The 72,089-nt window shown below is 38.2% G+C and overlaps 2 protein-coding genes and 1 long non-coding RNA gene across 7 annotated transcripts in view; 1 reads left to right on the top strand and 2 right to left on the bottom strand.

Moving 5' to 3' along the window:
- Positions 1–13,250: 13,250 nt before the first annotated feature.
- LOC306999976 lies at positions 13,251–25,465 on the top strand. Its single transcript, XR_013797945.1, has 5 exons — positions 13,251–13,308; positions 24,311–24,375; positions 24,494–24,639; positions 24,725–24,820; positions 24,906–25,465. It is a non-coding gene; the product is annotated as an uncharacterized lncRNA (long non-coding RNA).
- A 624-nt stretch (positions 25,466–26,089) lies between these two features.
- LOC307000806 (uncharacterized protein) lies at positions 26,090–37,204 on the bottom strand. 3 transcript variants are annotated; one of them, XM_079616674.1, is made up of 15 exons: positions 37,069–37,204; positions 36,674–36,737; positions 31,501–32,528; positions 31,213–31,274; positions 30,895–31,064; positions 30,224–30,594; positions 29,937–29,998; positions 29,619–29,788; positions 28,937–29,307; positions 28,642–28,703; positions 28,324–28,493; positions 27,670–28,019; positions 27,375–27,436; positions 27,069–27,226; positions 26,090–26,823 (listed from the first exon to the last, which is right to left on the bottom strand). In XM_079616674.1, the coding sequence occupies exons 2-15, from the start codon at positions 36,711–36,713 to the stop codon at positions 26,738–26,740; spliced, it is 3,162 nt and encodes a 1,053-aa protein (XP_079472800.1). In that variant the 5' UTR covers positions 36,714–36,737; positions 37,069–37,204; the 3' UTR covers positions 26,090–26,737. The 3 variants fall into 3 exon arrangements, with proteins under 3 accessions (XP_079472800.1, XP_079472799.1, XP_079472801.1); XM_079616673.1 differs by having other exon boundaries at positions 28,937–29,310; positions 30,224–30,597; XM_079616675.1 differs by lacking the exons at positions 28,642–28,703; positions 28,937–29,307; positions 29,619–29,788 and having other exon boundaries at positions 30,224–30,597.
- Positions 37,205–69,813: 32,609 nt separating this feature from the next.
- LOC307000808 (uncharacterized protein) overlaps positions 69,814–72,089 on the bottom strand; it is a 3,976-nt gene continuing 1,700 nt past the window's right edge. For 2 of the 3 annotated variants that reach the window (XM_079616677.1, XM_079616679.1), the window contains 5 exons: positions 71,948–72,089; positions 71,479–71,591; positions 71,299–71,357; positions 70,914–71,083; positions 69,814–70,542 (listed from right to left, as the gene is read on the bottom strand). The exon at positions 71,948–72,089 is cut by the window's right edge and continues 28 nt beyond it. In XM_079616677.1, coding sequence (XP_079472803.1) covers positions 70,457–70,542; positions 70,914–71,083; positions 71,299–71,357; positions 71,479–71,591; positions 71,948–72,089 — 570 coding nt within the window. In that variant the 3' untranslated portion in view covers positions 69,814–70,456. The remainder of the gene's footprint in view (positions 70,543–70,913; positions 71,084–71,298; positions 71,358–71,478; positions 71,592–71,947) is intronic. The other variant, XM_079616678.1, reaches the window with a different exon arrangement.

A 72,089-nucleotide genomic window follows, 5' to 3' on the forward strand; every position in this document is an offset into this window, starting at 1 on the left:
AACTTATTGCATATTATATGTAATTGATTTCATTGAGGTCTGTTTCTAGTCTGTTCTTGTTTTGTTTATTGTTATTGTGTATTTTGGATTGCTAACATGGATTTTGAACCTTGCCTGGATGACGACGAATTGGATTACGCTTTAATAAATAATTACCATCACACTGCTTTTGGATCTACCTATTTTCCTGTGTGCCCCTGTGACACTTTGACATGTGGTAAAAGTTTACTTCCAAATATACTGACAAACAATTAATATGAACTAAAATATACTTTAATGTAATATACATGTACACTATTATATAATTAAATACATTTGTAATTTTTTTTAATAATACAGTTGCAATTTAGTATATTTTCTTAATATTAATAACCTATGTACAATCAACACATTCAATTTAAATCCCTCTACATTTACTGACAAAACAATCTCTAAAATAAATACATAAAAACCTTTCTGTTGATGCACAAGATAAACCCAAGAAACATATAAACACAAACAGTTACAACACTTTAACTCATTTAGAAAGAGTCTGGAGGACAATGAGGCTTATATGCACAATCATTTTCTCCCTCATACAAACCCTAAGCCTATCCATCACAGAAAACATTCTGCATTTTTACATTTTCAGAAAACATAATTCTGTATGATTTATAAGATTGTTTCCATGTAATTGACTGGTATTACTATACTTTTGGGGTCATTTGGTCCCCATAACCTAGGGATGACCAGTACACACATAATTTTAGAAGCAAACACACAGTACCTCTCTCACACACACACAACCCATGCATTAATACTAACAAAATGTGAAGAATAGTATCATTCCATGTACAACACGAAGATTCAAACCTTTGGGTAATGCTTTACAAAAATATATTATTAGTTAACTTCAGTTAACATGAACTAAGAATGAATAATACTTTAATTATTTATTAGTCTTAGTGTTAATTTCAATATTTAATAGAGCATTATTATATTCAAAAGTTGTGTATTAAAATCAGTTAATGCACTATGAACTAACATGAACAATGACTAACTTTAACAAACTATATTTTAATTAGGCCTAACTAATATTAACAAAGATTAATAAATACTGTTAATTGTTAATTGCTCATTGTTCACTCAAAAAAACGAACTAGGAAGGTTGTGCACTTTACATAATATATTTATATTTAGTTTACTTATAATAATTGTGTTTGTTGACTTGAAATGTTTTTTTCTATTAAGGTCCACGTAATTATGTCTCATCTTAACAGTACAAAATCCTAACGTGTTGTCTAAACACAAATCATTTATGTTAAGTAAAAAATTCTTACATCCAGAGGGGGCGGTATAGTGCGACGCCAACTGCCATTTTGCCCTAACTTAATTTGATTGTGTTCAATCTGCTTAAATATAAAATTTAAGTTTACTTAATCCATTTGTGTTGGATTACATGAATGATTTGTGTTGCATTAACTGAGACTGGGCGGTGCTTGTTAGTTCCCAGCATGCTTTGCATATGGTTAAATTAAGAGAGAATAAATGTTAAAATGAAGTGTTATTTTATGTTTTTTGGAGAAAATTAGAAAAGGGGAAGACTTGATAGTGTGTAATTGTGTTTAATGTTCAATTACATTGGAATAATTAGAACCATTTAAATTACAGTGGGTTACCATTGTGGAGAAGAGTGGAGCATTTTGTTTGGCTGTGGACTGATTCAGATACGTTTAACTGTTTCGGTTGAAGAAGCATGTAAATCTTAGCATTTGCAAATATGTACTACTGCTAGCAAATAGCTAGCTATAGTCTATCGATTTGATTATGTGTCACTAAAATAAATGAAATATTAATGGATGTTTGAAAATAAAAAACACTTCAATCATGTCAGAAAACCTTAAAATTAGTTGGGCTGACACTATTAAATGAAGCTGTGCCAAACTATAGTAAATAAGTTGAATCAACCTTAATAAATTAAGTTGACCCAACGTAAGTACATTAAATTGGAATAACATAATTGCATAATGCTGAAATAAAGCAAGTTAATCATGTGGAAATCCTTTCCATGATTTTTTTATGTTCATTCAAAGAGTAATTTTTTTGAGTGTTAGATCATGTTGGCTAATACATAAACTAATATTAACAAATGAGACATAATTAAAGTGTTACCGAACCTTGTATACTTTTAGCTCTTAAACCTTTACTAGCACCAACATTTAAACAGGACCATATGCTAGGCTACTCCAGCATTACAGTGAATGTAAGTTTGTCTAAAAACAACAAAAACTGAAGAACAATAGAGCAAGCCTTCTTCAATACAGTAAGACGTGATATTAAAACTCAGTAGGCGATACACCTTATGAACATGCAACGCGCTAGCGTTTTAAAACGGGTTTCTATGGGTGTTGTTCATAATCTGATTTAGGCCTATATTGTGTACTAAATGTGGTGCTTCAATTTCACTCACATTAAGCGTCTTAAATGAAGAACGCCTCATTACGCTGCCGTTGTTTAGCAGAATACTGACATCTAGTGGTAGCAGGTTTTCTCAAACAGCTGTGTGTGGATCGTCTGTGTGTAGGGTGTTTCTCAAAACCAAGAATGCAAAGAACGGACTTGTGTTCTTGGGGAGAACGCTCTTGCTAGTTGTTCTTGGAAGAATGAAGTCACAAGGTGACGAGCACACAGAACGCTGCTGAGACGATGTGTTTTTGCTGGTATTGCGCAATAATGCAATATTATCTGTCTGCAGTCCCGGAGGCCGCACTTTCAGGACCGCAGTTGGAGCAGTGCGTTTGCGGTGCGTGTTGCAGTGCGTGTGCGGTACTGGAGCAGCACGCGCTAGTGCTTTCACATATGCTGCGTTTGCAGCGGGTACCCGAACCCGTGCAGGACTCTGACGCAAGACCCAACACTCTGGATGAGCTTAAGGCCGCTATCGAAGCATCCTGTGCCTCCATGACACCTCAGCAGTGCCACAGGCTGATTGCCTCCATGCCACGCCGCATTGAAGAAGTCATTTCTGCAAAAGGATTCCCGACCAAGTATTGAGTGCATAACTGAACATAATTATTTGAAGGTTGACTTTTTTTGTATGAAAAACCCTTTTATTTTATTGGTCGGATGAAATATGCTAATTTTTTGAGATAGGAATTTTGGGTTTTCATGAGCTGTATGCCAAAATCATCAGTATTAAAACAATAAAAGACCTGAAATATTTCAGTTGGTGTGCAATGAATCTAAAATATATGAAAGTTTAATTTGTATCATTACATTATGGACAATAATGAACTTTATCACAATATGCTAATTTTTTGAGAAGGACTTGTATTTAACATTTTAAGATTAAAACACATACATTGAATAGATGTCTGAGTGATTTAGGTGTGCTATCATGTTTAGTTTTTATATTGATAGTTAAGTCAAGTCAAGTCACCTTTATTTATATAATGCTTTATACAATACAGATTGTTTCAAAGGAGCTTTACAGTGATAACAGGAAAATTATGAATTTTTTCGCTAGTCAGTTCTACCAGAAAGACTCGGGAGAATAAAAACTGTGACAATTAACATTTATTAAGAGCTCAGCAAGTAATCAAGTTCTTTGGCGTAGGCCCCGTCCGAAGCTTGCAATCCTAGAAATCCTGGTGGGGTGGATGGAGGAGAAGACATTTTGGTGTTACGTGGAGGATGGAGGGAAGGACCCGTCTTGGTGGTGTTAAGGAAAATGAAGGGAAGGTCCCATCTTGGAGGCGGTGGGGAGGGTGGAGGTGAATGGAGCGACAGCATCTGCGAACTCAGACGTGTGTAAGTACCAACCTTTTATACCAAAAGTATTAGAATATGATTGGATAGATGAGAAGGTAATAAGTTATGTAACAATTGAGTCTTCCCGGCAGAACTTGCGCTTGAGCTTCATTTCAGTGCCGATTCAGTTTCATTGTAAAGATAATCAATATTCAATTAGTTCATTTCATCTATAAAGCAAAACTGTTCTCATACAGCAGCGTCAATATTAAAATCAATTACATGAATTATAATTAATTCTAAATAAACATAAGAAAGAATAAGAATCAATGTTTTTTTAGAATGCACAAGTTGCCTTTTCACTTCAGTAGTGTACTAGTTGACATGATTAAACATGTTTATGTAATAAGGTTAAACATTTTAACCGATTAAACATTATTACACAATAGTAGTCAAAACCTGTACTAACAAATAAAATGTTAGTACATTTCTAAAACAAATAAAGGAAATATTATTGTTAAAACTTTGCTATATCATTAAACCGTCTTCACGTTTTAAATCTTAGAGCTGTCAAATAATGTATTAGTTATCAAGATTAAAAAATGTAAAAAAAATAATTGGCTACCTGGTGACCCACTTTGTGGAGAGATTAAATGACCCCCAAATTTTTTTTGCATGTTCCTTATGTGGCAGGATAAGTGATTTTGCCCTCCTTTTGGCCCTGGGTTAAGTGTGGCTTTGGTAGACCAATGAGGTGGAAGTGGCCACAATATTTAAGGACCCTTATTTTGACGGGTGTGCGGGTCTCATAAGTCTGGGTTCTTCCCTTCCTGGCATTTTCGTTTCCGTTCTCATTTCTTTTTCTTCTTCTTTTTATTATTATTATTATTATTTTTTTTATTATTGAACAATTATTCATGTACAAACAATATGGCAATAAGTCAATATTTTCATTAACATACAGAACAGGTACATGAAAGAAACACAAATACACACACAAAAAAGGTACATTTAATGGCTAAGGTTTTTCTTTTAAATTATATTCTTCTATGATGGAAAAAAGACTAATTGCGTATTTCTTTTTTTTATTGGTTTTACCTTTAGGTGTTCTAATTTGTGAACATACCATTTTCCAAGCATGAGGATATTGTTAACCAGGAAGTTATTGTTCATTTTAAGTCCATAGATAATGACCTTTGCAGTGAAGTCTTCGAGGTGAGGTATCTTTAAGCCAGTCATAAACATCAGACCATAAGGCCTCCACATACAGTGAAAAAACAGATGCCCCGTGGTTTCAATTTCACCACAAAATAAACATTTATTTGAGTCAAATCAAAATCTAAGTCGTAAATATTCACTCTATGGATATATCCAGGGTGCGATTTGTGAAAAAAACAGAGGGGGGGATAAAAAATGTTGCCGCGCTAAACGCCTCATTCGCACCGCAGGATCTCTAGACGCGCGTCTTTACATTGAAATCACTCGCGCCAGCCTCAATTGAGTGAAACACCGTATGTGGAACTTCGGCCATTCTCAGTGGTGTGACTGGGACACTAACTCTGCTTGTCTTCATAGAAACAGATAATCAGATTGTGATGTTTATTCCCGCTTCAGTAATATGCTGAATATGCTGCCTTCCTTTCGACACACACTGCCCAGCGGACCTGCAACCGTCTCGCAAGTGTTGATAGGCTATTACTTGTGAGATGTAACCAATCAGATTGCGCCGTGGGCGGGACATTGAGCATCAGAGCCAGCCAAAGTAGCGCATTTTAAAATAAAATTGACTTTAATCAAACCACGGATCCGTGACCGTGATAAGTTTTGTGATCCGTCTCGCCACTAGTGTAGTTGCACTGTTCACTTTGAGGGGGGGGATAAAAATAATTAAGCAGAGGCAGGGATACATTGACCAGAAAGGGGGAAATCCCACGCATCCCCCCCGGCAAATCGCACCCTGGCATTTACATTTTTTAAATTAACTTCTTAAACTTTGGGAGGTAAAGGGAATTTTAAATATTTGGTTCTAAGAATTAGAAGCACTCACTTCCTGAGGGCTGAGCCTCCAACTGAGCTTGATGATGTATGTGACATGAGCAACCTGTCTGACAGTAACTCGAAATACCTAAAGGTGAAACCAAGGTTCTGTACATTTCATGGTGAATTGGTTTCTTATACAAAAGCCCTCAAAGTGATAAAAAAGAAATACGCAATTAGTCTTTTTCCCATCATAGTGGAATATGATTTACAAGAAAAACCTTAGCCCCTCCCTTGTGAAAAAAAGTACACTATACTTTTAAGCAATCAATGTGAACTAAAATATACTTTAATGTCAGTTAACAATACACTTAAGTGTGAATTCAGTGTAATGTTTTCGACAAACTTATTCCATATTATATGTAATTGATTTCAAATGTATCACAGATTAAGCTCAAATTAAATGCAATTAGTTGAAATTAAGAGTGATTTTAACAACTTAAGTGGGACTTTAATACATTTTTATATGGACTTTGTGTCGCAGTGTCTGGTTTGTGTTCCCCGGGTGTCCACTAGAGGTACTGTCACCATTCATTCTGGAACTGCATTTCCCACGATCCTTTGTCTGTTCTCATCACTCATCATTGCACGCAGCTGTTTCCCATCACATTGTTTGGTTCTGTGTATAAATACCCTGTCTGTTTCAGTCATATATTGTCACCACACTTCTGAGGTCTGTTTCTAGTCTGTTCTTGTTTTGTTTATTGTTGTTTTGTATTTTGGATTGCTAACATGGATTTTGAATCTTGCCTGGATGACGACAAATTGGATTAAGCTTTAATAAATCATTACCATCACACTGCTTTTGGATCTACCTATTTTCCTGTGTGCCCCCATGACAGAATGACTCCGTCACCTTAAAGATCCAGTGGTATGAGTCTTTGTGACTTTTCTTCAATCACGAAGATGGAGAGGAGACAGCGGAATGGGAATCCTCGAGCCGAAGAGGAGGAGCCACGCTTGACTTTGGGAGTGTTTTGCGTTGTGTGCTCGTTTCAGGGAGGAGAGTGCTGCACTCCCGGTTAATTCTGAGGAGAGAACAGCACCCAGTCGCTCGCAGACACGAAGGAGGAGGAGGAAGACTTCCTGCCTCCCCAGTGAACCAGAGGCCATCCCGGTGGCCGTCCCCGTGCAGCCCGCTGTCATCCTGGAGATCGTCCCCGTGCAGCCCGCTGTCATCCCGGAGATCATCCCCGTGCAGCCCGCTGCACTCTAAAAAATAAAACATTGGGTCAACAAAAAAAAATATGTTAACGTTTTCCACTAGAATTTTTAAGTTAAGACTGCTGGCATAATTACATTAATTCAAAGCGGTGTTTTGAGTATGGTGAATTACCTTTTAGTCCACAATAAAACGCATTTCTAAATAACATGAACTTAATAATTTTCAACATGAATGCAAGTAATTAAGTTGATCCAACATAATGTTTTAAGTTTACGAAGCTCAAAAAATGGTATTCGGACAAGCCCTAATTTTAAATAACACAAATGAAATGACTGACTTTTATAAGGAATTATGTATATTTTTAAACAGCTTTCCAATCACTATTTATCTTTTTAGCACCATTTTTAAATTATATTTCATTAATGTCCTTTAAATTATATGTTTCATATAATAGAACAGAAGCTATATATTGTGAATTTAAACATTTCTCGAGTCGTTTACCAGCGGCAGACGTCAGGAGGACTAGCCGAGGTAAAAGCTGTTCCAGGCGGGTTACATGAGCTCGAGCACCCGGTGATCCCCTGGGTCTCACACAACCCAAAAACGTCAGATCAAATTTTTTAAATAGGCGCTATCTTTATAAATAAACCACAGATTTGAGCTTTAAACAACTACATTCTTGACTGAACAACTCTTAAAACTACATTTCGTGACACAATAACAGTAGTATTTTTAAATTTCCCGCAGCACTTGCCTCTCCCAGAAGAAGCGGATTTCGCCTCAGACACGCGTCAATTTCGCTCCAAACGCATGCTTTTTACGCACGTCCATTTCGCTTTGGACGCGCGAATGCATTCAAAATGTTCAAGCGTCAAATTAGACGCGGCAGGCGCGAATTTGACGCGCTATTCGCGTCCGGTGTGAACGCACAGTTACATATACTATCAACACTCAACTCAAATTTCAGAATAAGGACTTCGAGATTTCGGTATTCGGTTACTATACAGTAGGCTATACAGCCCTGGCCGCCCGATGAACAGTCACAGTGTCTGGTTTGTGTTCCCCGGGTGTCCGGTCTCTCTCCCTTACTGTCACCATTCATTCTGGAACTGCATTTCCCACGATCCTTTGTCTGTTCTCATCACTCATCATTGCACGCAGCTGTTTCCCATCACATTGTTTGGTTCTGTGTATAAATACCTTGTTTGTTTCAGTCCATGTCACGGAGTCGTCATATATTGTCAGCACACTTCTGAGGTCTGTTTCTAGTCTATCCTTGCCTGGATGACGACGAATTGGATTACGCTTTAATAAATCATTACCATCACACTGCTTTTGGATCTACCTATTTTCCTGTGTGCCCCCGTGACACTTTGACATACAGGTCCTTCTCAAAAAATGTGCATATTGTGATAAAGTTCATTATTGTCCATAATGTAATGATAAAAATTAAACTTTCATATATTTTAGATTCATTGCACACCAACTGAAATATTTCAGGTCTTTTATTGTTTTAATACTGATGATTTTGGCATACAGCTCATGAAAACCCAAAATTCCTATCTCAAAAAATTAGAATATCATGTAAAGGTTCTCTACACGAGCTATTAACCTAATCATCTGAATCAACTAATTAACTCTAAACACCTGCAAAAGATTCCTGAGGCTTTTAAAAACTCCCAGCCTGGTTCATTACTTAAAACCGCAATCATGGGTAAGACTGCCGACCTGACTGCTGTCCAGAAGGGCCACCATTGACACCCTCAAGCAAGAGGGTAAGACAGAAAGAAATTTCTGAACGAATAGGCTGTTCCCAGAGTGCTGTATCAAGGGACCTCAGTGGGAAGTCTGTGGGAAGGAAAAAGTGTGGCTAAAAACGCTGCACAACGAGAAGAGGTGACCGGATCCTGAGGAAGATTGTGGAGAAGGACCGATTCCAGACCTTGGGGGACCTGCGGAAGCACTGGACTGAGTCTGGAGTAGAAACATCCAGAGCCACCGTGCACAGGCGTGTGCAGGAAATGGGCTACAGTTGCCGCATTCCCCAGGTCAAGCCACTTTTGAACCAGAAACAGCGAAGAGAAGCAGCACTGGACTGTTGCTCAGTGGTCCAAAGTACTTTTTTCGGATGAAAGCAAATTTTGCATGTCATTCGGAAATCAAGGTGCCAGAGTCTGGAGGAAGACTGGGAAGAAGGAAATGCCAAAATGCCTGAAGTCCAGTGTCAAGTACCCACAGTCAGTGATGGTCTGGGGTGCCATGTCAGCTGCTGGTGTTGGTCCACTGTGTTTTATCAAGGGCAGGGTCAATGCAGCTAGCTATCAGGAGATTTTGGAGCACTTCATGCTTCCATCTGCTGAAAAGCTTTATGGAGATGATTTCATTTTTCAGCACGACCTGGCACCTGCTCACAGTGCCAAAACCACTGGTAAATGGTTTACTGACCATGGTATTACTGTGCTCAATTGGCCTGCCAACTCTCCTGACCTGTACCCCATAGAGAATCTGTGGGATATTATGAAGAGAAAGTTGAGAGACGCAAGACCCAACACTCTGGATGAGCTTAAGGCCGCTATCGAAGCATCCTGGGCCTCCATGACACCTCAGCAGTGCCACAGGCTGATTGCCTCCATGCCACGCCGCATTGAAGAAGTCATTTCTGCAAAAGGATTCCCGACCAAGTATTGAGTGCATAACTGAACATAATTATTTGAAGGTTGACTTTTTTTGTATGAAAAACCCTTTTCTTTTATTGGTCGGATGAAATATGATAATTTTTTTGAGATAGGAATTTTGGGTTTTCATGAGCTGTATGCCAAAATCATCAGTATTAAAACAATAAAAAGACCTGAAAATTTTCAGTTGGTGTGCAATGAATCTAAAATATATGAAAGTTTAATTTTTATCATTACATTGGACAATAATGAACTTTATCACAATATGCTAATTTTTTTAGAAGGACCTGTATGGTAAAAGTTTACTTCCAAATATACTGACAAACAATTAATATGTACTAAAATATACTTAATGTAATATCCATGTACACTATTATATAATTAAATACATTTGTAATTACAACATAAGAATAATAATCAATGTTTTTTTAAATGTGCACAAGTTGCCTTTTCCCATCAGAAGTAGTTGACATGATTAAACATGTTTGTGTAATAAAGTTAAACATTTTAAACAGATTAAACATTATTACACAATAGTAGTCAAAATCTGTACTAACAAATAAAATGTTAGTACATTTCTAAAACAAATAAAGGAAATATTATTGTTAAAACTATATCATTAAACCGTCTTCACGTTTTAAATCTTAGAGCTGTCAAATAATGTATTAGTTATCAAGATTAAAAAATGTGAAAAAATAATTGGCTACCTGGTGACCCACTTTGTGGAGAGATTAAATTACCAAAAAAAAAAAGTGCATGTTCCTTATGTGGCAGGATAAGTGATTTTGCCCTCCTTTTGGCCCTGGGTTAAGTGTGGTTTTGGTAGACCAATGAGGTGGAAGTGGCCACAATATCTAAGGACCCTTATTTTGACGGGTGTGCGGGTCTCATAAGTCTGGGTTCTTCCCTTCCTTCCACACAAAAAAGTAAATTTAATGGCTAAGGTTTTCCTTTAAATTATATTCTTCTATGATGGAAAAAAGACTAATTGTGTATTTCTTTTTTATCACTTTGAGGGCTTTTGTATAAGAAACAATTGAAATGCACAGAACATTGGTTTCACCTTTAGGTGTTTCAATTTGTGAACATACAATTTTCCAAGCATGAGGATATTGTTAACCAGGAAGTTATTGTTCATTTTAAGTCCATAGATAATGACCTTTGCAGTGAAGTCTTCGAGGTGAGTTATCTTTAAGCCAGTCATAAACATCTGACCATAAGGCCTCCACATACAGTGAAAAAACAGATGCCCCGTGGTTTCAATTTCACCACAAAATATTTTATATCACCACATATCATATTATTTATTTGAGTCAAATCAAAATCTAAGTCGTAAATATTCACTCTATGGATATATCCCATTTAAATTTTTTAAATGAACTTCTTAAACTTTGGGAGGTAAAGGGAATTTTAAATATTTGGTTCTAAGAATTAGAAGCACTCACTTCCTGAGGGCTGAGCCTCCAACTGAGCTTGATGATGTATGTGACATGAGCAACCTGTCTGACAGTAACTCGAAATACCTAAAGGTGAAACCAAGGTTCTGTACATTTCATGGTGAATTGGTTTCTTATACAAAAGCCCTCAAAGTGATAAAAAAGAAATACGCAATTCTTTTTTCCATCATAGTGGAATATGATTTACAAGAAAAACCTTAGCCCCTCCCTTGTGAAAAAAAGTACACTATACTTTTAAGCAATCAATGTGAACTAAAATATACTTTAATGTCAGTTAACAATACATTTAAGTGTGAATTCAGTGTAATGTTTTTGACAAACTTATTGCATATTATATGTAATTGATTTCATTGAGGTCTGTTTCTAGTCTGTTCTTGTTTTGTTTATTGTTATTGTGTATTTTGGATTGCTAACATGGATTTTGAACCTTGCCTGGATGACGACGAATTGGATTACGCTTTAATAAATAATTACCATCACACTGCTTTTGGATCTACCTATTTTCCTGTGTGCCCCTGTGACACTTTGACATGTGGTAAAAGTTTACTTCCAAATATACTGACAAACAATTAATATGAACTAAAATATACTTTAATGTAATATACATGTACACTATTATATAATTAAATACATTTGTAATTTTTTTTAATAATAAAGTTGCAATTTAGTATATTTTCTTAATATTAATAACCTATGTACAATCAACACATTCAATTTAAATCCCTCTACATTTACTGACAAAACAATCTCTAAAATAAATACATAAAAACCTTTCTGTTGATGCACAAGATAAACCCAAGAAACATAAACACAAACAGTTACAACACTTTAACTCATTTAGAAAGAGTCTGGAGGACAATGAGGCTTATATGCACAATCATTTTCTCCCTCATACAAACCCTAAGCCTATCCATCACAGAAAACATTCTGCATTTTTACATTTTCAGAAAACATAATTCTGTATGATTTATAAGATTGTTTCCATGTAATTGACTGGTATTACTATACTTTTGGGGTCATTTGGTCCCCATAACCTAGGGATGACCAGTACACACATAATTTTAGAAGCAAACACACAGTACCTCTCTCACACACACACAACCCATGCATTAATACTAACAAAATGTGAAGAATAGTATCATTCCATGTACAACACGAAGATTCAAACCTTTGGGTAATGCTTTACAAAAATATATTATTAGTTAACTTCAGTTAACATGAACTAAGAATGAATAATACTTTAATTATTTATTAGTCTTAGTGTTAATTTCAACATTTAATAGAGCATTATTATATTCAAAAGTTGTGTATTAAAATCAGTTAATGCACTGTGAACTAACATGAACAATGACTAACTTTAACAAACTATATTTTAATTAGGCCTAACTAATATTAACAAAGATTAATAAATACTGTTAATTGTTAATTGCTCATTGTTAGATCATGTTGGCTAATACATAAACTAATATTAACAAATGAGACATAATTAAAGTGTTACCAAACCTTGTATACTTTTAGCTCTTAAACCTTTACTAGCACCAACATTTAAACAGGACCATATGCTAGGCTACTCCAGCATTACAGTGAATGTAAGTTTGTCTAAAAACAACAAAAACTGAAGAACAATAGAGCAAGCCTTCTTCAATACAGTAAGACGTGATATTAAAACTCAGTAGCCGATACACCTTATGAACATGCAACGCGCTAGCGTTTTAAAACGGGTTTCTATGGGTGTTGTTCATAATCTGATTTAGGCCTATATTGTGTACTAAATGTGGTGCTTCAATTTCACTCACATTAAGCGTCTTAAATGAAGAACGCCTCATTACGCTGCCGTTGTTTAGCAGAATACTGACATCTAGTGGTAGCAGGTTTTCTCAAACAGCTGTGTGTGGATCGTCTGTAAGGGTGTTTCTCAAAACCAAGAATGCAAAGAACGGACTTGTGTTCTTGGGGAGAACGCTCTTGCTAGTTGTTCTTGGAAGAATGAAGTCACAAGGTGACGAGCACACAGAACGCTGCTGAGACGATGTGTTCTTGCTGGTATTGCGCAATAATGCAATATTATCTGTCTGCAGTCCCGGAGGCCGCACTTTCAGGACCGCAGTTGGAGCAGTGCGTTTGCGGTGCGTGTTGCAGTGCGTGTGCGGTACTGGAGCAGCACGCGCTATAGTGCTTTCACATATGCTGCGTTTGCAGTGCGCTACTGATACGCAGTTTCTGTGTGTCACAAAATAAAAAATAGGTAAGTAATTTTGATACAAATGTATAAATACTGATTATAAATGCATATTTTAAGACTGAAAGAACCGGAAGAGAGGGCTAGCCCCCAGAAGACAAAGGACCTTTTTGGAAATGAACATTTTATATATTAATTATTGTTAGTACATGCCACTTATCTACATTAAAACGAGTATTTTTCCTCTGCTATAAATAAGGCTGGCTGTAGCACCAAAAAGTTAAACATTTTGATTTACAAATTTTTTAATTTACATGTCAAAATTAATTATAACTACATAACTATATCAAACTTATAATTACACTGTTTAACTTCTGTATATTCAAAAATAAAACTATATAATATGATTTAGGCTACTTATGAATTCAGATATAGGCTACAACTACATATTCTGATACATATTCACATTTAATAAATTCGCATGACATGAAGGTTGAACGATAAACAAAATAAATAAAAAGGGCAACAGTATATTCATGTTTAAATAGAACAACATGCAGCAATAATATATATTTATATTCTCGGTTAAAAGCAATAATCATATAAATAACTTTTTGTATTCATTAGTCAACTAAAGGCCTATAAACATCGCACTTGAAACAAACATTTTAAAACTTACCATCGACACCAATAGCCGAGGAAATTGCTTCCCATGCCCTTTCTTTGGCATTTAAATCTTTATACATATTATGTGGATCATACAGAAGTGTGTATTTTTCCACCTCCACAATGAGACGATTGTCATCCATGTCACTGTCACCTTGTTTTTGAGTTACTTTTCTCTCCACGTGATTGTCTGCTGTGATGCTAGTGCCCCCCTCCCCTCCCCATATCATGTATTTCTTGACGGGGAAAAGTCGTATCTGATCGCATTTTGCAACTCTTGGGACTACACTGATTTTTTTTTTTTTTTTCTTGATCCTGTAATTTAGTAAATGTAGAACACATTAACTGTAATTATGAGTATATGATCAAATTATTACAGTTTCTTGTCAATGTTTATTTCAATGTGAACAATACGCTGCAGTGCGGTGCAGCACAGCAGAAAATAGACTCTGTGCGTAAACGATCGCTGCACTGCTGTATACGCACCGCAACTGGAACGGACTGCCGGACCACATCCGTGTGCAGTGTGAAAGCTCTAACCTGTTAACATGGGTACGGAAAAAAATACGCACCGCAAACGCACTGCAAACGGAGTATGTGTGAAACGGGGACCCTAGTTTTTGTGAACCGTAGTCCCAGGAACGCATTTCCAGGACTCTAGTTTTGGAGGACCGAAAAAAGTGCCACCAAGGCAGTTTCCACCCAGTTTTAACCACATTAGAGTTTTAGAGTTTTATTACACCCAAATACTACTTTCTTTATTGCAATTAAACCTTCTAGGAATGTCGAGAAATTATTTGGTCTAAGTGTTTTGAGTTTTGTGAATTCCCTCCCAGAATTAAATTGAATCTATTTCTATTTTATTTTTGTGTTTCTGTGCACATGTTGCTGCTCATATCTTATATAGAATATGGTAAAAATGTTAAAATACTGTATTGAGTTTTATGGCTGAGTGACGTCATTTCCACTTGATGAGTTGTCCAATCGCGTCTCGCTCAAAGCTTAGAACAGCTTTGGATTTGAGCGAGACAGGTAGCCTATATGTTGTAAATGAGCTCTGAAGTAAAGTGTTTAAATATAATAGATTAAGTCAATATTTTGATCAATATCGGTGGATGACATGTTTTAATGTTGAATTGAGTCACTTAGTGTGTTTAAATATCGTATTTTTTTCGTGTTAATGAGCTCTTAATGTGCTGGTTCAAATTGCCGCCCGCACGGCATTTTTAACGGCGGGTTTCTATAGTAATATGGTTCTTAAATATAATTAAAAAGGGTGGATTGCGCTCATAGAATATCATGCAGTTAACTTTGTCGAAGTATAATTATAATTGAGATGATATGAATATTCATGTTAAAGGCCTTTTTATGCTTCTGCGTCATATCGACGGCGTACCCCCGCAGACCCTTCTGCGTCGACGCGAACCCCTCCGCCGTAGCTCGACGTGCACCTCCAAAAAATTGTAACTACGCGTCGAGGCGACGCAGACCACAAGGGCTGTGATTGGTCACACCCCCACCCCCCTAGCGTTCTGGTGGTGAAATGCACCGCGATGCAACACAACCCGACGCAGAACCATAAAACGCCCACGACGCCGTAGGAGTGACGGCGTAGATACGGCGTGGAGTTGACGGAGAAGCATAAAAAGGCCTTAACTCCTCCACTTGCCGTCTTGCAGCAGAATTCCTCCAATTAATCGACTGTTTTAATCTGACACAACTTGTTGATGCCCCCACTCATGCCAGGGGCCACACTCTCGACCTAGTCATTACAAACTCCGTTCTTCTCAGCAATCTTCTGGTGTATGATCTGGGAGTTTCCGACCATAAGGCCATCTCCATGAAGATGTCTTCACCGTCCACCCTCATTAAGCCCAAACGTCAAATCTGCTTCAGAAACCTGAAAAACATCAACCTAGAGACTATGGCATCCGACCTTCATCATCTCCTTTCTGTAAACTGTCTATCACCCATGGATTCAGTGGACTATTACAATAACACCCTCAGAAGCATTCTGGATCTCCACGCCCCGGTCAAAACCAGAAGGGTCACTTCTCCCGATCAACCCCCTGGTACACCGGTGAGCTACGAAAAATGAAGGCAGCTGGGCGTGCCATTGAGAGGAGATACAAAGCCACAGGTCTCACTGTGCACAAGCTCGCTTTTTGGGAACACCAAAAGGACTACTCAAAGGCAGTTACAGAGGCACGGTCACATTTCTATTCAAACATCATCAGAAATAGACCCGGAAACTCCAAACAGCTGTTCTCCACCAAATCATCTACTTAAACCACAAATCACATCACTTACAGAAACTACAGAAGAGCACTGTAATCATTTCCTGGACTTTTTCAAAACAAAAATAGACTCAATTCATTCTACTTTTCCTGGATCCTCACCACTATCCACCTTGACTATCCACCCACAGCTTGCAATCCCCGAGCCCCTACACTGCTTCCCAGAAATTTCACAGCAAGAGGTTGAGAAGATAATCAAAAGGATGAAACCCACCACCTGTACCCTCGACCCTTTTCCTACAGCTCTAGTGAAAGTAAACACCTCTGTCCTAAGCCCTCTGATTACCACTGTAATTAACCACTCCCTCCAGTCTGGCAATGTTCCATCTGCCCTAAAAACAGCCATCATTAGACCACTTCTCAAAAAACCCACCCTTGGAATGGCCCATTTCCAATTTCCCATTCCTCTCCAAAGTACTGGAAAAAGTTGTTGCCGCCCACCTCCAGGATCATCTTAAACACAACCATTTTTTTTCGAAAAATTCCAGTCTGGTTTCCGCTCTGCCCACAGCACGGAAACGGCCCTGGTTAGAGTCACAATCGATGTACGTATGACAGCTGATTCTGGTTCACCATCCCTCCTCATACTCCTCGATCTGTCTGCTGCTTCTGATACCGTGGATCATGGCATACTCCTCAACCGGCTACATCAAACCATTGGACTCACTAACACTGCTCTTAACTGGTTTAGATCATACCTCACTAACAGAATAGAGTACATTTCACTTGGAAGTGCAAGGTCCCGGCAACACACAGTCACCTGCGGGGTCCCCCATGGGTCAGTCCTTCGCCCCATCCTCTTCATCACTTATATCCTCCCCCTCTGTCATGCCATTAGCCGCTATGGAGTCTCATTTCACTGCTATGCTGATGACACACAACTGTACATGAAATCGGAAACACATGCCTCTGCAACTTCACCAACATCATTTCCGTCTTCACTCACTGCCTGTCTGGAGGAGATAAAGGTGTGGATGAAACACAACTTCCTTCAGTTAAACAGCTCCAAAACTGAGGCAATTCTTGTTGGCACCCCACATCAAACCCAGTCTTCCTCCATAACTGGTATAACTATCTCTGGTCATGACATTCCCCTATCCACAACTGTCACTAATCTTGGGGTAAGATTTGAACCACAACTCACCTTAGAAGCCCATATCAAAAACCTTTGCAAGATTTTATTTTACCATCACAGAAATATGAGACATTTACCATCACCTGGAGGCAAAGACAAGGAGGGTAGAGGTTGCTGGCATCCTCCGGTATGCTACTCCGTTGCTACGGAAACAGGACATGCCCCTGTTCCAGGCATCCAAAGAGGCCGTTCTACCGAGCTTGAGGAGTACAGAGAGACGATTGGCTAAGGACCCTCAACGTGCCAGAGCCTACTGTGAGGCAATCAACCAGCTCTTACAATCAGGAGCTGTTAAGAAGTTGGGCCCAGATGAGATCTCAAAGACTGGTGAATCATGGTACATACCTCATCACCTAGTTAGCCATAATGGGAAGAATCGGCTTGTTTTCAACTGTTCCTACCAATTTCGTGGACTGAATTTGAATGATGCCCTTCTTCCAGGACCGACCTTGGGCTCATCTCTCCTTGGTGTCCTGCTGCGCTTCAGGCAACAAGCAGTAGCAATTAGTGGAGATATCAGGGGTATGTTTCACCAGGTCCAGCTTCTGCCAGAAGACCGGCTACTTCTCAGGTTTGTGTGGAGAGATATGAAGCGAGAGGATCCCCCTGATACCTTCGAGTGGCAAGTTCTGCCCTTTGGCACCACCTGCTCACCTTGTTGTGCCACATTTGCTCTTCAACGACATGCCAGAGATCACAGTGTTCCAGAGGACGGTGTCAGAGACTCTGTAGAACGCTGTTTCTACGTTGATAATTGCCTTCAGAGCGTACCAACTGCAGCAGAAGCCAGGAGGTTGGTGGACAAACTCAGGGAGATTCTGGCATCGGGTGGGTTTGAGATCCGTCAGTGGGCATGTAACATCCCAAGTGTCATTGGACATCTGCCAAAGGAAGCAAGGTCAGTTAGTATGGAGAGCTGGCTCTCGCATGATGACACGGGTCTGTCTGAATCCACTCTCGGACTTAGTTGGCATTGGGAATCGGACATCTTGGGGTATAAGAGCCGCCCGCTGGACTATGGCATACTGACTATGCGCAACGTGTATAAAGTTTTAGCTCGGCAGTATGACCCTCTGGGGTTCATATTACCCTACACAACCCGCGCCAAGTTGCTTGTCCAGAGCATGTGGGATAAGCACCGTCACTGGGACGACCCCCTCCTCCCTCAGGAGCTACAGCAAGCTTGGAAAGAGTGGGAATCTGAACTCCATCTGCTGCCTCGCATAACTTTGCCTCGCTCTTATGTTCCAGCTCATGTGGGTCGAACAGTTGTCTCTAGACAGATCCACATATTCAGCGATGCGTCAAAGAAAGCCTACGGCTCGGTTTCTTATTTGCGGACTGAGGATGTCCAAGGCCAAGTCTACCTGTCATTCCTGGCAGCGAGATCAAGAGTCGCTCCCCGGCGACGACACTCCATACCACGTTTAGAGCTCTGCGGTGCCCTAACAGCAGCCCAACTGGCAAAGATGTTGGAAGGTGAGCTGACCTTGAAGATTGATCAGACTATATTTTGGAGTGATTCAACCACGGTGCTTACCTGGCTGCAGTCGGAGTCGTGCCGTTTTAAAGTATTTGTGGGCACCCGTGTAGCTGAAATTCAGGAGCTCACAGAACCCAGCGCCTGGCGTTATGTATGCTCCTCACTGAATCCTGCTGATGATGTCACGCGGGGTAAGACTCTTGAGGAGCTCGCCATGCCTAATCGCTGGAGCCAAGGGCCCTCTTTCCTCCTTGGTAGACCCGACGAATGGCCATCCCAATCACCTAGGCTGCCTGATGCAGATCCGTCAGAGTACAGGAAGTCAGTCTCCTGCGGTATTGTGACTAACAATGACTGGCTATGTTCTCTACAAGGTGGCCAACATACCTGGAAGGATCTGGTTGAGGCTACGGTGCGTGAGCTTCACGGGGCGGCTGGACAGGGTAGCGCTGTTACTGCTTCAGATTATCATCAAGCAGAAATGATAATCTACAAGAGAATCCAGCAAGACAGTTTCCCAGAAGAACGGCACCACCTGAAGAAGGGCAAGTCAGTACCAAACAGTAGTCGCCTACTTACCTTGTCCCCAGAGTTAGACCCTAAGGAGGAGATCATACGTGTTGGTGGTAGATTGCGGCGGGCTGAAGCTCTCGATTCTGCTTTTAAACACCCGATCGTCCTGGATCCTAGTCATCCAGCCACCAAGCTACTTATACAGGATTACGACACTCGTCTTTGCCACCCTGGACCTGAACGGGTATATGCTGAAATACGTCGCGTCTTCTGGATCCTGCGCGGGAGAGAGGCAATCCGTCATATACAACATCTCTGTAAGGAGTGTAGGAGATGGAAGGCTAAGCCATCAGTGCCCAAGATGTCAGACTTACCCGTGGCCCGTTTGCGTCTATATAAGCCGGCCTTCTATTCCACGGGTGTAGACTGTTTCGGGCCTTTCCAGGTGAAGTTGGGACGCCGCTCCGAGAAAAGATGGGGGATTATTTACAAATGTCTCACCACACGAGCAGTGCACCTGGACCTCTTACACAGCTTGGATTCAGACTCGTTTCTAATGAGCCTCAGGAGATTCATTGCCCGTAGAGGTACGCCGGCTGAACTCTATTCGGATCAGGGCACAAATTTCAAGGCAGGAGAGAGAGAGCTTCGTGAGACATTTGACGGTCTATCTTCAGAGCTTCAGCAACTTCTAGCGAAGCAGAAGATTGCCTTCCACCCACCGGCAGCACCCCATTTCGGTGGAGCATGGGAGCGAGAGATAAGATCGGTCAAATCTGCTTTGTATACAGTTATAGGAGCTCAGCCGGTCTCCGAAGAAGTGCTCCGTACCGTCTTGTTGGAAGTTGAGGCGATATTGAACACAAAGCCACTGGGATATACCTCAGCTAACATAGCAGACCTGGATGCAGTCACTCCGAACATCCTCTTGATGGGGCGGCTAGATGGTGCTTTGCCCCAGGTGGTATACAACAAGAGTGAAGGTTTGAGCAGGAGAAGATGGAGGCACTGTCAGGTCTTGGCAGACCACTTCTGGTCCAGGTTTATAAGGTACTACTTGCCCACCTTGCAGCCTCGACAGAAGTGGCATACCACCACAGTGGATCTTGCGGTTAACTCTGTTGTTCTGATGATGGACCCGCAGCTTCCCAGGGCTCTTTGGCCAGTCGGCAGAGTGACTGAGGTACATCATAGTGCTGATGGTCGTGTAAGGTCAGCAGATGTCCGGATTAGAGACAAAGTCTACACCAGACCCGTTGCCCGTCTCATTGCCCTCCCAGCCATCCCAGATTCATAGGCGGAAATGGATTCCGTCGTAGTGCCTACGGATGTGAGCAGTGAGCCTTTCTCAGGAGCAAATTGCATGCAATTTGGGGGCGGCTGTGTGAAAGTCTCACTAATGACACTGATTTAAGAGCGCGTTCTCCCCGATCGCGGGGACTCTTATTTTGGCGTAATGCAGCGCATTCGGTGGAGTGCTTCACAGTGTTATGTGTGCGCGGGCGCGATCCAGTCTGTCATCAGCCGTCAGCAACAACGAGCCGTGCAATCCCCTCACTGAATGCAATTATATGATCATCCTTATGTTCCTATGAGTGTTTAAAGTTGTGCGTCCAGAGAGAAAGTGAGTACTGTAAATTTCACTGTTACTCGCGCTGAGTTGATTGTTGTTTACTGAGTAGAGACGGGTAAAGAGTGATGACACAAAATGGATGCTAACGTGGGGTATAGCAGTATTTGAGTTCACATCCAGTACAGTAATCATGTAAGCTGTGTATTGTTTCGTGTTCTATTGTGTTAAAAGACAACATTGTGCTGATGTTTGAGGGAAGCCAGTAGTTTTAATGCCATTTATGTTGTTATGAGTGTGATTGTGATAAGAAAGAAGCATTATTTGTTATAGTATATTTTATTTGTTTGTTACAGACCACACACACACTCATATGCTGAAACTTCTAAGGACATAAAGCAAAGACTGAACCATTCAGCGCCAGTATTCATGCTCATCTCCGATATGCACACAGAGAGCACTGTTTAATTCAATCCGCTATGATCTGGCTCCCCCTCTGCATGCTTGTACAAAATAAATCTGTTGAACTAAATTCCTTCTCCGACTTTGGTGTTCTAACCGGCACACCTGGATCAGCTCCCTCCAACACATTAGCAACAGCTAGCACCTTAACGTTACAGTCCTTAGCCCCTCAGCTACAATATATATATATATATTATATATATATATAATAGACACCGTCGGGTCTAGAATAATATTTATGTGTCTGTATTAAAACTGACGTAATATACCCAATAACCAGGACACCGTCGGGATATAGTATGGGGATTTATAACCAGCCAGAGCGGGTTTTATATATATGAATGTGTGTGTGTGAGCTGTTTCCTGTTGCATATGCGAGATTCAGTTCAAGTGTTAATTCCCAAGAGGAGTCTTTTGCTTTGTCGAGGGGGCGCTCAGACGAACTGGCACCAGCCTTACAGGGCCATAACGTAAGATACAAGGTAATGGAGCCTTTTATACATTTATATACCTTTTATACGTTTCTTTAGAAATAAACAATGGACAAATGCAGTCTTTAAATGCCTCAGATGTAAAGTTATTCGCTGTCAAAGTGACGCCAAAATGAATGGGAGTCAATGAAATGCCAACGGCAGGTGATGGCTTGTTAGCCTGTAGATGCCCCCGGCAACATTCTGTTTGTTTGTTTGTTTTGCACACGTGCATTTGTGCTGCTGGTTTAGAGCTTGCTATTTTTGCGGGTCGCTTGGACAGCTAGCTTACGAGCATTATGTCCGCCAGGCTGCATACCAGTTTTATTTTTCTTTGTTTACAAATATAGTTTAGTTTTTTTTTTTTTCCTCTCTTTGTTTGCTCTGGGTTGTTTTCAATATATTTTTTTGTTGTGATTTTTGGTTTATTTTGCTAACAGTGGGGTTACTTTGTTAATTAGTTTCGTTTCGTGTTATTCTTTGTGGTTATATTTTTGTTGATGTTGTTTTGATTTCTTTTTCCTGGTTATGTATTTTATTCTAAATTGTTTATTCCCCCTTCATCCGCTGTCCTATTATTCTGGTGCCGTTTAGGCGTGGATTATCTGCCTTTGCTGCAGAGGGTGCCATCAGGGGTCATGCTGAGTGTTATAGCCGCCATTACATTGTCTGTAAACTTTACCTTGGTTCTCTTTTTCATTATTTAGTGTAATTTTATCTTTTTTTGGTTAATGTGTCTCTTTCTTCTTTCTCCAGGAGCCAGTGTGGAGCAAGCGAGGCTAGCTGCTTCAGTGATTATAATAAATGACCAATTCTGTTACATAATACAGCTGTACATCAATACAACTAGTCTATGACAAAGAACCAGGGATCATTGCCGTAACCATCACTCTCAATAAATTGAAGTTGACCAGTCACCGAGATGAGACCACTGCAGACCACTCAACTATATATTAAGTTAAATGAACTGAATTAAATTAAAAACTTTTCCACAAAATTAATTTAGGTTTGTAGAAAAACACTAGAACAAGCAATTATATAATTATATATATATTAAATAGAACTAACAATTAACATTTTGAACAAGCAGCAACAAAAAGAAAAAAACGTGTGTGGGCATAAATAAAACTTTTGAAAATAAGAGGACGCATTAATAATATTGGCTACCATTTACTACTGAAACTGTGCTCTTGTCCACAAAGGTTATGGATCTCCCCAACCTGGTAACTTGGTTCCCAAACAGAAGTTCACAATCATAATGGGTCACGTTTTAGATTAGGGCCCAATTCTCACTATTAACTAACTATTACTATTATTAACTATATGACTTTTGCCTCAAACTCATAATTACTGCTTTTTGTTAGTATGGTAGTTATTAAGTTTAGGTATTGGGTGGGATTAAACGATGTAGAATATGGTCGTGCAGAATAAGGCATTAATATGTAGCCTACTTTATAAGTACTAATAAACAGACAATATCCTAGTAATATTCATACTAATAAGAAACTAGTTAATGTTGAGAATTGGACTCTAACCTAAAGTGTTACCTCATTATGTTTTGAGAAGTGATTCATGTGCAATTTCCAAGTCAGCTATACTCACAATTACATTAATTCTAATATCATGTGAAGGGAGAATTAAACATGCAAAATAATACCGCCATGTGACAACAATGAAGGGTAATACTGCTTGAAATGTGTATCACTTATTATTTTAACAAGTAGTAGTAACTATACAGTAAGTGGTGAGAAGGGTGAACGTATGAGTAGATTTATTGACACCAATTCAAATGCTGTGTAAAAAGTCTGCACAATAAATCGATGCAGCAGCTTGTTTACAGGATGTATGTAACTTTCTAATATTGAACTCACCTTGGAGATTTATGTTGGCCAGCTACTTGCACTGCGTATATCTGAAAAGTTGATAATCTAGCGACAGAGTTGCTAAATGTCACAAAGCAATCACCATGACTACAAAATGAGATAGTGACACAAGGTGGCGCCAAAACCATACAATTTCATTCCATATCCATCCATTCTGCAAAGCACGTGTCTTAGCTTGGTGGGAATTGTTCGAGCCTACTCAAACTATGTTGGAAAGATATTTCAAATGTTATATACAGTAAGCAAATGAAATTACTTAAACTAAAGAGTTTTTAATTGTAAAAAAACTACAACTGGCTTTTTGAACGATCGTCTATTCGCATGAGGGGAGTGCATATTATCCTAATAGTAAAACAATTTTCCACTCGAAAATCTGAAACATATTTTTATACTGCATATTTTAAGAACAACCCAAATGTATTTGAACTCACAGCCTATTGTTGAAGACTGTTGTGCTTAAAATAGATCCAATATATTATATTATTTTTACAGCATTGTGTAGGCCTAATGTTTTTTTTATATAAAAATGGGAAAAGATAAATGTCACATCTATTTATAATAAAATGAAAATATGTTTCATCACATGCAGATAAACTTAGTTTACGAGGGAAGTTATCTCAGTGGATACAAGCGATGCAGAGTCGAATCCTTCACGTAAGCATGACAACTGTTGTCTTTCACATTCATCATGTCCAGGATGATAATAGGCTAATAATCAGAGCACATGGTATAGGATATTGGGGGTTATAATAATCCTCTTTTTTTTTTACAGGAGGGGCTCCATTATAGTTGACATGTCTCTTATCTTTGAAAATTCTTCTATGGTCCCAAGCTCAGTTGAGGTAGAATCTATTCTTTATGGAAATGCTGTGAATGGGAGCAAACTTCTGAACATCATACTGGACACTATCAAAGCAGGTGAGTGTGTACAAGTACAATACACAACTGAGCATATGGTGAAACCTTTCAAATAAAGTTGTGCTCTGCATATTTTATATTACAGGGGAAATAGTTACTTCTAACACACCTGCGCCTAACACACCTGTCACAAATGCAACCATACAAACTACTACCATGAGATCCACAGCAAGTACAAAAGGTATTGAATGTTATGTTTCAATTATTTCATTTAATACTTTTAAATACATAACATACACTATTTTCTGTACTTCTTACCTTTTCAGAGAACACAAACACCAGCTCTGGTGCCTTTTCACAGATGGTATGCTGTTCACTAATGTCTATATCTCCAGCAATCACTGTTTTATTAGCACACACTGTGATGTTTTTGTAATTGTAGTGCAATAAGTTTTAAAAAAAGAGATAAAACACTATAGAAAGACACCATGTTTAATAATATTTAAGCTGATTTTATTAGTTAAAATAGACAAATGTTGACTATAGGCACAGCTTATAGTTTGTACTGTGCATACAAGTTTTAGGACCATCACCATAATATAATTATTTATTAAAATATTCACCCCACCTGCAGACCACAAGTTACCATCTGATAATATATTAATATTAATGGTAACACTTGTATTAACTAACATTGGCCTATATATTTTTACAGCATTTATTAATGTTAGATAATAAAAATGTTCGTGGTTATGTTAGTTCACAATTAATTAACTAAAGTTAACAGATGCAACTTTTGATCTTCAAAATCGAAATGTTGAGATTAACATTCGCTAAGAATGATAAATGCTGTAGAAATATTGCTGTCGATGTTAACTAATGTAGTTAACTAATGTTAACAAATGAAACCTTATTGTAAAGTGATTCTATATTAAAAAATATATATATATATTAGTTATGGTCAGTAGAAGTCATCAGAGATTTGTGCAATTCTATAGTTTGTGTCAAAAACCTTTATTTGTTGGTTTTAGATAATAAGGAGCTTCACTTTATTCTTTTTTGAATAGTTTAACATTATTTGGTTGATATTTCATATTAGCCTACTATATTTTTAGTATTGTACCTGTGTATCCTTTGTTATTAAAGATGTGGCATTCTGACATGTATCTTGTTTTGTCTTCTGTTGTCTTTGTTTTGTGTATTTAATCTTGGGACAACTGACCAGTAGGGATTGTGCCATAGCATTAATTAAAATAGGGGTCTTTGTATTCAGATTTTAATCAGATTTTAAGATCAGTTTTAAATCTTTGTGAATAAATATAAAAGATTTACAGGACAGTAAATGTCCTGGTTTAATGTATTTGGTATATAATATCGTGGGTGATCTGATGTTTTCTAAAAGTAATTTCGATGATATGAGAACAGCTTGGATCCCAGCTTGTTGTCACAAGTCAAAGTTGAAGTTGAATAACCATACATTTGTTCATAAAGAATACTTGAAGCAATGAAATTAAATTAAAAACAGGATTCACCCTTCATTTTATTAAACATACTTTTATACAACACGATACATTTATCAGAACATTTTTTAAATTTACTCAAAGATTAAATGCATAGATTGCTTTGTTGTGAGTTACTCAGCATCTAATTAATACATTGGAAGATATATTTTATTGAAAAGAAGAAAAACAATGTCAGTTCCGAATCACATTATTTTACCTTTGAATATATACATTTCACTAGTGCCATTTCTGTGGCATATGTTCAGATTTATCAGAACATTTTTTCATTGCAATTACTCAAAGATTAAATACATAGATTGCACGTGTACCTTGGTTATGAAAAAAAATGAATCTTCAGCATCTAACATCTGAAGATCAGCATCAATGCATTGGCGCCATTTTTGCAGCATAGAGGAATGTTCAGATTTGGCTTCAATAAACCGATCCTCATTATATCTCCAGCTCAATGTACAGAGGAAAAAAGTGCTTTTTGTAAAGCACAGAACAAAAAATAAATAACTCACACATACTCTATATGTGGGAAGAAAAACCAGTAAATGTTACAGCTACATCATAACTTGACTCGTTCTGCTTTATGATTTGAGTGAAAATATAAGAGATGTCACAGTCATGTTTTAGTAGCATGATTTTTGTGATCATTGCATCACAGCTGACAAAATAAGTGACGCTAGGGTCATCCACAAAGCTGTGAGCATACTAGCCAGGACTGGAGACCTGTTAGCTGTAAAAAATAAAAATAAAGGAAACGCACATTAATTATTGATTCATTTAAAGCCATTAAACAAAGTATTTAGAAACAGCTTAAAATCCCTTTATGGACTTCCAACCCTTCTTCCTTCCTTTCTTCCTTTCTTCATTCATTCATACATTCATTCATTCATTCATCATTCATTCATTCATTCATTCATTCATTCATTCATTCAATCAATCATTCATTCATTTGAATTAATCTGTAAATACACTGACCACTGGATTCTGTAACACTGATGGATGAGCTATTAATGGCGAAGCTGAAATTTCCATTCGTGATAGCCGTAACAAGGGTGCCTTTCACGTCTGCCACATTAGGACTGCCATTCGTGGAGTCAAACTCGAGGAGAGAATCAATCACAACGGAGCCCTTGCTGTGGAGATCAACCATGTTGAAACACAGTCAGATAATTAACTAACAAACAACTCAAAGACCAAATGGACCAATCAAATGGTCACTTGATTTACAAACTGATTAATAACGGGGTGTTTGGTAATGATTACAACTGAATGCACTGTTACCTGAACTTCCGAATAAACATGCGGAAGAATTTTGGAAACCGACTCTTGAAAACTCGAGAACACTGTAACACATAGATAAATAATCATATAAATATCATATTACTTGCATACAAGCATTTCTGTTTTTCAGATCAAAATTCGCTGCAATAAATTTAGGTTTAAAACAGACAAAAAACAAGTTTAGTATACAGTATATCACCAGTGGTATCTATTTTTAATATTGCCAATACACAACATTACTAGAGTCTACTGATATTGCAATCAACATTCATGCATCATAGGAGAAAAATATTACCTCATTGGTGATGTTATTTGACAGCTCTTTTGTCTCAGGATTACTGAGATTGGAGTAGATGTCCTTGAAGTCTTTAGCTATACTGAAGCCTAAATCAAACTTTGCAACTTTAGCAGGTGCAGGGACTGTTGTAACTGGAGTTGTAGTTTGGTTCGTAACTGGAGTTGTAGTTTGGTTCGTATTTGGAGTTGTAGTTTGGTTCGTAACTGGAGTTGTAGTTTGGTTCGTATTTGGAGTTGTAGTTTGGTTCGTAACTGGAGTTGTAGTTTGGTTCGTAACTGGAGTTGTATTTTGGTTCGTAACTGGAGTTGTAGTTTGGTTCGTAACTGGAGTTGTTGCAGGTGTTGCTGCTTTGGGTAAAATTAAAATGGAACAAAGTTCAACTAAAGTATCTCATAAAATGTGTGTGTGTGTGTGTGTGTGTGTGTGTGTGTGTGTGTGTGTGTGTGTGTGTGTGTGTGTGTGTGTGTGTGTGTGTGTGTGTGTGTGTGTGTGTGTGTGTGTGTGTGTGTGTGTGTGTGTGTGTGTGTGTGTGTGTGTGTGTGTGTTTATCATCAAACAAGAATGATTATGTCTATGTCCTTCATTTAAAGGGTTCACAAAATAACAGACAAATATCTAACAGGAAAAAAATTAATCTGTAAATACACTGACCACTGGTTTCTGGGATATCAGTAGTATTGATGGATGAGCTATTAATTGTGAAGCTGAAATTTCCATTCGTGATAGCCGCAGCAAGGGTGCCTTTCACGTCTGTCACATTAGGACTAGAGCCATTCGTGGAGTCAAACTCGAGGACAGAATCAACCACAACGGAGCCCTTGCTGTGGAGATCAACCATGTTGAAACACAGTCAGATAATTGACTAACAAACAACTCAAAGACCAAATGGAACAATCAAATGGTCACTTGATTTACAAACTGATTAATAACAGGGTGTTTGGTAATGACTACAACTGAATGCACTGTTACCTGAACTTCCGAATAAACAAGCGGAAGAATTTTGGAAACCGACTCTTGAAAACTCGAGAACACTGTAACACATAGATAAATAATCATATAAATATCATATTACTTGCATACAAGCATTTCTGTTTTTCAGATCAAAATTCGCTGCAATAAATTTAGGTTTAAAACAGACAAAAAACAAGTTTAGTATACAGTATATCACCAGTGGTATCTATTTTTAATATTGCCAATACACAACATTACTAGAGTCTACTGATATTGCAATCAACATTCATGCATCATAGGAGAAAAATATTACCTCATTGGTGATGTTATTTGACAGCTCTTTTGTCTCAGGATTACTGAGATTGGAGTAGATGTCCTTGAAGTCTTTAGCTATACTGAAGCCTAAATCAAACTTTGCAACTTTAGCAGGTGCAGAGACTGTTGTAACTGGAGTTGTAGTTTGGTTCGTAACCGGAGTTGTAGTTTGGTTCGTAACTGGAGTTGTAGTTTGGTTCGTAACCGGAGTTGTAGTTTGGTTCGTAACTGGAGTTGTAGTTTGGTTCGTATTTGGAGTTGTAGTTTGGTTCGTAACTGGAGTTGTAGTTTGGTTCGTAACTGGAGTTGTAGTTTGGTTCGTATTTGGAGTTGTATTTTGGTTCGTAACTGGAGTTGTTGCAGGTGTTGCTGCTTTGGGTAAAATTAAAATGGAACAAAGTTCAACTAAAGTATCTCATAAAATGTGTGTGTGTGTGTGTGTGTGTGTGTGTGTGTGTGTGTGTGTGTGTGTGTGTGTGTGTGTGTGTGTGTGTGTCTGTGTCTGTGTGTGTGTGTGTGTGTGTGTGTGTGTGTGTGTGTGTGTGTGTGTGTGTGTGTGTGTGTGTGTGTGTGTTTATCATCAAACAAGAATGATTATGTCTATGTCCTTCATTTAAAGGGTTCACAAAATAACAGACAAATATCTAACAGGAAAAAAATTCATCTGTAAATACACTGACCAGTGGTTTCTGGGATATCAGTAGTATTGATGGTTGAGCTATTAATTGTGAAGCTGAAATTTCCATTCGTGATAGCCGTAGCAAGGGTGCCTTTCACGTCTGTCACATTAGGACTAGTTCCATTCGTGGAGTCAAACTCGAGGACAGAATCAACCACAACGGAGCCCTTGCTGTGGAGATCAACCATGTTGAAACACAGTCAGATAATTAACTAACAAAAAACTCAAAGACCAAATGGAACAATCAAATGGTCACTTGATTTACAAACTGATTAATAACAGGGTGTTTCGTAATGACTACAACTGAATGCACTGTTACCTGAACTTCCGAATAAACATGCGGAAGAATTGTGGAAACCGACTCTTGTAAACTTGAGAACACTGTAACACATAGATAAATAATCATATAAATATCATATTACTTGCATACAAGAATTTGGGTTTATCAGATCAAATATCTCTGCAAAAAATGTAGTTTTAAAACAGACAAAAACAAGTATTTAGCATACAGTATATCACCATCTATTTTTAATATTGCCAATACACATTACCAGAGTCTACTATTATTGCAATCAACATTCATGCATCATAGGAGAAAAATATTACCGCATTGGTGATGTTATTTGACAGCTCTATGGTCTCAAGATTACTAAGATTGGAGTAGATGTCCTTGAATTCTTGAACAATACTGAAGCCTAAATCAAACTTTGCAACTTTAGCAGGTGCAGAGACTGTTGTAACTGGAGTTGCAGTTTGACTCGTAACTGGAGTTGTAGTTTGGTTCGTAACTGGAGTTGTAGTTTGGTTCGTAACTGGAGTTGTAGTTTGGTTCATATTTGGAGTTGTAGTTTGGTTCGTAACTGGAGTTGTAGTTTGGTTCGTAACTGGAGTTGTAGTTTGGTTCGTAACTGGAGTTGTAGTTTGGTTCGAATTTGGAGTTGTAGTTTGGTTTGTAACTGGAGTTGTTGCAGGTGTTGCTGCTTTGGGTAAAATTAAAATGGAACAAAGTTCAACAAAAGTATCTCATAAAATGTGTGTGTGTGTGTGTGTGTGTGTGTGTGTGTGTGTGTGTGTGTGTGTGTGTGTGTGTGTGTGTGTGTGTGTGTGTGTGTGTGTGTGTGTGTGTGTGTGTGTGTGTGTGTGTGTGTGTGTGTGTGTGTGTGTGTGTGTGTTTATCATCAAACAAGAATGATTTTGTCTATGTCCTTCATTAAAGGTTTCACAAAGTAACAGACAAATATCTAACAGGAAAAAAAATAATCTGTAAATACACTGACCACTGGTTTCTGGGATATCAGTAGTATTGATGGATGAGCTATTAATTGTGAAGCTGAAATTTCCATTCGTGATAGCTGCAGCAAGGGTGCTTGTCACGTCTGTCACATTAGGACTAGTGCCATTCGTGGAGTCAAACTCGAGGACAGAATCAACCACAACGGAGCCCTTGCTGTGGAGATCAACCATGTTGAAACACAGTCAGATAATTAACTAACAAAAAACTCAAAGACCAAATGGAACAATCAAATGGTCACTTGATTTACAAACTGATTAATAACAGGGTGTTTGGTAAAGATTACAACTGAATGCACTGTTACCTGAACTTCCGAATAAACATGCGGAAGAATTGTGGAAACCGACTCTTGTAAACTTGAGAACACTGTAACACATAGATAAATAATCATAGAAATATCATATTACTTGCAAACAAGAATTTGTGTTTATCAGATCAAATTTCTCTGCAAGAAATGTAGTTTTAAAACAGACAAAAATCAAGTATTTAGCATACAGTATATCACCATCTATTTTTAATATTGCCGATACACATTACCAGAGTCTACTGTTATTGCAATCAACATTCATGCATCATAGGAGAAAAATATTACCGCATTGGTGATGTTATTTGACAGCTCTATGGTCTCAAGATTACTGAGATTCGAGTAGATGTCCTTGAAGTCTTTAGTTATACTGAAGCCTAAATCAAACTTTGCAACTTTAGCAGGTGCAGAGACTGTTGTAACAGGAGTTGCAGTTTGACTCGTAACTGGAGTTGTAGTTTGGTTCGTAACTGGAGTTGTAGTTTGGTTCGTAACTGGAGTTGTAGTTTGGTTCGTAACTGGAGTTGTAGTTTGGTTCGTATTTGGAGTTGTAGTTTGGTTCGTATTTGGAGTTGCAGTTTGGTTCGTAACTGGAGTTGTAGTTTGGTTCGTATTTGGAGTTGCAGTTTGGTTCGTAACTGGAGTTGTAGTTTGGTTCGTATTTGGAGTTGTAGTTTGGTTCGTAACTGGAGTTGTAGTTTGGTTCGTAACTGGAGTTGTAGTTTGGTTCGTATTTGGAGTTGTAGTTTGGTTCGTAACTGGAGTTGTAGTTTGGTTCGTATTTGGAGTTGTAGTTTGGTTCGTATTTGGAGTTGTAGTTTGGTTCGTAACTGGAGTTGTAGTTTGGTTCGTATTTGGAGTTGCTGTTTGGTTCGTAACTGGAGTTGTATTTTGGTTCGTATTTGGAGTTGTAGTTTGGTTCGTAACTGGAGATGTAGTTTGGTTCGTAACTGGAGTTGTAGTTTGACTCGTAACTGGAGTTGTAGTTTGGTTCGTAACTGGAGTTGTAGTTTGGTTCGTATTTGGAGTTGTAGTTTGGTTCGTAACTGGAGTTGTAGTTTGGTTCGTAACTGGAGTTGCAGTTTGGTTCGTAACTGGAGTTGTAGTTTGACTCGTAACTGGAGTTGTAGTTTGGTTCGTAACTGGAGTTGTAGTTTGGTTCGTATTTGGAGTTGTAGTTTGGTTCGTAACTGGAGTTGTAGTTTGGTTCGTAACTGGAGTTGTAGTTTGGTTCGTAACTGGAGTTGTAGTTTGATTCGTAACTGGAGTTGCAGTTTGACTCGTAGCTGGAACCTGAGATGTCACAGGTTTTGCTGCTTTGGGTAAAATTAAAATGGGACAAAGTTGAACAAAAGTGACTCATAATTAATGCTGAAGATATACCATCATAGCTTAGCATGCGGCTAGTTAGGCTGCCAAATGCAGACTGGTAAGAAAGCAATCCATATATAATTTTTTATTAATGGTGCTTGCTTTTTGCAAGCAACAGTATTGCTATTGCTCTTTTTGTCCCGCCGAAAGTTTGACGCGCTACTCCGACCGCAGTTTTTGTCACAGACCCATGAATGAGGTGTCAAAACGTGCGGCCTCGTTTGGAATGGTGTGCTATGACTCTTATAAGAGATCGGGGGTACGGTGGCCCCAGGGGCGAAAAAGTCGCCGAAAAATCCCATAGACTTAACATTGCGACAAACTTTGACGAGTCACGGCTCAGAGCGAGGATTTCGCAGAAATGTGAAATTTACCACATTTGAAGAGGCTGGCAGGCTCTGTAAGAACATACCTCACAATGGGGTAAAAGTTGCACCCCTGGGGGGCAAGAGCGGCCCAAAGTTTCATGGGCCGTCCTACACCATAGTAAGCGATTTTGTATTGAACATAACTCTGGATCACAGTGTCATAGAGACAAGGGGGCGGGCTCATTTTACTCAGACGGCCAATCAGTCTCTCGGGATCATTGTGAAGCTATCAGGCCACAACCCTAGCAACCATTTAGAGCACCTTAGCAACAAAATCCATAGACTTCCATTGAAAGAGATCAAAGGGATATCTTTGGATAGAAGAGTCATAGAAACATGAGGGTGGGCTCGTTTGACTCGGGCCAGCAAATGGCCAATCATGAATCACATCAACACTTCCTAGCCCCTTCCTAGCAACCATTGTTGAGCACCTTAGCCACCAAAATCCACAGAGGATATCTTCCATTCTGAATGTCACAGAGGCGTGGGAGTTGGTTTATAGTATTCATACTGACAAGCAGCCTTTGGAGTCTCATTATTGGCAGCTCACAAGCCACTCCATAGCAACCAAACAAAGTACCCTAGCAACCGTTTAGCAAGACGTATATCTCTGCATCAGAACATCGAATAGAGATGGGGGTTGGCTCTTTCGACTCATGCTAGCAAACAGGACTTCCTGCATGCTACACATGCTAGCATTGAATAGCTACATGCTAATATTGATTAGCTAAGTGCTAAGTCATGCCAAGAAAATGCTGAGTTCAATGCTGAATGCATGAGAAACATGGAGTTCGGCTTTTTTGACTCAGACTGTCAACTACTCTTTAAATATCATCCCATAAACTGTATAAGCACACCATAGCAACCATATAGAGTACCCTAGTAACCATACAAACACATGAATAAGCCATATCTCAGCACCAGAACATCGTACAGACATGGTTGTTGTTCCGTACACAATCATGTGCAACCGGGTCGTGTTTTTTGCCACTGCAAGCACCATTCACATTTTCTTCTGGAAATGTACATTCTAGTTATTATTATTCTCTCTCTTTAGAGAAAAAAAGTTACTTTATTACTTTGATTTTGGACATTAATGCTAAACTGCTAGATCACTATCCATCACCAACCAAGCCTATTTGACTGCAGTGCATTTTATTTTTAAAGGAGTAAATATACTTGTAATATTCAGGCCGCATTCAGACCTGATGAAGGACATGCGCCTGGACACGACGACAACGCAGTCCTGAAAGTGTCAACTAGTCTCTCCCCTGTGAAGGCCTCCTTCCCTTTACCTCTATACAGATAAAAAGTTGTCAAAATGATTCCAGTTCCCATGGATATGTGGAAGCGACTAAAAAATGTTGTATTATGAATTTTTAAGGCCAGACAAGTCATTTGTTGAGGACAATTTGTAAAGAAAGACTACACGCCTGCGCACATATTCAAAAGTGCATAGACTGAACACGTGGTGTGCACACCTGACGTATTCGCGTTGTTGAGGTTTGAGCAGAGAGGATACAAACACTATAATAACATCTTAGTTGATAATTCAATATACCTATGTAATCCCTCCACTCGGGTCCTACTCGCCCCGCTCTGTGCGGGCCTTGAATCCGGGTCTCCAGTGTGAGAGTCAGGCGCTCTAACAAGGAGGCTAAAGACTACAGCCTCTAGCATCTGTCGCTAGAGTGCCTATTGAGATCAGAGGAGTGAGGTTTACTCGCACAGCGACTACTAGCTGGCCTCCGTTACACCTACTTTATTTTTGACAAAACATCCCATACATCCTATATATTTAACATATAAGCAGAAATTGGCAAACAAAAGCTTAGGCTATTTGATGTGACAGTAGGCTTGCTAAGTTTACAGTAAAAACTTTATAATCTATACAAAACTAGTCAACGAAATCTTCTCTAAACATTCATATTTCGTCTGTAACATATCGTTTTTATGTTATATTATATAGGGCATATAAATATTAATTTGCAGTTTAATATTGCTTATACAAAGACATTTTATATATTTTATTTAATTATATTTATTTCAACATATTTCAGTCGATTTTTACTCATCTCAGTAAAGCAATATAGTTTGGGAAAAGCTAAACTATTAGATGTGTTCATGTTCATGTAAAAATAGCATGTTTACTAATATAAGTAAACAAGTTACTGCCTGTAGTAAACAACAGCATGCATCTGTGCCATTCATTCACACATAGACACACGATTCATATTTAAACAGGCTTTTTGTGGTTTACAGACACTATTCCATATCGCTATTAGAACAAACCCCTTAAGAATAAATAACTTACTATTCACAATCCTCAGCTGGATTCGTTGCTCCTCGAAATGAAACCAAAACGTTGGTAAAATTTTCCAGGATTATATTCCTATTATGCTATTGTTATTCCTCACAGGGTCGCAAGACGACGTAAAGTACATGAATCTGATAAAACTTGATGTGTTTATCGAGTTGATGTGGGCCTTGACAGGTTTGCATGGATTGCCTCAGATCAGATAATTTGCCTTTCAATAGCGCACGCACTCTGTGGGCGTGTTCACATTAGCAGATAATGAGTTGCAATGAGAACGACTGACATCTCTCTCTCTTTTCATACAGATTACATAAACAGAGAATATTTGTTTTAGTTTTGAATTAGATAATTTAATATCAGACACTTAAATGTTCACAAAGATATATTGCTCATGCCTGTGACTAGTATTCGCTGAGTTTTGTTTAAGTTTAGAGACGTGCTCCAGAAAAAAAGTTCACGGAGACGGAGAGGCAGAAAGGAAGCACATCAATTTTTTTTATTTTACAAAAGCAAAATGTTTTGTTTCGATTGTAAGTGGACACTTAAAAAAGTAGACATTTTACGGTTTATTTTTTTCATATTCCTTAAGTCTGTATGACAGTAAATGACAGACTATTTTGCTGCTATATGTGGGAAAAAAATCCAGCAAAACGCAGCGGCGCGTTTGTCGACCCCAGAGGATTAAAGGTTTTCTGTTAGAGCGGTGTCAGTGTTAGCGGCCCCTAAGTTAATAACTAATGATCTTTGCAATGGAAGTGAATCAATCAAAACTAACTTTAGTTGTACAATAACATTATTCTAGAGCTGCTGTAAAGCGGCAGTGGCTCAGTGGTTCATGTAGGTTGTCTACAAACCGGAAGGTTGGTGGTTCAATCCCCGGTTCCAACTGACCAAGTGTCGAGGTGTCCATGAGCAAGACACCTAACCCCAGCTGCTCCCGACAGGCTGGATTGCGCCTTGTATAGCTGACACCTGACAACGCCATCGGTGTATGAATGGGTGAATGGGAGGCAACATGTAAAGCGCTTTGGAGGCCATTGGGTCTGTGAAAGCGCTATATAAATGCAGTCCATTTACCATTTTACCATTTAAAGCTGCTTTGAGACAATATATATTGTTAAAAGCGCTATATAAATGAAGGTGACTTGACTTGAATTATGATATAGGCCTATAGCTGTCCCAACAGGCTAAAGATCGATCTACCGGTATATAATGCTGGGTTGTTGTGAAAATCACTTTTTAGAAAATAATTAGAATATATGTCCCTTTCTTTTTCACAAACCTTTCTTGTGGTTATAAATATTTTATTTTTACATTTTGGTTTCTGACAAGCCCTGTCTTTTGTAATTCAAGTGCAATGATACAGAATTATTTGGAATGTACATAAGTATCACTAGATTCTTACCAATTAGACACAGAACAGCTACAATGATCCTCCACTCCATTGCAATCTTCTTTTAGCAATACGCCTAAAAAATGAAGCACACAAGTATGATGAGCTGAAGTTCAAAATCAAACATTTCTACCTTGCAACATTAAATATAGAGAAAAAAAATACACAGGGCTGGTGATCTTGATGTCACAATTTCAAAAAATATCAAGAGCTGAATAAGCAACAAACAAATGCAGTTATATTTACGAAGTATTTTTTTATTTAATAAAACATAATATATTCTACCCACTCCTTTCAAGGGTACATTAACATTTACAAAAAAAAAAAGTGCACACTTACATAATAATGTTTGTATTTTTTCCATTACATGTATACAAAGAACAACTGAAAAAAAATATTCTACTTACTTTTTAAAGATTTGGTCAAAAAGGCAATCCAGGTTAATCTGTATAGAAAAGCTTTTCAATTAAATTTCCTGTCATCCGTTAAATGATCACCTCTAATAGAGCACAGCAGACAGGGGAGATGGCATTTAAAGGGAGACCGTTTTTCTTCTGAAGGAGAATGGACCAATGAGAGTCCAAGAGTTTGTTGACAAACTTGATTGATAAGCAGTATTAAAATAATAGCTTTGTTTCCTGGTGTGTGATGGTACATGATGACAGAAGCCTGCATTTTGCATTGTCTGTTTCTATTATTAGATTATTGAATTGCTCCGTGCCATCACTAGTAAAACTGTCTTATTCATATGGAAATATGTACTTTAACACCCTTGACTGAAGTTAATGTAAAAAAAGTAAAACATTTCTTTCCTAAAATTCATTCAAATTTCATATCCAATATCTTCGCAAAAACGGGGAAAAAAAATTCCATTTACGATTATAGGAGAAAGTAAAGCCATTTCTTTTAGTTATTTTGAGAAGGTGAAACATGTAAGGCTTGGCATCAGTTGCTGATGCATTGTAGTAATCTACCGCTTCACATTACTGGCCCCAACTTTAAATATGTTTGAAGGCGCATCTTCTTTTCTAGTCTGAGTTGTTTGTTGCTGCATATTGTTTGTTTCTTGGTGTTTTTGTCTGTGCCTTTTGCTATTTTTTATACAGGTGAAACTCGAACATTTTTAGTATTGTGCAAAAGTTCATTTATTTCAGTAATTCAACTTAAACGGTGAAACTAATATATACTCATTACGTGCAAAGTGAGATATTTCAAGCCTGTACTTGTTATCATTTTGATGATTATGGCTTACAGCTTATGAAAACCCCAAATTCAAAATTAGAATATTGTGAAAAGGTTTTCACAGCTGTAAGCCATAATCATCAAAATGATAACAAATAAAGGCTTGAAATATCTCACGTTGCATGTAATGAGTCTATATAATATATTAGTTTCACCTTTTAAGTTGAATTACTGAAATAAATGAACTTTTGCACGATATTCAAATTTTTCGAGTTTCACCTGTAGTGAATTTTATTATTGTACAGCACATTGGTCAATACTCTATTGTAACTTTAAATGGTGCTTTATAAACAAAAAAACTGAATTGTTATAGGCCAGGGTCTGCATTAGCATTGAAAGTACATGATGAGACGTGAGAAATTTATGATACATTCCTGATATGCCTTTATATGACTCATAAAAGCAACAATTAAATTTCTATCATGACAACTCTCTGAAGATTTTCAGCATGGATATGACAATGTTATTAGGTCATGGTGGAATGCTGCTTTGCTGCTTCAGAGCAAGTACACAGGTTGCTACGGCCAAATACATACGCCGACACACTGCTGTGCAGTGGTGGAATGTAACGAAGTGCAAATACTTTGTTACTTTACTTAAGTACATTTTTCACGTATCTGTACTTTACTTAAGAATCAATAGTGCATACTTTTGACTTTTACTTCGTTACATTTTGCAGCAATTAATATACTTTCTACTCCACTACATTTCTACAACGTTCTGTTTCATTTTCGTTACATTATCGGATCAGTTTTACCCCTGCCAAAACGTCTTCCTGACCGTCCGTCCGTCCGTCACACGTTTGTCTCACCAGTGAAGTTTGGTTGCCGTAGTGATATATATGAGTTGCTACCAAAGATAGAATGCCAATCTTTGACCCAATCAGAGCCATATAAGGCCCTGGGCCCAATCAGATAAAGTAGGAAGGACGATAAAGCAAAAGATATATAGTAAGCTTGATGTGTAAATTGCCTAATTGTAAGCTTGTTCAGAAATGGTTACAAAAACTTAAAAAATAACGGCTTTTCCATAATTATTGAACATCATTAGGAGTATTAGCTTTTCCATAATTATTGAACATCATTATAGGAGTATCAGGTTGAATGAGTTAGAATTAATTAATTAACTGTTTTTTATTTATTATTATTTTTAGAATATAGACATTAAGAGAATAAATTGTTATGCAAGTACTTTTACTTTTAATACTTAAAGTACATTTAAAATCAGGTACTTTTTACTTAAGTAGAGTTGTCATTGTGGTACTTCTACTTTTACTAAAGTAAATATGTCTCTGGTTATTTGTACTTTTACTTAAGTACTGAGATTGAGTACTTCCTCCACCACTGCTGCTGTGAGTATGTAAGACACACTGCTGCTGCACAAATAGCATATGTAAATGACCCATTGCAGATTTATACAGGTGGAGCTGGGGAAGTCGGAGGGTTCTAGACAAACTCTGAAAGCACGCTGCAAACTGCGGTAACACTTTACAATACGGGTGCACTAATATCGTGAGCTAGAATTATAAGGTTCTATCTCCACTTTTGGTCGAAATTGAGTTTTTGACATAATCTGATCCATTAAGTGTTTATTAATGCCTGTGTGGTGTTGTTTTTGCAATTATGTATTCATTTCGTAATAACATATTTTATTAACTAATAGTGTAAATTAATGTGTTAATTACCACAATTGGTCAAAGCAATGTACTTTAACTTCCAGTTGTCTGCTTGAATTAATCATTAACTAATGATTTGCAAATGTATCATGTTATGACTTTACTTGTTGAGACAGCCCGGTCTCACCCCAAAACGTCATATACTGACGGGTCTTGACCATACGTCAACATACGACGAAAAGGGTACCCCTATAACGTCAATATGAGACGCAGACATAAGCGCACCAGCAGCGCCTCCTAGCGGTACCCTAACGCATACCTAAACCCAACCATACCCGAATCGTCACACATGGACGTTATAGGGGTACCCTTTTCGTCGTATGTTGACGTATGGTCAAGACCCGTCAGTATGTGACGTTTTGGGGTGAGACTGTGTTAGTTGAGACACATGACTATTAACTAATTGTTAAGTAATATGCCATTTATGGGGTTTGACAGTTTGCACATGCAGTGAATGTAATGTCAGAGAATGTGTTTGAAGGATGTGTAAGTTGGGCTGCACACAAATATCAGCACACCAGAATCTGACCTCCTGACCGCTGTTATACTGTGTTTAAACTGGACGAGACCAGCTGTCTACACTGGACATGACAGATCATTGCAAGTCCAGTTGTCCTTCGTAACAGAACTAGCGCAAGAGCTCGGAGTACGTCAGAAATAGAATGTGGCATCAGTTTACTGTTTTGTCGTGTAGCGTCGCGCCGCATCCAGTGTGGTATCACTGACTATAATGGACGTTCTATTATATAATTCACTTCATCACCTGATGGAGTTTTGGTTCCTTGCCACTGTTGCCTTGGCTTTTGGCTTGCTTAGTTGGAGACATTTAATATTCAACAATATTATTGATCTGCCTTACCTGGACGATGACACAATTTTCTTCTAGAAACAAACTTTATTGTATTATTTTCATGTTATCACTGTGAAGCTGCTTTGATACTATCTGTATTGTAAAAATCGCTATACAAATAAAGGTGACTTGACTTGACTATTGTCTTTGTCCAGTCTAGACACAGTGTTGAAATAGCAGAGCTCAACTGTATGTTCTCAGTGTTCCACGACCTCGAGCTTAACGTGCGTTGCATATTCCTGTGCATGAACAACAAGGTCGGATGCGGCAGTTCATCGGACTCAGTGAAATCTTGGTTGTAGATTGGAAATTGAAATCCATGGCTTAAGCCACCTTTCCACTGCACACGACATTCGCATACGATTGTCGCATTTTGCCCCTAGTGTCAGTCGCAACGGAACTTTGAAATTGGTCGTGAAGCAATCGTTACTCTTGGCTATTCACAATGGTAAAATGAATTATTTTAATGAATGTAATGCAAGCATGAATATATCCACACAAAACAAATGACCCTCAATACATCTAAAATAAAAACATAGTAGATTTTATAGAGCTAATCAATATAAATATTGATTTAATAATTATAAAATATTTTTTCTGCCATAATTATTAATTATTAACCGACATTTTACAGAAATAGCGTTTACAGAATAAAATTAAAGAGTTAAAATATTGGTAATTCTAGCCTCGCGCTCATAGTTTTGATTAGAATACATCACATCCGGTCGACCGGTCGCATATACGGCCTAGCCGCAGAAGTTCAGATATTTCAACGGATCCAAAGCTCACATCGGATCCGAATTTTCCGCATACGCATATGATCAGAACTCTCCGACTCTCCATTGGAAATGAATGACTTCCGGTCCAACGGCTGTCGTTTGTCGTGTGCAGTGGAAAGGCGGCTTTAGTGTGGATGTCAAAACCAAAATGACATATTACTTAATTATATTGGCATATTATATTTTTTAAACAGAAATATCCTATACTAAACCTAAACCAATCTTGACAAACTATATATCATTTGAAAGCTTACAATCTCTAGTTTTCATTTTGGTGACTGATTTTCAAAATACTCCTAAGGCGTGTTCAGACCTTTATTTTGAAATAGTGATGAACATGAAAAATCATGAAAGAATGGAAGAAACCTCAGTTTGTTTTCATGCCAAGAATTCAAAAGATAGCATCCATTCAATTGTTTTAGAAAAAAAGGTCTGAAAATGTTTTAAATATAAAGAAAAAAATAATAGATTCACCATTTGTCATGTGGCAGCGAGCTATAATGCACATACGTGTTCTTTTTGTGTTTCTTAGAGGTTAAATTCATTTCAAAAGCTGCCAAACATCCAATACTACTTCTGAATAGGATGTCTACTTCATAAATTGTATGAAAATTGTAAAAATAATGGTTCAGATGATCAATCAAACAACATATGGAAATGGTGGCGCCCTTATATGGGCATTAATGTCAACTAGTGAAAAAGTTTGGTACTGCGCCCAAACAAAATCTCACTGAAAGCTTATTTTTTGAGATATCAACCTAAAATTTAACTTATAACTTGTTCAGATTTTTGCCTTTTTTTTCATCTTTTTTTTTGCAGTTTTAGAGTCCACCAGGTTTTGAAAATATATCGTTTGTATAAAATATGAATAATTACATTTTTCCATTGTACATTTTCATAAACTCAAACTTCTATAACTTTTTTTTGTTTAACTGTCTTAATTTATTTCACTTCTACAAAACTCTGTCAAGTGTCTCCTTAAAAACAAGACCAATCTTACATCTATATTCCAAAGCAGTCTTGAATTACAACCATTTAAGTTCGGAAAAATAACTTAAACTTAAGAACTTAAACTTAAAAGAACTTATTTTAAAAAAGGGGGTGCTTGATAAGGGGTTAACAATTAGTTAATAGTCATGTGCCCCAACAAGTAAAGTCACAACATAATGATACATTTGCAAATCATTAGATAATGATTAATTAAAGCAAACAACTATAAGTTGAAGTACATGACTTCAACCCATTGTGGTAATTAACGCATTAATTTACACTATTAGTTAATAAAAATATGTTAAGGAATTAATACATTATGACACATTTAATTAATAACAATTAATATATGACTTAATCTATTAATAATTTAGAATCTTTATTAGTTGCAGATGCAGTAATTATTAATTCATGGTTTAGTTCTTCATGAGTCATACATTAAAGGGACAATATGTATCTTTTTAGGTATTTTATTATCTAAAATCAATATTTTTATTCATAAATATGTCCTCAATGGTGTACAAATACCTCGGCCAATTATCTGACTTATCCTTATAAATGAAGAATTTATTATCTTTATATACATGGGACGGGTAGGTCCACGGAGGCTTCCATGTAGTTCCGCCATCTTGCAAAACTATAATAGCAGAGAGGGACAACAAGTACTAAGCCAACGCGTTTCCACAACGCGTTTTCATTCAGAGCCAGCCAGTCACGTGACGTGACTGAAACCAGCAGAAACGCAGGTGCAGAGCAGTGAGAGGCGCTTGAAACTGCACCGGTAAGTTTAAAAGTCTGGATTGCATTGTTATTATGGACCATACATATGCCAAGCCACAGGAGAAGAAAACATCGTCGCCAAAAAAGTCAAAAATAGAACGTAAAAGGAAACGTACAGAAAACAGGACAGAAAACTGTAGATTACAGAAAACAAGAGTTAATGTCGCTAATGTGGCTAATTTTATATAGCTCTCCTTTTTCAAAAACAATCCATTAGCTCAAGTTGTGAATATTTTGCTACGTGCATAGAACTGTACAGACAATGAAAATTCATTGCTATTGCTAGACATAAATTGTACAAACCTCAGTCGCTTCTCTTCTCTGCCTTTGTAAACTTTCAATTCTATCAAGATCATCTCTCGTAGCTGCCGGGCATCTTTGTCGTCGTGGTATTGACTCTCGCTCTCCTCCTCTTCCTCGTCGTCCACCTCCTCGCCTAGATCCCACTGATCCACTGCCTCTCTGTCCTTTACCTCTACCTCTACCTCTACCTCTTCCTCTCCCTATTGTTGATATCTGACAATGAACATAATTCCGAAAATATAACGAATAAAGAAGGCATAACTACTAATTACAATATTTCATGTTTTTCACAGTCAGTAATTCATACTGTAACATTCGTTTGTTTGTTGTCATGTTGCAGTTTGTTTGAAATAACACACCTGTTCACATGAAGGAAAACTCGACGAAGTGCTATTAGAAGACATCCTGTCTTTTTGGTACATATCGCCTACCTGTCACGGAGCGATCTCTATCGCCTCCCTCTGGCGGCATCAGATCACTTTCCCCTGAATACTAGGACTGCAATTCCCATCTTCCACCTCCTCACACTCATCATCTACCAGCCCTGTTCCATCCCATCATCACCACACCTGTTCTCATTCTGACTCTCTCAGCACCCTTTATATGCACGCTCCCTACTCACCATTAGTGCGAAGTCTTGTTTCTGCCACGGCGTTCATTTCTAAGCGATCTCCAAATCTTCCCGAGTATTCCTGGTTCTCCGACCCCAGCCTGTATTTCCAAGGATTCTTCACGAACGTTCTCTGCCTGCCTTGACCCGCGCCTGGTAACCACTCTGATTCCTGGATCTCCCTTGCCTGTTCCCAGTCTGCCTTGTCTCTTTGCTATATTCTGTATTCCAATAAAATTACTGCAAATGGATCTGAATGTCTCAGACTCTCCGTCACACTACCGTAGATGCAACGCGCATTTGAAAAAGCGAGGCGCTGCAGAGCAAAATTAGTTTGAATGCAAAATACAAATTCACCACTAGATGGGAGTAATTCCTACTTATTGTCCCTTTAAAGGGAAGGCAGGGTTTGTCTAAAAAACTTTTCCCCAAATTTGTTTAAACTGTCTTTATATACCAATACGTAATTAAAATGTAAGTACTCTGAAAAAGAGAGTATACAAATCGAGTGTCTGTAGTCCTCTCAGGGCTGCAATAAACACAGCTACTTATTTCCATTCGGGACGAATGAAATGATTGGCTGGGCGACTGTCACTCTCCCTCGCTACCATCTACCACCCTGCTACAGGAACTGCCCACATGCGCGCACCCGTTTGACTCGAGGAGGGGAAGAGGCACGGAAGCTAGGAATAATCACAAACAATTATGAGAAAGAGAGAGAGAAAGAGCAGTCACAATTCCCAGTACCTGCCTATACAGTCAGCGAAGGCAAACAAGGCAAAAACAAGGCAAGGACCTGTCCTTGAGCCGATGATGCGGTAGGCTGCTTGTCTTAGTGTAGAGTCAACAGTGCTTTCATCGTGGAAGCTCTTACATGGAAAAACACCGTATGTTGTGAATTTGGCCCTTTTCTTTAATTTTATTTCTTTCTTTATTTCCCCATATACATATGTACTACATATCCCACAATCCCAAGTAGACTACACTACTAAATTGAGTACACTACATTACCCATACACCCCCTGGTTAAGGTCTATAAGTAGGCCTCACTTCCTTCCTTTGTTTCTTTTGCATTGGTGAGGTGTGGGTGTTTGGAGACCCAACCATGTCCTTTGAGTCCTTTCCTTAAGATGCGTTAAGTAAGTTTGTTTTGCCAATTGTATTGTTTGAATTTATTTATTTCAATTGTTTGGTTTGAGTATATACATGTTATGTTTGATGAATTATATGAGTTTGATTTCCTTTATTGTATCGTTTGTAGTGACTTAAAACCATCTTGTACATCCAATCCATCCTGTCCATCTGTTGGCATCTGTCTATTTACAACGTGTGAATCTGCAATCCATGAACTTTATGCCATGTGAATTACCCAAGACTTAATCATCTTGAACTGAAAATAAAAGAGAGCAAAGGACTGGTATTTGTCCCGTGTTTTAATCAGACACGCCATCAAGTTTCTACAACTCTGACGAACTTTGGGTATTTAACATCTGATATCCTACAAATGGTCCTTCGAGCCGGATGTAGAAATTTGGTGGAATGGATTACCATGCAAGACCTGCAATCCGACGCAGCCTAAGAAGAAGACCCCCTGCTCGTTTTGCTGATTGTATGGTGAGAGAACGTGCTCCTTCTCCCCCTTTCTCACCAACACTAGTTCATCATCACCAAACTGATCATCACCAAACCCAGTATGAAAATCCATCTTCAAGATCTGCACCATGCTCATCTGCTCATCGTGAACAGTCTCAACATGATTTACTCGATATGGATGTTAAACAAGAAATACTTGGACTTAAGGATATGCTTGGTGAGATGATGTCTAGAATGTCACAGTTAGTTGTTTCTTCTAAACATTCTGAATTTTCTGAGTCTTTTGATGAGGCTTCTGATGATGATGAAAATGCCTTTGCTAACGCATCTATTGTTCAAGAATTGTGTGCATGTATTAAGAAAGCTGAACAGAAATCAACCTGTGAGAAATGTAATTCCTCTACTGTTCCTTCATTGCTTCCATTGAGTAGGCCTAGTTCGTTGCCTCTTCCTCCTTCCTCACTGTTACGTAGTCCACCCCAACATATGCACACACATGAGATAACACCACAACTACAATCAAGTAGTATGTTACAACCTTCTATTGTTCCATTGGCTCCTGAGCCTTCTAATAGTCATTCCCTTCAAGTGCAAACATCACCAGTGTTGGTACAACCACCTGGTTCACCACAGCCTGGTTTACCATGTAGTCCCTTTTCCCCTTACATAGCTCATACTCAGTTATCCTCACAAGTAACATCAGCACAATTACCACCTCAGCCTCGGTATGCTGTTTCCCAGTATTCACAGCCATTAGGACCATCTTCTAGCTTGGCGATTCCTCATGTATCCTCAGCTAATGTAGGTCCTCATATTCAATCACAGTCTGTAGGTCATGTAGGGAATCCTGTTGTACAACATCCTGCCCGGTACATTCAACCAATTGTTCCCACTAATCAAACAACTGCAATTCCATTTCTTCATCCTTATCCATATTCCCAGCCATATTATGCTTCATATCCTGTTCCTTCCTATCCTACTTCTCGTGTTCAGGGACCTTCCTTTCCTTTCTTGGTGAATGATGACCCCCAAGAATTTGCAATGTTGCAGTTAGCTTTGACAAATTTGTTGCCACTCCATGAGCCAGAACATTACAAATTCCATATCTTGCTGGATCATTTAAAATTTTCGCCAGCTCATGACCTAGCTTTAGCTTATGCTAACGATCCTAGGCCTTACAGTATGGCTCTTTTGGCACTACAGCAGAAATATGGGCAACCTCACCAATTAGTTTTGAGAGAAATCAAAGCCATTCTAGCTCTCCCCAAGGTGAGACCAGGTGACAGCAGAGCATTTAGCAGCTTCGCACTAAAGGTTCGAGCTTTGGTTGGCATGCTCCAATCTTCGGGCCAAGACCAAGTTAAGTCCGAATTATCTTGTGCTTCTCATGTACAGCAACTACTCAGTAAACTGCCCACAGAGCATGTGACCAACTTTGCCCGTTATGCCCGTACGATCCTAAAGGGTCAAAGCTACAACCTGATTAACTTTTCCGCCTGGCTCCAAGAAGAGGCTGAGTGTCAAGCAATGGCTGACCAGGTTAGTGACTTTCCAAAACCACTCCTGAGTAGACCTCAACCAAAGTCCTACGTTAACACTCGAACTGTCTTGTACGGAGTCAATGGAAATTCTGTTGTCCCAAGATCCACAAATAAGCAACCCCAGAATTTGAGAGATGGAGAATGGAGTTCCAAGTATTCATGTGCATTTTGCTCCAGTAGAGATCACTTTATTGGCCTGTGTCCCTCTTTTAAATCTTTAGAAGACACCAGGAAGGATGCATGGATTAGAGAGAACAAAAGATGTTGGAGATGCGGGCTTAACCATCTAGCTGTCAACTGTGACCTGAAAAAACCTTGTCCACAGTGCAAAGGGAGACATCTGGGTATCCTTCATGGAGTTAATTGCCGTGACCAGGATAACGGTACATTCTATCTTAGTCGCCTTGGAGGATCTGGCAAGGTACTGCTTAAAGTTGTTGAAGTACTTCTCCATTATAAAGGAAGATCCTTGCAAACCTATGCCATCTTGGATGATGGATCAGAACGTACCATGTTGCTACCTCAAGCATCTGATTATTTGGGCCTCAATGGGGTAACTGAGTCTCTAATTGTTAGAACTGTACGTCAAGATACTCTTGCACTTGAAGGCTCTTCTGTAACCTTTGAAATATCCTCCATGGCCAATCCAGAAAAGAAGTATTCCATTTCCAATGCCTTTTCTGCTGCAAGATTGGGGTTGGCAGAACAGACTTACCCTGTTGAGATCTTGCAGAGACGTTTCAGACATCTTCGAGACTTACCCCTTCCAGCCTTTGCTAATGTCCAACCACTTATTCTTATTGGTGCAGACTACCCACACCTGATAAATCCAGTTGATCAGGTGCATTTTGGGCCTCCTAAATCCCCAGCTGCAATTCAGACCAGGTTAGGCTGGGTACTTCAAGGCCCAATACCGATTCCTAACAAAGATGAGATGCAGTGTCTCTTTACCATAGCTAATCCACTAGAAGAACTTCGCCATGATGTGGAGAAATTATGGAAAGTAGACATCCTTCCTTTCAGAAATGAGAAAGTCATTACTAGGTCCAAGCAGGACCAAGAAGCTATGGACTTGTTGGCCTCCAAGTCTAAAAGAATTGATGTGGATGGTGTGCAAAGATATGCCACTCCGTTATTGCGTGCTGCCTCCGCCATGAGGTTACGAGCCTCACCAAATGCAGTTATGTCTTCCCTCAGATGTATTGAGCGACGCCTCCAAAGAGATCCTAAAAATGCTGCTGTGTATGACCAAGAAATTGCTAAGCTGGAGGAGTCCGGTTATGTTTCCAAAGTGGAACTTTCTCATGACTCATCTAATGAATCATGGTATATTCCTCATCATATTGTGGAGCATAACGGGAAAAAAAGACTAGTCTTCAATTGCTCCTATCAATATAAAGGTGTGTCACTTAACAGTCAACTTCTTCCTGGTCCACAACTGGGCCCTTCCTTACTTGGTGTTTTACTCCGGTTTCGTCAGTGCCCAGTGGCAATTAGTGGGGACATAAAATCTATGTTCCATCAAGTAAGGCTACTACCAGAAGATCGTTCTCTTGTACGCTTCCTGTGGCGCAACATGCAGAGGTCAAATCCACCTGACATCTACGAATGGCAAGTTTTGCCCTTTGGGACAGTATGTAGTCCATGTTGCGCAACATATGCTCTACAAAGGCATGTCCATGATCATCAAGAAGGATATGAAGATATAGTGAATTCTGTACTTCAGTCATTCTATGTGGACAACTGTTTAGAGAGTTTCCCAAATGTGCAAACTGCTAAGAACTTCCTAGACCGAACACGTTCTTTACTGATGAGTGGAGGATTTGAAATCAGACAGTGGGCAAGTAACCAGCCTGATGTTGTCAGACATCTTCCTCCTGAAGCCAGGTCTGAGAGTGCTGAACTGTGGATCAATCAAGATCGTTTGGATCCTAAAGAAGGAGCTCTGGGTCTGAGTTGGCACTGTCCCTCTGATTCATTAGGGTATCGATCCCGAACTGTGGAGTATAAAATCACAACCCTGCGCAATATATTTAAAGTCCTCGCCAGCCAGTATGATCCCTTAGGTTACATAACCCCCTTTACAACGCGAGCTAAAGTCATCATACAACAATGCTGGATGAAGTCCCGGGGCTGGGATGATCCCCTTATGCCAGATCCTATTCAACAGGCCTGGAAGGCTTGGGAAACTGAGCTCCCTGACCTGTCATTGATACAGCTTCCTCGTTGTTATTTAACTTTACCTTCCAGCCAAATCACATCCAGAGAGTTGCATATTTTTTGCGACGCTTCAGAGAGCGCATATGGTTCAGTAGCCTATTTGCGAATGGAAACTGACAAGGGTGTGGTACATACTTCCTTCATCATGGCAAGATCTCGAGTTGCCCCCAAAAGGCAAATATCCATCCCTCGCCTTGAACTTTGCGCTGCTCTAACAGGTGCACAGCTTTGTAAACTCCTGCAGAATGAATTGACTCATCCTTTGGCAAATATTGTCCTATGGTCTGATTCGACAACGGTCTTGTCTTGGCTGCACTCCCTCTCCTGTCGTTACAAAGTTTTTGTAGCTAACAGAGTCACTGAAATCCTGGAACTCACTGATCCCACTTCTTGGAGGTATATTCCTTCTGCACAGAATCCAGCAGATGACATTACAAAAGGTAAAACTGTTGTTGAGTTAGCCAAACCTGATCATAGATGGCGACAAGGTCCAATGTTTCTGAAATTTCCTCCACATGAATGGCCCAAAAATCTAGTATCCAGATCTGCTAGTCCAGATCCTGAGCTCCGCAAACCACTCTTTTGTGGCTTAACACAATTGGATGATTTTGTACTCCCAGATCCTTCCTGTTTCAAATCATGGTCAGAGCTACAGTTTGCAACAAATGAGTTACTGCGACGACATAGGGAGGACCCCTGTGACGCCTCTTCAGTTCAAAACCTTCTTTTGAGACAGGCCCAGCAACAAAGTTTTCCCTCTGAGTACCAGTGTTTAAAGGAAGGAAAGCCCATTGAACCTCAGAGTTGTCTCCTTACACTTTCTCCTGAATTCAATGAAGAAACAGGACTTATTGTAGTGGGTGGTAAGCTCAGACGTGTCGAGGATATGGAACCTGGAATGGTTCACCCAATCGTCCTCGACCCCAAACATCCATTATCCCATTTAATTATCAAGGACTGCGACGAGAAACTTTTCCACCCTGGTCCAGAGAGAGTTTTCTCAGAACTTCGGCGCAATTACTGGATAATTAGAGGGAGACAAGCCGTAAAAAAACATCAGTGGTCTTGTTTACAATGTAGGAAGTGGAGAGCTAAACCATCTATCCCTCAAATGTCTGATCTTCCACTCTCCAAGCTCCGGTTGTTTAAACCTCCCTTTTGGTCCACAGGAATGGACTGTTTTGGTCCCTTCCATGTCAGTATTGGCCGTAGAACGGAGAAGAGATGGGGCATTCTGTTTAAGTGCCAGACAACTCGATGTCTGCATCTTGATTTGTTGAGCAGTTTAGATGTGGACAGCTTTCTAATGGCCCTACGCCGCTTTATATCCAGGAGAGGTAAGCCATATGAGATTATTTGTGATCAAGGAAGTAATTTCCGTGGAGCTGCAAGAGAATTAAAAGAAGCTTTCCAGAACCTTACCACTGAGTTACAAGTCAAGTTGGAAAATCAGCAGATTAAATTCAAGTTTAATCCATCACAAGCCCCTCATTTTGGGGGGTCATGGGAAAGAGAGGTCCGTTCAGTTAAAACAGCTTTGCGGGTGGTACTTGGCAGTCAAACCGTATCAGAGGAAGTCCTACGGACCGTTTTGACAGAAGTTGAAGGAGTGTTAAACTCGAAGCCACTTGGTTACGCCTCTTCAAACATTTTAGACCTTGACCCCATCACTCCAAATCTTCTCCTCATGGGGCGGCGAGATTCTTTTCTACCTCAGGTGATTTATGCCAACACTAAGCTCCTTGGCCGCAGATCTTGGCGCCACAGCCAGGTCCTCGTTGACCAGTTTTGGACCTCCTTTATCCGATATTATTTACCAGGTCAGCAGCTCCGTCAAAAATGGAATCGAGAACAGCCTAATCTAAATGACTCTGCTGTCGTGTTAGTAGTTGATTCTCAACTTCCAAGAGCATCATGGCCCATTGGCAGGGTAGTACGTCTCCTACCTAGTCAGGATGGGCGTGTCAGAGTAGCTGAGATCGTTATTAATGGAAAAACGTATGTACGTCCAGTTGCTAAGTTGATTCCATTACCTGAAATAGATGAGTAATAGCAAATACATCACTGTATTTGGGGGCGGCTGTTGTGAATTTGGCCCTTTTCTTTAATTTTATTTCTTTCTTTATTTCCCCATATACATATGTACTACATATCCCACAATCCCAAGTAGACTACACTACTAAATTGAGTACACTACATTACCCATACACCCCCTGGTTAAGGTCTATAAGTAGGCCTCACTTCCATCCTTTGTTTCTTTTGCATTGGTGAGGTGTGGGTGTTTGGAGACCCAACCATGTCCTTTGAGTCCTTTCCTTAAGATGCGTTAAGTAAGTTTGTTTTGCCAATTGTATTGTTTGAATTTATTTATTTCAATTGTTTGGTTTGAGTATATACATGTTATGTTTGATGAATTATATGAGTTTGATTTCCTTTATTGTATCGTTTGTAGTGACTTAAAACCATCTTGTACATCCAATCCATCCTGTCCATCTGTTGGCATCTGTCTATTTACAACGTGTGAATCTGCAATCCATGAACTTTATGCCATGTGAATTACCCAAGACTTAATCATCTTGAACTGAAAATAAAAGAGAGCAAAGGACTGGTATTTGTCCCGTGTTTTAATCAGACACGCCATCAAGTTTCTACAACTCTGACGAACTTTGGGTATTTAACATCTGATATCCTACACCGTATATGTTATGAATCTTACACGAAATTCACCTTCATAACTGATGGTAATGGGAAAACGTGTATCAATGCGACCTGTTTTTAGCTTTGCCTTATGTTACTAGCTCGTTACCGAATCAAACTCAATATATTTTAAACTTTACCAGTATCGATATGCTAGTTTGATAGTGCACTAACAGCCATGTTAGTTGTTTATATTCATAATGATAAAGTTAGGTATTTTATTACATGTGATTCTGACATGATCACTACATGCACTGCGCTCTTCTCCGCTTGGCGCTGTTGTAAACGTGTCCTCCTCCAGCTGAGTGGTCGCCATTGCGCGTTCATGTGTTTTGGGTGCGTGGCTTTGGAAGGAGCCCAGAAGGGAGGGGGTGGGAGTGAATGGAAATAAGTAGCTGTGTTTATTGCAGCCCTGAGAGGACTACAGACACTCGATTTTTATACTCTCTTTTTCAGAGTGCTTACATTTTTATGTATTGTATTATGTATTGGTATATAAAGACAGTTTAAACTAATTTGGGAAAAAGTTTTTTAGCCTACCCTACCTTTAACACATGATTATCTGTGCATTAGTTAAGCATGAATTAATGCATATTAGTGCACCCGTATTGTAAAGTGTTACCCAAACGGCTATAGTGAATGGTAACCAGCCATTTAAATGCACCAAGCTCATTGGCTGTAGATGCGACATGAACCAGCTATGCCAAGTATGCATATTTTTCAGTCTGGGATGATAGGAGTCACTTGTCTTTAAAAATAAAAGTAAAAGAGGTGTGTTTGTTGCTAATCATGTTGTATTTCAAGTTCTTGAACAAAACATTTGGAAACTACGTAACTGGCTTTTCCAGCAAATGTAACTGCTCGTAACCCGCATTGTTTGTTCCAAAACAAAGTAGAGGAAAAATGTGCTAACCGCAAACATCTCTTAAAATCTCTTATGCTCTTATAATCTCTTGATGCTTCTATAATTTCACACATTATAATCTGTCATTAGGTATAAATTCTACAACCATTTTAATATAGATTACAGTCTTTATATGGTTGTATGGATGTTGTTAGTTTTGCATCTTTAATTTAATTTGTTTTTCCTTGTGGCTTTTGGTAAACAGGCAAGAATGCTTTCCTCATGCCATGTCTTTAACGTCACAGAATGGTCACAAGCCTCTTATAATTACAGCAGTCGTTTTTTAGGTTCCGCCTAATCAATTCTGTAAAAATGTGATATCTTTTCAATATACTTTTATCTTTATTTCTTTTTGAATGACATTTGAAACTGGTAAAATCATAGTGTCCATTTTATCACTGCTAAAATGTTAAACTCTTAGCAAATGATAAATGTGAGGTGTCAGACATGAGGACTGTCCAGAAAAGGAAAAGTCTCTCTTGACACCAGGGTTTGACTTGACAGTGATAGCAAACCTTGGCTCTGTTATAGGTATGGCCTTTGGCTTGGATAGTTATACAGAAAGGGCAGTTGCTAATGTGTTAAGCATGGTCCCATTGAGATGCATATCACTGTATCATTTTATTTAACCTAGTTTCTGCAAGGCAGTTTAACCTGCTAGTGCGCACCTCCCTTTTGAACAGAAACCCAAAATGACATAAGCCAACTTCAGTGAACAGGCATAATTGTGGCTTCTTTTGAATGAAGACATTTGGGTGTTTTTCATACATGTAAGTCATACATACAATAATAATAATAATAATTTGTTACATTTATATAGCGTTTTTCTGGGTACTCAAAGCGCTTCACATATAGAAGGGGAAATCTCCTCAACCACCAGCAATGTGCAGCACCACCTGGATGATGCGACGGCAGCAGCCATATTGCGCCAGAACGCCCACCACACACCAGCTTACTGGTGTAGAGTGCCTGACTCTCATGCCGGAGACCCGGGTTCGAGACCCGCACGGAGCGGGGTGAGAAGGACCCGGGTGGAGGGGTTACATTGGTGCCGTGACCCGGATGGGAGTGAGGTTTAGGGGGGTGAGTGTAACAGAGGCCAGCTGGTAGTCGCTGTGTGAGTAAACCTCACTCCTCTGATCTCAATAGGCGCTCTAGCGACAGACGCTAGGGGCTGCAGTCTTTAGCCTCCTTGTTAGAGTGCCTGACTCTCATGCCGGAGACTCGGGTTCGAGACCCGCACGGAGCGGGGTGAGAAGGACCCGGGTGGAGGGGTTACACAAGCCTTGCTTAGCCTCAGTGGGCAACCAGTCTTGGACTACAGGGTGATATGGCTGCTGGTCAAAAATACAAATTATATTGATTAGAAATAATCTATTTGCTTAAAATATTTATCTTAAAGAAATGTATGACACTGTCCTTGTCAGAGCTTGGAAACTGAATGGGGTCAAAGTCATAAGTTTTTTGCACATTCCATTTCAAGTCTAAACAATAGATTTAAAATCATTAATGAGTTTCATAAACATTTGATCATATTTCCTCCAACCCTTTCTTGTCTCAACCCTGCATCTCTTTGCTTGTGTCCTCCACCCTCCTCATTCCTCAGATTCCACACATTTACCCATCTTTACCATTGTTTCAAAAGTATTCAACTCTATCTGCCAGATGTTGCATGATTTGAAAAGTATTTCATTTACATTATATACAAACATCTGATAAACATCTTGAAAATTGCAGATTGGCACATTCGGATTCTTTGCATTTCTTAAGACATATTGAACATTTGAAGATTAAATTACATACATCAAATAGATGTCTGAGTGATTTAGGTGTGCTATCATGTTTAGGATTTTATGTTGATAGTTAAGTCAAGTCAAGTCACTTTTTTTACACTATTATATAACGCACACACACTATTTATATAATGCTTTATACAATACAGATTGTTTCAAAGCAGCTTTACAGTGATAACAGGAAAAGTATGCATTTTGGCTGTTGTTCAGCTGAAGTCAGTTCAGTCCCGATTCAGTTCTGTTGTAAAGATAATCAATATTCAATTAGTTCATTTCATCTATAAAGCAAAACTGTTCTCATACAGCAGCGTCAGTACAGTCAGTATCAAAATCAGTGACATGAATTATAATTTGTTCTAAATAAACATAAGAAAGAATAAGAATCAATGTTGTTTTAAATGTGCACAAGTTGCCTATACTGAACTTTTCCCATCAGAAGTGTACTAGAGTTGACATGATTAAACATATTTATGTAATAAAGTTTAAGGATTAAACATTATTACACAATAGTAATCAATACCTGTACTAACAAATTAAAATGTTAGAACATTTATAAAACAAATAAAGGAAATATTATTGTTAAAACGTTGCTATATCATTAAACCATCTTCACATTTTAAATCTTAGAGCTGTCAAATAATGTATTAGGCTAGTTATCAAGATTAAAGGGGTGATAAAATGCCATTTTCACAAGATGAAAAATAAATATCTGATGTCCCCAGAGTGTGTGTGTGAAGTTTTAGCACAAAATACCCCACAGATATTTTTATATAGCATGTTAAAGTTTTCACTTTTTGAGGGTTTGCAAAAAGGCACCGTTTTGTGCCTGGCCCTTTAAATGCAAATGAGCTGCTGCAGAGGGCGGGGTTTCAAGAGCTCATGTGTTAGCAGATGCGATTACCTGCAGACGCACTAAAATGACAGAAACTGTTCTGCCTTTCATGTTAAAACGGAGTCAGACAAGGGCTGCGTTTACACTTGGCATTAACATGCGATCACCATGATCCGATCAAGCAGATCGGATCATTAGCCAATCAGGACACCATGCGTTTACATTTGTTCATATTAAGTAGGCTAGCCTCTGTATCTGGATAACCGATCAGATTTCTGTTTCCTGCATAATATTTAAATTAGGTCTGTAGCACTACACCAATAGAGTGCCGAAGTTATGACGTCACTTTGTAGGCCAAAACGCGGAAGTGAGTTAGCATTTTAGCACTTCCGGTTCCCTCGCCCTAAAGTCTATGGGTTTTTTGAATGGGTTTTTGCTAAATCGCCTGAAATAAGGTCTGTGGTTAACAAGCCTCTAAATATTTTCACGTTTTGATCTATGACATAAAACACACCAGTTATAACCTGCTTGTAATTTTTTAAAACTTTGTTGTGACTTAAAAACGGTGGTTGCTAACAAGTTGCTAAAAGGGACTACATCCTTTGGCGGGGACTTTAGACGTCATCACTACTAACCCGCGTTTCAGCCTCACGTTCTTTATTTCTGTGGAGAGACTGTTCGACAATGGTGTTTTGTTTTGTCCCGAGATGCAACCACAAGTAAACCAGCATCTAAGCTGCACTGTACATGTCCAGATTTATAGTGGTTCTCTCCTCGATCTATGGCCTTTCTGTCTAAGAAAAAGGACATACGATTGGAAATTAATACGGCCATAGCTAACGTTAGTGCTTCTGAGATGGTAAAAGCGCGTTTTTTTCTGGCGAATTAGAAAATGGTATGCAAACATACAATCAAACATAATACAGTGAAAGATCATCTTTATTAAAGTTTATTTGGGGCACAATGATCAGGCATAATAATCGTAATCACAAAGAAAATAATATTAAGGTTTATATAAACTAACAAAATAATAAACGAATAAATAAAACATTAACAAAAGATAACAAAAATATCAGAGAGGCACGCATAAACAAAATTAGTTTCTAACATTTTTGGGGAAAAAACGAATGGGTAATATTTCTCATGAAAAGGTGGATAAGTGTTCATACCATAGGGTTCATACACAGCGCAGATCATAATGAGCGGGAGTGTTTTTTAAATAAAGTTTGAGGAAGCTTGATGATGATGTTGATCCGCGACCACCTACAGTGGTGTGCTGTAGTCCGTTTATAGCCTACCGTTAGCATTTTATATCTGAAGGCTTTATTTAGGCTTCAAAATGTATACATTTTGGATTAACTTGTAAAGATTATCTTGATAGACAAAACGTGTAAGGGTCACAACTCTTTGTTGAACACAGATCTTATTTTTGGCGATTTTCCAAAAGTCTATGGGGAAAATGCATAGCTTTTCGATCGAGGGAACCCATGCGCCGCTAACTTCCGGGTTGGCAGAAAGAACCAAAACATGTCGCAGACTCGCAGCAGTCTACCTATGTTTTGTCAGCATATGCTAATTATTTGTCCGAAGAACCAAAAAGGAGATATAAGGTTAAGCTTTTATATAACCAGGGTTCATGTTCTCTGCCTGATCAATATCACCTGAGTGAGAATTGGAGCAAAAGCCCGGACACATGGCCAGATTTGACATTCGGCGACATCTATCTGTATCTCATCGACACGCCATCTATGTTTACCAGAGAGTCGATGAAGGCGTACAAATCTTTAGATGCCTATAAGTAAGTCATAATTATGAATATTACTTGTTTTAACTAAGGATAACTGGTAAATATGTTACAACTAGAGTTAAAAATACAGGTGTAATTTATTCATGGGCTATATTTGGAATCAAAATGATCTTACCGCTGATATATAACATTGGTTAAGATATACGTAAAAATGTATGAATGAAAATACAATAATTTGCCCTTAATTTATAAGGGTATGTCAGTGTTATTATACTTCCATTGCGCAGTCACAGCATGCGCACAAAAAGTTATGTAAACAAACACTTTGACACGTCTTCCGCGGTATTTTGTACAGTTATTCATTCATTCATTAACCCATCAATGCGATAGAACCTACTAGTAACATTTATTTACAAAATTAGTTTTAATTTTTAACGCAAAATGTAGGTAGCAGACGCGATCGTGGTCCGCTGGCTTCCATTGGTTTCCGCTGGGTATAGACGCCTAATTGCAGAAATTCAAAGCTTTCTTTCTTGATTCAGGCTGTTTAGGTACGCGGTAGAAGCTCTTGGGGTTATTACTCTTATCGAACCTGTTAACACAGCCGATCACACAGCACGATACAACCATTTTTCTTCTGTGTTTGCGCTGCGCTTTAAGCGGTCATTACTTTTCTTCTGCCAACCGGAGCGCACGTAACAGCGTCGTAACGTCACGGCGAAGATCCCTATAGGAACTGTTGTGAGATGCACACAGAGTGACTTTCTATTGCATGTGAAAAGATGGATGCTAAAGTTTGAGACTCACTAATGTACTCTTATACAACAACTTTTCCTCTTCTCAACATGGACTGCTGTTCCCGGGGGCGGGGTTTACCGTGTACATTTTAGGGCTGGTGATGTCACTAACCCTTTAACCTCTAACCCACTAACCTCTTCCTTTGCTTTGAACTTTGAGCGTTGTAACTTTGCAGATGTTGTTTATGCTAAAACAGCAACATTACACACTAACTTAAAGGGTTAGTTCACCCAAAAATGAAAATAATGTCATTAATGACTCACCCTCATGTCGTTCTAAGCCCGTAAGACCTCCGTTCATCTTCAGAACACAGTTTAAGATATTTTAGATTTAGTCCGAGAGCTTTCTGTCCCTCCATTGAAGCTGTATATACAGTATACTGTCCATGTCCATAAAGGTAATATAAACATCATCACAGTAGTCCATGTGACATCAGTGGGTTAGTTAGAAGTTTTTGAAGCATCGAAAATACTTTTTGGTCCAAAAATAACACAAAATAAGACTTTATTCAGCATTGTATTCTCTCCCGGGTCTGTTGTCAATCTGCGTTCAGGACTCCACAGTGACGCTGCTGACGTAAGACGCTGATGACGTGTTATCTGGTGCGCCCGAGCTTCGTTTACAGTCTGAGGGAGACGCACGCTATATTCAAGCTATTCTACATTGTTTGCGTGGATATCATTTTTTTAATGGTGTGTAAATGTGCATGTCGCGGATGAGACACTTTTACAGCGTGCGTTTCCCTCAGTCTATAAATGAAGCTCAGGCGCACCAGATAACACGTCATCAGCGTCTTACGCCATCAGCGTAACTGTGAAGGATTGACAACAGACCCGGGAGAGAATACAATGCTGAATAAAGTCTTATTTTGTGTTATTTTTGGACCAAAAAGTATTTTCGATGCTTCAAAAACTTCTAACTAACCCACTGATGTCACATGGACTACTGTGATGTTTTTTTACCTTTATGGACATGGACAGTATACTGTATATAGTTTCAATGGAGGGACAGAAAGCTCTCGGACTAAATCTAAAATATCTTAAACTGTGTTCCGAAGATGAACGGAGGTCTTACGGGCTTAGAACGACATGAGGGTGAGTCATTAATGACAATATTTTCATTTTTGGGTGAACTAACCCTTTAAGTTAGAAAAGTGAAATCATACTTTACCACCCCTTTAAAAAATGTGAAAAAATAATTGGCTACCTGGTGACCCACATTGTGGAGAGATTAAATTGTTCCTTATGTGGCAGGATAAGTGATTTTGCCCTCCTATTGGCCTTGGCTTTGGTAGACCAATGAGGTGGAAGCTGCCACAATATTTAAGGACCCTTATATTGACGGGTGTGCGGGTCTCATAAGTCTGGGTTCTTCCCTTCCTGGCATTTTCGTTTCCATTCTCGTTTCTTTTTTTTTTTTTCTTTTTTTTTACTGAACAATTATTCATGTACAAACAATATGGCAATATAAGTAAATATTTTCATTCGAACATACAGAACAGGTGCATGAAATAAACACAAATACACACACAAAAAAGTACATTTAATGAAGTTCCTAAACGTAAGTTAGGGTGGAGTGAGCCAATCTAATCTTTCAATCATCAGCCGAGTACAGTATATAAGCAGCCGTTTACCTCTCCCTAGCATCAGCTGTTCCAGTATCCCCCCACCTCCCCAAACTCCACCTTCATCTTAGGTACCTTGCCCCTTTTAATTATCATATCCTACATTTTAGCCACTGGGGGGGTATATCAGAGCTCGAGTTGAAGCTGCTTCATCGAGCCCCTCTCCAGTGGACAGCAAGCCAAATAAGTTTAACCTAATATCTTAAAGATTTTATGGGCAAACAAACTTGTTAAAGGGGCTAAAGTTTTTCTTTTAAATCATATTCTTCTATGATGGAAAAAATACTAATTGCGTATTTCTTTTTTATCACTTTGAGGGCTTTTGTATAAGAAACAAATTCCCCATGAAATGCACAGAACATTGGTTTCTCCGTTAGGTATTTCGATTTGTGTACATACAATTTTCCAAGCATGAGGATATTGTTAACCAGGAAGTTATTGTTCATTTTAAGTCCATAGATAATGACCTTTGCAGTGAAGTCTTCGAGGTGAGGCATCTTTAAAGCCAGTCATAAACATCAGACCATAAGGCCTCCACATACAGTGAAAAAACAAATGCCCCGTGGTTTCAATTTCACCACAAAATAAACATTTATTTGAGTCAAATCCAAATCGAAGTCGTAAATATTCACTCGATGGATATATCCCATTTAAAATTTTAAAATGAACTTCTTAAACTTTGGGAGGTAAAGGGAATTTTAAATATTTGGTTCTAAGAATTAGAAGCACTCACTTCCTGAGGGCTGAGCCTCCAACGGAGCTTGACGACGCATGTGACATGAGCAACCTGTCTGACAGTAACTCGAAATACCTAAAGGTGAAACCAAGGTTCTGTACATTTCATGGTGAATTGGTTTCTTATACAAAAGCCCTCAAAGTGATAAAAAAAGAAATTCGCAATTAGTCTTTTTCCCATCATAGTGGAATATGATTTACAAGAAAAACCTTAGCCCCTCCCTTGTGGAAAAAAACGTACACTATACTTTAAAAAAGTGTATTCATTGTGCAAATAATGTACTTTTTGTCACGGTGGGTAGTGGAAAATGGAAGAGGACTCAAATGCAGAGTAAAATGAAAGATTTAATAAAGATAAAACATAAAACAAACAAACCAACAAAGGAAATCAGAACTTAATCCAACACAGACAGGGCAGGACAGGCACAGACACACGTAACATGTACAACGAACCAGCACAGGACAGCAAACACAGGAAGACTAAATAGGGAGGCAAACAAGGAGGGTAACGAGCAGGACAGGTGGGACAACTAAACCAATAATCAGATAACAAGGGGGAGGGAGGGAGGGACCAGACAATGACAAGAGCACATGGCCCCAAAATAACAAAACACCCATGTGCATCACAAGACAGGACAGACATGTGACACTTTTAAAGAACACACTTAAGTGTGAATTAAATGTAATGTTTTCACCGCTTAAGTGTGTTTTATTTGTATTTAATTTCAAATGTATATTAATTGCAATTAGTTGAACTTTTGAGTGCTTTTTTAAAACAACTTAAATGGGACTTTACTTAAAAAAAAATCACTTTCATAATTGCATCTAGTGTATTTAAAATATAGTTAAAGTGTACTGTTCAATGTACTGGCAAGCAATCAATGTGAACTAAAATATACTTTAATGTCAGTAACAATACACTTAAGTGTGAATTAAGTGTAATGTTTTCGAATGTTTTGTAATGTAATTGATTTCAAATGTATCACAGATTAAGCTCAAATTAAATGCAATTAGTTGAAATTAGTGATTTTAACAATTTAAGTGTGACTTTAATACATTTTTATATGGACTTTGAAATATGGTAAAAGTTTACTTCCAAATATATTAATTTGAACTAAAATATACTTTTATGTAATATACATGTACACTATTATATAATTAAATACATTTGTAATTCAATTTTTTGATAATAAAGTTGCAATTTAGTATATTTCTTAATTTTCTTTATCTTAATAACCTAGTCAACAATCAACACAAATTCAATTTAAAACCCTCTACATTTACTGACAAAACAATCTCTAAAATAAATACATAGGCTAAAAACCTTTCTGTTGATGCACAAGATAAACCCAAGAAACATAAACACAAACAGTTACAACACTTTAACTCATTTAGAAAGAGTCTGGAGGACAATGAGGCTTATATGCAAAATAATTTTCTCCCTCATACAAAGCCTAAACCTATCCATCACAGAAAACATTCTGCATTTTTATGTTTTCAAAAAACATAATTCTGTATGATTTATAAGATTGTTTCCATGTAATTTACTGGTATTACTATACTTTTGGGGTCATTTGGTCAACTTGGGGTCAACTTTAACAAACTGTATTTTAATTAACTAATATTAACAAAGATGAATATTGTAAAAAAAATGCTCATTGTTATCATGTTGGCTAATACATAAACTAATATTAACAAATAAGACCTAATTAAAGTGTTACCGAACCTTGATAGGCCTACTTTTAGCACTTAAACCTTTAGCACCAACATTAAACAGGACCAACTGCTTAATCCAGCATTACAGGGAATGTAAGTTTGTCTAAAAACAAGGGACGAACGCTTTATGACGCTGCCGTTGTCTGATTTAGCAGAATACTGACATCTAGTGGTAGTAGGTTTTCTCAGACAGCTGTGTGTGGATCGTGCAAGTACTTTTTTTTTATTTTATTTTTTTATAAATCTTTATTAAGTCTCTTTGCGATACAAACAATAAGAACACAAATAGAGTCATTAATACAAAAAAAAAATATTATACAAGAGCAGAACCAGGGGGAGATTCAAATAAATACATTAAACATAGAGCGTAACTGAATGGTTTTAGCAGCCTTCTTATTTTTTTAATCATAGATGGATTTGATGTACTGTTCCGTCTCCTTACCAAAAGCAACAAGAGGGTTTAGAATTACTAAATTTGGCTTTGTGAATATGACATTTCCCTAAAATGATCAATAAATTAATTAGGTATATTTCTTTCAATTTTTTACTTTTGTTATCATGGAAACCAAACAGTACATCTTTCCAAAACAAAGAAAAATCAGCGATAAGTTTAACAGTAATGTATCGGGACAGCTCTTTCCAGAAAGTGATGGTGTAGGGACATTGCCAGAACAGATGCACCATTGTTTCTGGACATATTCCACATAAAGAACAGTTAACACATATGATAAGCTTAAACCTAAGGAGGTATTGCTTAGCAGGATAATACCTATGTATCATTTTGAAAGATATTTCTCTAACTTTATTCGTAAGGAGGTAGCCTATTTGTAAGGAAGGTTCCATATATTCCTCCAATTCAGGTTGTCAACAAAGTTAGACCAATAGGGAACAGCATTAGGGATGCTAGTGACATCTCTCTGGAATAAAGAGCGAATATTACGATTGTTATTCCTCGTTGTGGTTGCGAAACATATATTACCAACTGAGGTCAACTTAGGGTCCAAAGCTGGTAGGCAATCTGGTTTTCCAGCCCCTTTTAAGAGAGTTAAAATACCAGATGGGATAGCATCCATAACAATTGCAAACTCTCTTGGGGTGTCGTGCAAGTACTTTTTTTATTTATTATTAAATAATTTTCATTACAATAGTGCAAACACGCATCTCTTAGAAATCAGAACATATCTAAAATTGTGTATGTACCGTATACAAGTAAATTCGGATCTTGCATAATCATAGGACAAAAATAGAAATAACGAAACAGAGAAATAAAAATAAAAATATATATATATATATATATATAACTCATGGTACATGAAAGATCTCATCTTTCTTCAAAAAAGAAGTACATTTTCTATTATCAATCCTTCTTAGTGATTTGATTAAATATTTTACTTCACATAAGAAATCTATAAAAGTAGGCATTTTCTTAAGAAATCTTTGTTTGTGAAAGTAAAACTTTGCCACAAGGATAAGGAAGTTAACAGTAGTTTCTAAAGATTTGTTTGGGTTTTCAAAAAGACAAATTGCCTACATAGGCAACTTACCGATAGCCTACATGTGTTTCAATCGAAGTTTCAGGGTGTATAAAAAAATTAGCTATAGCCTACTAATCTTTTCAGGTCGGTTATCAATATCATCCCTCCCTCCATTATTATTTGTCAACCAGCACACACTTTACTGCTGTCTCCTGCTTGCACTTGCCTTTTATAAATGTATAAATCCATTCAATAGATAAATACCTAATTTGCCATACAAATCTTTTATATATATATTTTAACGTCCTGTTGGTAATTTTGTGTTATTTTTTGTCACTTTTACATTGTCCTAACAATATAATTAGCATTTCAAACAAAAGTTTGAAGTGATGTTCATCTGCCACATACCACAGAAAAACCTTTCAAAACACAAGTCACCAAACAGACTACAAACCAGAGCTTTTTTTAATGCAGGCCTATTGACTGTGATAATATAAATCAAATAAGTAATTTTGTAGAGATCAACATGTCAGTCTTTATTTAAGATAATTATTATAATTATGAACATAAAAAGGATATTAGTTGAAGGATATTTGTCATTAATCAAGGTGCCACGCAGAACATTTTAAATTACAAACAAACATGACAAACTATAGAATAGAAAATAAAGTTGTTAAATTATTTACAATGAATGAATGTTGTGATGTGATCAGAGAATTGAAGAAAGCGCTGAATTTCTCACGCACTCCATAGACATCCTTGCTGCCCCTGTTCCCTCCCATGTTCCTTAGGCAACATGTGTCCTGTATGTTCTGCCTCATCCTGCCATCTTCGGTTTTGCGCTGGGTTGGTGAGGAAGTTGTGCAGGATGCACAAAGCCATAACGACAGTGTCCACAAAGTGTGGTGCCATCTGCAGCCTCGAAAGCAGCACTCTCCATCTCGCAGTGAGGATGCCGAAGGCACACTCAACAACCATTCTGGCTGAAGACAGTCTGTAATTGAAAGGTTCTCGCCACCTTGGGAGACGATGACCCGGGAAATGGGATGGGACCCTGCACACCTGAACCTGGTAAAGGGCTGTCTTCGGGCACATTCAGTGTTCTGGCCTCCATGCCCCTGCCAAGCCGCGAAGGTTGAAATGTCATTTCTACTGCCTCATTTGAATACAAGAAGGTTAGTATGTACTTTAATTTCCTTATTTTGGTTTGTGATGGCCCAAGCCACACAGGATGAACAGCTGGCCAGTCAGGGTAATATCCAGCAATGGTAGTAATAGGCTACAGCACACAAGCCATGTTTTATTAAGTTATTTTGAAGTTAGCCACACGCCAAACAATTAATTATTTTAAAACATAATCACATAGTTTATTTCAGATATCATATACAGTTATTTGCTTTAGCTAGTGATGTTATATGACACTGAAGCTTCGATGTGCGTATCGCGTATGCGACGCAATTTCTAGTGAAGCCCCGTATCGGGGTGTGTATTGGTTTCCCAGAGTCACGTGATCGATGACAAATGAAGCCTCACTTTCTGTCCAATCACGTGCGCGTTTCGCTTTGGGTTTCAGAAGGCTCGAACCCGTTGTTGGCTCAGTCTGGTTCATTGGTTTGTGAGGAGAGTGCTGCACTTTGAAAGTTAATCAATACATTACATTTAAATAACCAAAACTATTTATTATTTTTTGTAGTTGTTGTGTCTTTTTGTTTTTGTAAAATCTTTGCACTTTTGGTGTTTTCTTTTAGGAAATTTGGTGATGGTATTTGGGGTTAGGGTGGGCTTAGGGGAGGGTGTTGGTGTTTGGTGAAGGGTTTGTATTTAGAGCAATGGCAACAGGCAAAAAAAAAGGAAGACTTCCCCTATCTGGGAATATTTTGAGTTTATAGCTTCGAATAAACAATATATATTTATTTATTTATTATTATTTTATTTTTTATTATTGTATTTTATAATTGTTGACCGTTGAGGTGTCTTATATTCAGTCAATGTTCATGTACAGTCACTCCCAATCAATTTTTTTCTCCTCACACTTCTGAGGTGGAAACCTTTGGCTTCTGTTGGACAGTGCTGTAGACCAACACAAACAAAGTTCAAATGCCACTTTTGATGCGATCGTAGAAGTGGATAAATACCTTACAGAGACAAACATACAAAGAGCTGAAGATCCACTTGAATACTGGAGAATGCAGAAACATGTCTACCACCATCTATATACATTGGCATTACAGAATAATTAAAAACTTTATCACCTTTCTGTCATACAGTTACATAAGCACTATCACTGCCAAGTGTCATAGGTACATTTAATAACAGATGATCCTATCACACAATGTCCATTCAGTGTGTGTGTGTGTGGAGAGAGAGCGAGAGAGAGAGAGAGAGAGAGAGAGAGAGAGAGAGAGAGAGAGAGAGAGAGAGAGAGAGAGAGAGATAGAGAGAGAGAGAGAGAGAGAGAGAGAGAGAGAGAGAGAGAGAGAGAGAGAGAGAGAGAGAGAGAGAGAGAGAGAGAGAATGGCATTAGATCTTATTGAATCAATCATAAGCTCATTTTATATTTTATTGTCACACTTTAGTTGGTAAAATAATTTATTTAATGGACAAATCAAACACAAACGTGTAAGGCTTTTATTTGTACACATAACATTGAAATCATGGAGCGTGTTGTGGTTGCTTCATCTGACAGAGCTTCTTACAAAGGCTTCTGGCTGCTTTATTTTAAATAAACACCAGATGGCGGTGTTCTCGACACTCTCGGAGCTTTGAATCTTTTCCCGGAACAGTCAGGGGAAAGCCTCATTGCTTCATGAGGCTTCATTTACCCATCCCTAGCTTTAGCCATACACCGTTTAAATGGAGTGCACACATTTTCACATTGTAGGGCTATGTAAGCATTTTCTGTTTTATTAATCATTGTTTCTTTTTTACCATGTGGGAGAGAGGTCTGTCCTGGGGGAAGAAAGGCGTGGCCAAGGGTGGAGGACTGTGATATCCTGTGGCCTGCCAATTAAGCCATACCATGTGCTGCCATGTTGGAGGGGGATTTGGGGTTTAGTTTGTTTTGTTTTGTAGTTGTTTGTATTTGTCGTCCATTTTGTTTTCCCTTTATGTGTAAATTGGTTTGGCCAAACCACTATATATGTTCCCTTGTGTCTCATTCAGTTAGGTCAGTTGGTTCAGTTCATATCCTGTTTTGGTTTATGCTGTGTTGAGTATAGTTATATTTTGTTGACCTCTTTTATAGGCCTAGTTGTTAAGTTTTTGGTTTCTATTGTTTAGTATTTTTTGGGTAAATAAAAAAACCCTATTTTTCAACAAGAAACTTCTGTTCTTCTCATTGCCGGACTGTTTGGTCCCTGACATGGTTATAGAGATACTTAATAACTTCTTAGGACAAAACATTAAATTGTTTACATTATACACAAAGGTTGTTAATTATCACAAGGACCACTGTTACTCTATTTTAGATCAAGATGTTCATTGGATCCAACACAACCACTGGAAGACACACAGGACCCCATTGATTTGAGCGCAATAGAGGAGGATGTGGAGCGCACAGCAACTCCAACATCACAGAGGTGTAACACCCCAACCTCACCATCTGGGCCAATCACATCAACACCCCACTCCCGAGTTAGTCACACTCCAGCCCACCCCCGCATTCAAGCTATTCTGTCAGAGACTAGACGAAGCACCCAATCTCAAACAAGACCTGCACGTGACAGGAGAAGACAAGTAGTAAGTGAAGCTGAGCAACAGCTACTGGACATCATCTCTATTCCAACTTCGAATGTCCCCCCTCATGTCCCTACTGCGCAAGAGGAGATGTACTATTTTGCTTTGAGTTTGGTGCCTAGGCACGTGAGGCACAGGCCCAGGCCCAAACTCATTTTTTGACATTTCTCACTGAACTGGAGGACAGACAGCTGGCACAGATGAACACCCCAGGCCCTATAAGAGGAAGCCACTCTTCCACCTCCACTGCATTTCACCCACACAGCCCCACACACACAGCCCGGTCCCAATATCATCCTGTTCCTCCCGAAGATGACCCTCCCAGGACATTTTTGGAGAATATGTCTGACCCTTTACCCCACAGCTACCACAATTTTTAAATAATGGCATTAAAATGTAAATAGTTCAGTTTTGAAAAGTAACATTATGTGGAATAATGTATCTGTTTTAGTGTAAAGAATAGTGTTTTGTTATTTAAACGTTTATAATGTTCAATTGTTTATTTTTAAAAAGTCTTCTTGTTGAACTGTCTTTTGTTCTTTTATTATAGAGAATAAAAAGCCTACCTGAGTGTAATGGCAAGCCTCTGCTTGGGCTCGATAGGATCACGGAAATTGGTTGTCTGCCTCGTCAGGTCGGGTCCGACAATAAACCGAATCTCCTCCATTTGTTCAACTGACATCCGAAAGTAATTCAGATGTTTTTCGGAATCAAGTTGCAACTCTGCAACGAGGTGATGATAATAAGCTCCGAAACTTTTTCTTCTTTAAATTCATGGGGTGAAACCACCATCGTCTGTCTCTCCTCCGGCTAATTCTTAACAGAAGAAGGGTCGCAACGGCTTTTCTTCTGTCAACAACTCGAACTGAAAAAGAACAAATACCGTTATAATTTTCAATAGTAATAGGGACCCAGGAATAGACTTTTGTCCACTGTAGTGGAAATTATTTTTTATTTAATTTCTCTGACACCATACATGTGACAATCTGGTGTCCTGTAAATAACACATTCAGGGCTTTTCAGAGACACCAAATGTTTTGAGGTTTAAGTTTGACATTTATGTAGTGATCAAATTTAGCACTTTTAAAATGTATCATATTTTCATATTTATGGAAATATGATAATATATTGTAATCATAATTAATTTGAACAAATTTTCAAATTGAATTTCATTAAACCAACATCTCAGGAAAACGTTATGGGGTTTCATCTTTTAAAGAACAGGGCATTGATTTCATATATGTCCACTGTAGAGGACATCAGGACTTAAATCATGTTTATCAGGCTTTTTTGGAGAAACAACAAGTGAATATTGAAATAAATTATACATTCATATTCCTATTAAGTATGAGATATTATTATTAAAATGTTGCAAATTATTACTCCAATGACACTACTTTTATCATTAAATCTTACTGCAAGAACACATTAATATGCAAATTAGATCCAGTGAAAAGATATATTGAATTAAATGGGAATATTAATTTATGACCATTTTAACTACATATTGCATAAAGTAAAATGGTGTATCAAATCATTACGTTAGATCTTTCATAACATATCTGAGAATCCCCTTAATACAAATTGTGGTTAGAGAAAACCTGAAACCCCAAAATGTATTGGTGACTGAAAATAAAATATCCCATTATTTTTGCCTATACATATAATTTCATGTCATTATATTTTTTAAACAATCGAGTCCTGGTGTCCAATACAGAGGTCATAGCTTAACATAAGAATAAATTATAAAAAAAAAAATTTAAATTTTTTTTTTTATGCTCTTAACAATGTGATTACATGAAAAAAATATGACACACTACAATAACAACGTAGTGTGTATTCTGAGTGACGGTCCAACATCAGGTAGGCTAAATAAGCTATTTAAAGCTACACAGATTTGTAAATGTTATTGAAATAAACAGACAGCCCACTTACCCATTTTTCGGATTTTGGAAGGTGTAGGTGTGTGAAAAGTTTAAATTGTTGTCGTGAAGACAAGAGCCTGGTCTGTAGGCGGCCTCCCTCTGTCACCTACACCAGCGCCGTGTCAGGCACGGTTCTGGTGTGTAAAGACAGAGAAAACGCGACGCAGCCGCCACACAGCTGACACGCAACAGAAACGGCATGCACGCTCACGCCACGCATCCAGTGTGTCACCGGCCTAATACTAAGAAACGACCTGCTCCCAGCACAACACAGACTCCAACACAAACTCCACATAATAATAAAAGTATGCGCACGAGCACTCGAGCACACTGAAACATCACCGCTAGATACCGCTGAAAACTACACATAGCCCCTTTAAGGAGTTTTAAATCTTTGTAAATAAAAATAAAATATTTACAGGACAGTAAATGTCCTGTTTTAATGTATTTGTTATATAATATTGTGGGTGATCTGATGTTTAAAGTAATTTCGATGATATGAGAACAGCCTGGATCCCAGCTTGTTATCACAAGTCAAAGTTGAAGTTGAATAACCTTAAATTTGTTCATAAAGTATACTTGAAGCAATTCAATTAAAAACAGGATTCACCCTTCATTTTATTAAACATACTTTATACAACATGATACAGATCATTTATCAGAATTTTTTTTTCCTTTACTCAAACATTAAATACATAGATTGCACATGTGTACCTTTGTTGTGAGTTACTCAGCATCTAATTAATACATTGGAAGATATATTTTATTGAAAAGAAGAAAAACAATGTCAGTTCCGAATCACATTATTTTACCTTTGAATATATACATTTCACTAGTGCCATTTCTGTGGCATATGTTCAGATTTATCAGAACATTTTTTTCATTGCTATTACTCAAAGATTAAATACATAGATTGCACATGTGTACCCTGGTTACAAAAAAAAAGATCTTCAGCATAATACATTGGCACCATTTTTGCAGCATAGAGGAATGTTCAGATTTGGCTTCAATAAACCGATCCTCATTATATCTCCAGCTCAGTGTACAGAGGAAAAAAATGCTTTTTGTAAAGCACAGAACAAAAAAATAAATAACTCACACATACTCTATATGTGGGAAGAAAAAACAGTAAATATTACAGCTACATCATAACTTGACTCGTTCTGCTTCATGATTTGAGTGAAAATATAAGAGATGTCACAGTCATGTTTTAGTAGCATGATTTTTGTGATTAGTGCATCACAGCTGACAAAAGAAGTGACGCTAGGGTCATCCACAAAGCTGTGAGCATACTAGCCAGGACTGGAGACCTGTTAGCTGTAAAAAATAAAAATAAAGGAAATGCACATTAATTATTGATTAATTTAGGCCAGTAAACAAAGTATTTAGAAACAGCTTAAAATCCCTTTATGGACTTCCAATCCTTCATCATTCATTCATTCATTCATTCATTCATTCATTCATTCATTCATTCAGTTTGCTTTTGCTGACTGTAAACACAACAGCCCACACTACTGATTCTCCTTTCATTCTCATGTTACTTATATTTCTCCAAGGGGTTGACATGTTCTGTATGATTTATTTATTATTCATCTAGGAATATTATTAGAGCTGCTAAAGCCGTCAGATTTTTAGAGAAATTGTGTATCAATCATTGCACGAAAACATAGGAATAAATGTATACTGACCAGAGAATCCTGAGGGATCTGTAACTTTGATCGTTTTTGGATCAACTGATAATTTGACTGTTCCATTTCTAACAGCCTCAGCAAGACCCTTAGCCAGCTCTGTCGCATTAGGATTATTGGCAAGACTACCGATAAATCCAAGTAGACCATCAACATCAATGGAGCCAGACCTGAGAGGGGACAATGTTCATAAATTAATAAATGGAATAAATGGAAAAACTGTAATGCAACAGTAATCTACAGTGGTCTAGTGACTTACTAAGCAACTATCCATTATAATACTCAAATAAACAAAACAATCAACCAATAAATAAACGCATAAAAAACAAGATGTGATGAAGCAATTTTACAGAGCATTGGCTGTATTTAGAATTGTATATCGTACCTGAATCTTGAAACCAACGTACGATTGAAGTTCTTAAAACCGCGGTAAAATCCATCAAGCTATAACAAATGAATAAACAGTTCAGAAGAGATTACATTTTATAATGAAAAACTAAAGAAATGTTAAAATTGTTTTTCAAATGAAATATTTAAACCCTTATTTGAAGGACAAAAGAATTACCTCAGAGATTATGGTTTTTGCCAGCTTTGTGGCTGCATCAGATGACATATTTGAAAGGTCTTTTGTAAAGGCGTCGTTCAGTTTGAAGGTTATATTGTAGTCTGTAAGAGAAGCTGTCGGAGTTCAAGTATTAGCACTGGTCGTCAGTTTTGTTAAATTTTTGAGCAGAATTAATGGAAAATGGGTCACAATTCAATTACACTTTGTAGGCTTACCAATATACAATGAATCTCTGAATATTGTGTGTGTGTGTGTGTGTGTGTGTGTGTGTGTGTGTGTGTGTGTGTGTGTGTGTGTGTGTGTGTGTGTGTGTGTGTGTGTGTGTGTGTGTGTGTGTGTGTGTGTGTGTGTGTGTGTGTGTGTTTATCATCAAACAAGAATGATTATGTCTATGTTCTTCATTTAAAGGGTTCACAATATAACAGACAAATATCTAACAGGAAAAAAAATTATCTGTAAATACACTGACCACTGGTTTCTGGGATATCAGTAGTATTGATGGTTGAGCTATTAATTTTGAAGCTGAAATTTCCATTCGTGATAGCCGTAGCAAGGGTGCCTGTCACGTCTGTCACATTAGGACTAGTGCCATTCGTGGAGTCAAACTCGAG

Source organism: Phoxinus phoxinus (assembly GCF_949152265.1).
Source record: "Phoxinus phoxinus genome assembly, chromosome: 6".
Classification (NCBI taxonomy): domain Eukaryota; kingdom Metazoa; phylum Chordata; class Actinopteri; order Cypriniformes; family Leuciscidae; genus Phoxinus; species Phoxinus phoxinus.

Excerpts from the sequence above, each read along its gene's own strand:
- LOC307000806 (XM_079616673.1), bottom strand. The coding sequence starts at position 36,713 with ATGGAGTGGAGGATCATTGTAGCTGTTCTGTGTCTAATTG. Across the intron at positions 31,275-31,500 it reads CAAATAACATCACCAATGCG|TGTTCTCAAGTTTACAAGAG; the intron begins GTAATATTTTTC and ends TATGTGTTACAG. Across the intron at positions 29,311-29,618 it reads TGATATCCCAGAAACCACTG|CAGCAACACCTGCAACAACT; the intron begins GTCAGTGTATTT and ends TTTTACCCAAAG.